The sequence below is a fragment of the Vipera berus genome (genome assembly GCF_964194415.1).
Source record: "Vipera berus genome assembly, chromosome: 7".
Classification (NCBI taxonomy): Eukaryota; Metazoa; Chordata; class Lepidosauria; order Squamata; family Viperidae; genus Vipera; species Vipera berus.
This window is the reverse complement of record NC_138209.1, coordinates 38,690,110-38,762,198: the sequence shown is the minus strand read 5'-3', so window position 1 is coordinate 38,762,198 and position 72,089 is coordinate 38,690,110. Positions and strand designations below refer to the sequence as shown.

The window sequence follows — 72,089 nt, the reverse complement described above, 5'->3', positions numbered from 1 at the left end:
CAACACTGGAAGTTTTTAAGAAGAGACTGGATAGCCATTTGTCTGAAATGGTATAGGGTTTCCTGCCTTAGCAGGGGGTTGGACTAGATGACCTCCAAGGTCCCTTCCAACTTCTTCTTCTTCTTCTTCTTCTTCTTCTTCTTCTTCTTCTTCTTCTTCTTCTTCTTCTTCTTCTTCTTCTTCTTCTTCTTCTTCTTCTTCTTCTTCTTCTTCTTCTTCTTCTTCTTATTATTATTATTATTATTATTATTATTATTATTATTATTATTATTATTAAACTGTAGCACTGACTGGATTGCCTCTCAAGCACTGATTTCTGATTCTGATTCTTCTTTAGTCATCACTTGTTCCAAAATAGTTTTCCATGTAGCTCCAGTAGAACTAGAACTGGAACTATTTTGATAACATTCATAAATATACCTAGTGTTTGAGGCACCAGGCTAGAAACTAGTAGACTGGAAGTTCAAATTCCGTCTTAGTCAAGAAAATCAGCTGGGTGACTTTGGGTCAATCACTCTCTCTCAACCTAACTCACCTCACAGGAGTTTTAATGTGGAGATAATAGGATGACGAATGAGTATTAGGTATGTTTGCCACCTTCAGTTACTTACAGAAATAAATGCATGCTAGTTTTGACTGCTATATATTTGTAATCCATGAAAGAGACCTAAAACAAGATGGATTGATAACATCAACAAATATTGCAGGCCCAATTGGCAAAAGAAAACTCAAGACCTTATAGGTTGAAAACATGTGGAAGAGGTCTTCATCCTGCAATGGATAGACAATGGCTAAAATGGACGATCACTTGACTATGAGCCAGCAGTGTGCAGCAACAGCCAAAAAAACCTAACACAATCCTGGATTGTATAAACAGAGGCATAGAATCAAGATCACATGAAGTATTAGCAGCACTTTATATAACCCTAGTGAGACCACACCTGGAATACTGCAACCAATTTTGGTCACCATACTACAAAAAAGATTTTGAGACTTTGTAAAAACTACAGAGAAGAGCAACTAAGATGATCAAAGGTCTGGAGACCAAAACACATGAAGAACAGCTGCAGTCTTGGGTTTAGCTAGCCTAAAAAAGAAGAAGAAATAGGGGTGACATGATAGCAGTATTCCAGTATTTGAGGTGCTACCACAAAGAAGAGGGGGTCAAATTATTCTCCAAAGCACCAGAGGGCAGGACAAGAAACAATGGTTGGAAATTGATCAAAGAGAGAAGCAATCTGGAATTGAGAAACTTCCTAAGAGTGAGGACAATTAACCAGTGGAACAACTTGCCTTCAGAAATCATGGGCGCTCCATCACTGGAGGTTTTTAAGAAGAGACTGAACAGTCACTTGTCTGAGATGATATAGGCTCTCCTGCTAGAGCAGGGGGCTGGAGTAGAAGATCTCCAAGGTCCCTTCCAGCTCTATTCTATTCTATTTTATTTGTACTACAACGATCTTTAATAATACATTTGAATTTCAGTTGTATTGGACTGTATTGGCATAATTCTATGTCCACATTGTTTTAGACCATATCTGGCTGAGAATTATGAGAATTTCCTTCCAATGTACAAGAGTTGAACACATTTATGATACTCCAGGCTGTTGGTACATTTTTAATCATAAATATAAATCATAAAATTGATTGATTCATATAATGGTCATGTGAATTGTTTCTTCTTTTTTATGTGTTTTTTCTTGGCAGTTCAGTTTCATTTAGAAGAATTTTTCTTCCAAGGAAGAAATTATTTTCATTTTATCACTTGGATTATGACAGTGAACTAATACTGTAAAATATCTCTATTATTAATGCAGTGATGTGCCTCCAGGAAAAACAATCATAGGGGGAGGAATCTTTTGGTTCCATTTCCAATAAGGTCAGGCATGGGTTTATGGCTAGAATCCAGTCACAATGCAAATATAAATGCTGTTGTGAATTAATCTGAATCTTAACTATGAATCTTCACTAATTCTATAAGATTCATGATATATTAATGATTAATATTGACCTTATCTAAAACAGGAATACGTAATGTTATCTACTTTTTTTGGCATTTATATTTGCATTTTTTCCATCTCACATAGTTTAACTTAATGAAATCAGTATATAGTCCTCTCAAATCTATTAATAAATACCAGGTTGAGGTGTGTTTTTTTATTACACCTAACAAAATCTTTTCTTTTACTAGATTTATCTTCATTTATCCTTGGGCAGATTAATAGTTTTATTGCACTCAGTGAAAAATGAGTTTTGGCCCTGTATAGGGTACCATTCTGTAGCAGGACTGATGAACCCATTGGTAGCTCCTTTCCCATTGCTGACCCTTGTTTATATCAATGTTTATACCCTTTAGAAGCTGGAGTTTCACCGGAGGCTTGTATACTTAAATATTCTGACCATTTGTTCAGGCTATCAGTGTAAACTCTTCTCCTTGGTCTCTTGACTCAATTTCAGATGCCACCAACTACCACAACCAACAACAATGACCAACCACTTTACTGCTGCCAGTTGAATTCTTCCCTTCATCTCATTGTTTCCACGGCTTATTTTGATTCCACAAGTCATAAATCAGAAGAGTAATATATATTTCACTATAACATAAGTGGAAAGATTTCATTTTGTTTCGAGTTTTTCTAAGAATCATGAGAGACTTTGGTGAATTATTAAAAAGGTGAAATATGTATCAGATTAGCTTTATTAGCTGCACACAAACATATAGACAAGCAGGATCTAGACTTTAGTCTAAATTATAGCATGATTAGTTTACTGTGTTGTATATTCTAACTTTAAGGTCTAAAATATTAATTGTCACTGCAACCAATATGCTTCTATAGTATTATCATTTTGCAAATAGGCAGTGAAAGAAGTGGTGAAAATGAAATTTAACATTCTCTTGATTAGACCTGATTTTTTCCAGTTATATAAGCAGATCGCTTGGGAGAGTTATAAAGGCACTCATATAGCTGTCCTCTGCATTAATGGCTGTTAGCTACCTCTGTAATCCCAGCAGGGATGCTAAATGGACAGCTACTAAATGGTGCCAATAAACTATGAAATACCTGCAGCATAGTCACTTCTAGAAATAGAAATAGTTTATGGATAGAAGAAAGTTCGCTTAATGTGCTTTTTCATCCTCATCTACTTTTAAAGTGTTGAAGATCAGACAATACCCAATTTTATGGATTTTAAGCATACGAATAATATCTGAAGAATATTTCTGAGCTTTTGTGGGATATGAAAATGGGAGAGGACTGTTGATCTTAATTTTAGACTCTAGGTTGTTATATAACATTAATACTGTAATGGATTCAATCTAAACTGTGGCACGTATGCATGCACAAGTCCATATTGAACAATCACTCATTTAGCAACTGTTCAAAGTTACAATAGTGCTGAATAAAGAGAACTTATAGTGGGTCCTTGTAGTTGCCACTTTCACAACATTCCCACAATCATATGATCATGATCTGGGGATCTGGCAAATAGCTCATAATTTACCACATTGTAGTATCCTCTGGTCATGCAATCACCACCAACAGCCATCACTGCTTCTAACAAGCAAAGTCAATAGGGAAGCTGCCAGGAAGTCACAAATGGCAATCATCTGACCACGGGCTTTCCTAACGCAACTGCTGTCATAAGTCAGCACAGTCAGGTGACATAGATATAACCGCAACATCCCAACTACCACCTCATTAAATGAGAACTAACAGATGATGTTTACCTTGTGCCTACTTATTTCTAGTCAGAGTTACTGAGATGAAGACTATTAGTCTTTGCACAATAAATCAAGAGAAATGTATAGGATCAAAATATAACTCAGTGTTCCTAGCATGAAGTTTATCTTACTTTATCATGGTTTACTGTAGCAGTCATTCTGTAGGCAAGTGATATATTGAACACGAGCCACTCAAATTGTATGTAGAGAGGTCACTCATATAGTATCCCAATACATATTTTGAGATAGGGATTGCAAACTGGTTTTCCCAAATTAAAATCATTGTGGTGAATATACCCTCAAATCAGGCTACACACACACACACACACACACACACTTCAAATTTTAATTTTGGTGAAATAAACGCAGGAAAGCTATTGCCGATATTTTAAATTTCCTAAGGGAATAATTTATTAATTATGGAAAATAAACCGTCACAGTGCTAACATACTCTTGTGAATGGATTTTAATTTGCTGATTATTCATTTTGAATAGGTAGAAAAATATCGCCCTTTTTATGTAATCCAGTATTTTGACAGCAATTTTGTGGGCAAGAATAATGAAACAAATTGCTGTAATTATTCAGCTATAAAAATAGGACAACAGTTTCCTTATCATCAAAGGTGTGCAACAATGCAATATAATTAATAAAGAACAAACTGTATTTTAATGGGGAATAGCATATAAAGAAGTACAGCATAACTACGAAAAAATATGTAGAGCTAAAGCTTACAGTGTTTCCTTTCTACTATGATACTGAACAGCAATTATGTCACTTTTAGTAAATACTTTTAAATATTTTCTATTGTGATTCATCTTCAAATACATTAAAATATGGATAGCATAACAGTTGACTAATTGGGCGTCATGTCTATCCTCTTTATTTATTTAAAAGATTTATATAGCCACCCATCATAAGTAGCTCTCAGTACTCACAAGAATAAAATAATCATAAAACAAAAATACAAATAAAATAAATAAAATAAAACAATCATAAAACAGTAAAAACAGTGTAACAGTAAAAAAAAATCTTGCTCATTAATCATCCTCTTGGGATGCTCCACAGCAGGCTTAGTTGCCATCCTTCCATACTATCTACCTATAGAATGCTATCCCAGACTCTCAATAAAAAAGCAGTTTTTAACAGTTCTCTGAAAGGTTAGAAAGGTGTCTGCTAAATTGCCAGAGGGACGAAGTTCCACAAGACAGGGGCAGCCACAGAGAAAGCACACTTCTGAAGTCCCACCAAATGGCAAGATTTCAGGAAGATAAGCCTCTCTGTCCAGGACCCTCTGAAGATATAGGCTGACTGCCCTCTCAACAATCTTCTTCTGGATGTTATATTTTTTGGACAAAAGTTATGTAACACTACCAGGTCCAAAGATGACCTCTTGAAAGAAAACACACAATTGCCTTCTTCAAGACAAATGGTGTCATCTCTTCCTGCAAAGAGGTATTAACTATCACTTGAACTCAGCCAGATGCCACATCCTGGGAGCCCTTAATCAAACTAAAGGGGCAGGGGTCCAAAATACAAGTGGCCAGTCCACTTCAAGATAAACTGGCTTTAACTCCTGTCAGATAACCAGATTCAGACAAATTTCAGTCACCTGCCCAGCCAGAAACTAACTCCAAGTGAAGCCACTTTATCGGCCAGATGCTGAGTATATTCCTCCGAGTGGTCCTTTATTTTATGAAGGCATTGCTCTTTTAAATATCTAGATATGAATTTGGTTTCAGATAACATATTTTAACATTATTTGATTAAATCACTATATAGTGCAGCTGGTTAGTAAGGTTTACATGAATTGCAAAACAAAGATTTTACATTGTAGAACAATCACCAAGGAATGTTAGCTATTCACTTTAATTTTGTCTCTACTAAGTAATGACTAGTCGTTGAATGGTTTAAAGCAGTATTCTGCAAACTGGCCAAATTCTTGATGCATGAACCATCTCCCAGAACAAATGAATGAACAAGTAAATTCCTTCTTGAGTGGGACCCCTGCTGAGTTTTCTGGGAGTTTCCACACATCTGGAAGGCATCGTTTGGAAAACATAGGTTTAAAGGAACCCAATACACTATGTACTTAATTGGGTGGTGCCAGTAGAACTGCAGAAATTGTTGGAGGAATAGATTTTACCTCTTTTCAGTCTGGATTCTAGTCTTTAGGACAGAATCAAACTTAACTTCACTGATAGATTACTTTCATTTAAGTATAAATGAAATTCTATTGATCTTGCTTAATCATTTTTCAGCTTTCTGTCTTTTTAACCAGTTTATCCCCCTGGATTATGTTTGTTGTACAATGGATTAAATGTTCTGTTCCTAGACACAGGAAGAGTTTCAGAGATTAGTACCAGGTGATTTTGCTTCAGAAATTTGGCAGGTCAGTTGTGTTATGTCATAGACTACTGTTTTATTCCCCATACTGCTTAATACGAAGGCAATTCAGAAATAAACCTCTGTTTGGTTATCAATAACAGACACCTGCAGATACAGAACTTGTATTATACACATGATTAGAAAACTACGATGTTACATTACTTTTTGACATAATCGCCAAATTGAGGCACTTGTCATAACGTCTTACAAGGTTTGAAATTCCTTCTGCAAAAAAATCTCCTGCCCGGTAATGAAGCCACCTGTAACAGCATCATGAAGCACATTGTCATTATTGAAGCAGTGTGATGCAAGCCATTGTCTCATTTAAAAAACTGGTTCATTTTCAATTGATCTAGCAGACAAGTCAACTGAAACACAACCTTCTGCCTCTACTCCTTACTCCCTACTGAACTACTGCTTACAGCGCCATAGGATGGGTGTCACTATCCCTGCCTATTTCTCACACACGCTCAAACGGAGGTTTATTTCTGAATTGCACTGGTGTACGTGTATGTGTATGTGTATGTGTATATATATATATATATATATATATATATATATATATATATATATATATATATATATACACATACATATACAGAGAGAGAGAGAGAGAGAGAGAGAGAATGAATTCTGTATTTGGATTAAGTGATGGGATGGATGAATGGTACTCAACTAAACAGGCATCTTACAAGATAGATTCCACAGTGGGTGTGGGGATGGGATTCCTTGGTATATTACTTGGTATAGAAATTAGAAATACTGCCTATACTGTTAATGACAGAAACAAAGCAAGGAAGGAAGGAAGGAAGGAAGGAAGGAAGGAAGGAAGGAAGGAAGGAAGGAAGGAAGGAAGGAAGGAAGGAAGGAAGGAAGGAAGGAAGGAAGGAAGGAAGGCATATTACTTAAGGACATTGGTGCAGTCATCACTATCTTTGGAGGATCTTGTGGCTAAGAATATCTATTATCAGCATTAGTCAATATATCATCTATATGCTTTCCTGTTAATTTATAGTGTGTATGTATGTATGTATGTATGTTTGTGAGTTAAAAGTTTGATATAATATGACCAGCTATATAAATGTTTTAAATAAAATAAATATATTACATTTTGTCCACGTATTGCTAACATCCAGTAAATTTGGCTCTATCCTTGTATTTGGTCCAGCAGCTCCAGCTGGTGCAGTCTGTAACACTTAGGTTGCTTAGCGGAATGTTGTTGCTCTATAGAAGCAGCTGTATAGGCTTTCAGTTAGCTAGAGACCTACATTAAAGGTTTTGCCTATGAAGTATAAAGCACTAAAGAATTTAAGATCAGGATGCCTGATGGACCACCTGTGCCATTAACATACCAGATGGAAGTCTTAAATTGCTGCAGTAGTCCATTTCGAAGGTTACTAAGACATGAGTCACTGTGAGCAGAGCCTCTCAATCCTGGAACAGAACATCAGCTCTTTTAAGGATTTGTTTATAGATCAGAAATGGGAAATGGAAAGAAGAGATCATTTGTTGTAATTTAAGAAGAAATAAATTTCTAAAATTATTTATACTTGTGATGAAGCGCAAATCATTTCTCTGTGTATTGTATTCCCTTTTCTTTATCATATTTTTTTTTCTTTCTGCACTTTTTGATTTTCATTCTTTTAGTTTGCATTTTATTGTTGTAATTACTATGTTTAATAAAATTACTATAAAAAGTAGCTGTTTTAGCTTTGTTCTAACAAAGAGCATTTGACCTGGTACTGGGCAAACTTGTTCCAGTGTGATGATTGTTTGCTTTGTTAACTTTTGTTCTTTGCCTATAAAAGATACATACCACAAGAGGCAATTATTCTAATCTGCCAATAATGTGAGATGCAAGCATACATCAACAAAGTAAAGTTCAATCAGCATGTGAACTTTCCCAATGTTATTAAAACATGTTACAAACTTGAATTCTTTATAGGTAAGAGAAAAAATTCAAAATGATTTTATAGATGATTTTGAAGTTACTAGTAAATAATTTTATGTAACTCCAATAATAAAGTATTACTATAGTTGAAAGTTAAAATTTGAATTATTTCAGAAATTCCAGGTAGTAATGACTTATGAGTTATAACACTAGGAAGTAGAGGTGCTAAGCCCTCCCCCCTTATTACTAATGTTTGTTTTTACAGTGAAGGACATTGACATTATTCTGCTACAGATAATCATTTTCACTTCCTAAATCTAAGATCTTTCCCCAGGAGCATTTACTGATAACTTTTCCTAAGTCTGATGAAACATGCACATATATATTTAGAACAAACTTCAGCAGAACCAAAAAAACACTATTTTTCTATTCTTTCGTGGTTGTTTATTGGCTTTCTTATAATGGGACTGTAGGGACGCGGTGGCTCAGTGGGTTAGGACGCTGAGCTTGTCGATCAGAAGGTTGGGAGTTTGGCGGGTCGAATCCCGAGTGCCGCGTAACAGAGTGAGCGCCTGTTACTCGTCCCAGCTTCTGCCAACCTAGCAGTTCTAAAGCACGTAAAAATGCAAGTAGAAAAATAGGGACCACTCCGGTGGGAAGGTAACAGCATTCCGTGCACCTTTGGCATCTAGTCATGCCGGCCACGTGACCACGGAGATGTCCTCAGACAAACGCTGGCTCTTTGGCTTTGAAACGGAGATGAGCACCGGCCCCTAGAGTCAGAAACGACTAGCATGCATGTGCAGGGGAACCTTTACCTTTTATAATGGGACTGTAGTATAAAATTTTATATCTATGTGATTACATATGAGATATTTGTTCATAAAGTCAGAGTTGATGTCTGAAATATATGATCACATCTGTGTTGCCTTAAGACCTGAAAATAAGCTATGACTAGAGCAATGAAGAATCCTGACCTTTTATTAGTGAACAGGAGGTATTTTTTTCTCGAGTGATGTGTAACCATCCTTTTCCTTATTTCTGTGCTAACAAAGGCACAGAAAGGCTTCCTGAATACTTTGAAGTCTCTACATTGCAGTTTAATCTTTCTTCAACCTTTTATTAGTTTTGACCCTTACTTAACCCTCCCACCAATATATGAAGATATAAATTAGGACCAGCATTCTTCAGAAATAAGTTGAAATACGTACTGTATTTCAGAACTTTTGCAGTACCTCTGTTATTCATTAAAGCAGTTTTTCAAGTTTCCCAGTGACCATGAAATAAACAATATGGTTATGTTAAAAGTTGAATTATTAAATCCTTATATTGGATTGCAGTTGTTTATGGTTTGTTTCACAATCTGCACCAGGAAATTTCTGGACCTCGTTACTTCATATTTTTTCCTATTATGTAGCCAATTTGACTGCAAGATTGTTCATCCAGTGTAGTCCAAGTATAAAACATATATTTTGATGTTGTTTGATGTGATAAAGTTTTCTTTGCAAAATTATATTAACACAAATATTATTGTACTTACCTAATCCAATTCTTAGAGTGATCTCAGATTTCACCAACTTTTTGCCTTCCAAACAATCATTTAATAATCATGTTTTTTCTGCTATTGAATTAGTGGGACATATACTTGTAATAACAGAGTTTACTGAATAGTCAATAATTCTAATATGTAAAGCTCTGATTTGATATGCAATATATATTCTATATTTTAGGTTGCATATAAGTACAGTATATGTGAAACTCTTTTTGAGGGACACTGACCCTCCATTTCTTTCTACAAGGTTTTGTGAAGCATAAATCATTTATCCAAGATAAAAGTCAAAGGGCTGATAAATTCAGGATACAATAAATGGTATAAATACAATAAATAAATATTGATAAAAGAGAATGCAGTGTAAAACTTAGGATACAACTCCAAGTCCCAAGGTAGAAATCATGAAGCTAATAACTTGAATTTCATTTCATTTCTGAAGCAGTAGCATCACATTGGGTCTAGACCAGAGGTTCCCAACCTTTGGAGCACCAGGTACCGGTTCTGTGGAGAGGTTTTTCTGCAGACTGAAGGGGGTGTGGTTTCTTGTACTGCCTGCATCCCACGGATGGGGCTTTGCTTGTTTGCGCAGACCAGTTTCTGGCATGCCACGGCCTGATGCCGGTTCACAGACGGGGGTTTGGGGACCCCTGGTCTAGACTCTTTAGCAAAACTTGATCTGCCCAAATTTTACAACAGAAGTAATGAAAGATTTAGTAATACCAAAGGTAGCAATGTAACTGCTAGGACTTGAATCACCAACTGCCAATATTTTTAAATAGCCCAAAGCTAAAAAAAGACACCAATCTTGAAATTCAACATGTAACTTGGGGATGTAATTGTTTGATGCATGTAGTTCATGTACACAATTTGCATTGTTTTTTATGATTAAAATTAGTAGATAATGCAACATAACCAGGCTGCCATCAGTGGAGAAACTTGATTGATTTAACTTTATCTTCTGGGACATCTAAGTGATTATCATTCTATATTTCACTTGGCATTTCTTCCATTTGTGTAATAGAAAATACATGTTCTCATGAAATCAGACTTTCATATTTTCTTTTCCACTGAGTCCCATGCATTTCACTAGAGTCATAGTATAAGAAATTTGGGATAATTGCTTTATAGAAAAAAGAAAGGGATAATAACTTATCAGTAATGATTGATAACATTTTAGTTCTGTGACAAGTATCAGGATTCATTTATTCATTAATATATTTAGGATACTTATTGACTGCTATACAGCAACAAGTGTTTTGAAAGCTGTTCAGAATTTTAACACCCAAATTATTAGAATGACCAAAGCCAAGATTAAGGCCAAAATCCTAATCTTGTATTTGTAAACAGCTTTTTTGTAATAATAGTTACAAATTCCACTCCCCAAAAATCCAACAGGATAGCACTGGGCAGCTGCTTATCCTGTGGATAAATTATGGATGGAAAGAAGAAAATGGTTATCATATATTATCTCTCCATGTAAGTATATTTTGTCTGTCTAGGTATGCACTCCCTCTTTCACACTTTAAATACCAATGAATAAACTATAACACAGTTATATAGAAAATGTTTAATCACCTCTAGTCAAATTGTTTGTTTCAGTGAATTCCTAACTGAAGCTGGCATGACCTTGATATGGTCCAAAAATAAATGACATTTTCCTGCAAATTTGAATGCTAACTCATTAATGTTGTTCAAAAGTTTAGAAAATAATAAAAAACAGTGAACATTAAAAATGTTGAAGTTTGAATACTTCCAGTAAAATGGAACACACCCACTTTTGGGACATACACCCTTTGGCAGAAATAAAGAGTTTTCAAAATTTTCTGTAGAATTTTTATATTGAAAATTCTTCCCAAGAGTCTTTCTGTTTCTACTTATCCCTCCCCCTCTTGTGAAATTCTTCTAGCTCAGAACTATTCTTGGGTCCTTTGTATATATTGCACATTTTAGATTTCTTCCAGGTTTTCAATATAATTCAAGTTTGAGGAATATTTTTTTCTATTAAGTATTTTAGTTAATTTGGATGTACGTTTCAGACCATTATCTTGGTGAAATCCCAATTTTTTGTCAGCTTCAGTTTCTTAACTGGAGTAAGACATTAACTTTTAAGGTACGTTAATATTTGAATCTATTATTCCTTAGACTCACACAACATTTTCTCTGCCGCTGGCTGTCTCAGTCCAAGCCTGACAACACCACTCTTGTATTTAATGGTTAGCCTTTTCTTCAATACTTTTATCCTTTTTTTCTTTAATTGAAACATGTGGTTGTTGCTAAATAGTTGCATTTTGTTTCATTAGTCTAAAGTACTTTGTTTTGTTCCCAAATGTTTCAGACTTATCAAGATTCTTTGATGGAGGGCGGGGGATGAGACCAGGAAAGGGTTTTTTTTCTGACATCTTTTCTGTGCAGATCACTGGGCAGAAGCAGCATTGTACATACTGTGGTCTGCATAAAACTTCAGTATCAGCTAAACTTTTCAGCAGGTCATTTGCAGTAATCAATGAGTTCAGTTTTAAAGATCTAAATAGATTTAAGGCATTCTAAGGTGTTTCTTTAGTTTTCAAGTGAATGAATGAAGTTGGCTATTTAGTTGGCCATAGGAAATTTTAAGCTGTTATTTTTGCTAGTGGTGTTACAAAGTACTGACTGGATTTTAGCTTCTACATCTGCCATATATACTATTTTATTATTTTGGATCTGTACATCATTGTACCTACATATTGCAAAATGGATTCCCATTTGTAAAAAGATATGTTTAACTTTGTACAATGTAGAATTTCTTTGAACTGTTCCTTAAGGATTGATTGAAATATACAACTAGACTAAAGATGTCTAAAATGTTTCATATAACTGCATAGAAATATACAAATAATGGACAACAGATTTGACAAAACTAGCCCAAATTATATCATTGTAATACAGTATATCAAGATACACTTGCATTCTACAAATCCCATCAGAAAAGGATAAAAAATATGAGTACAGGAACAAACTTTTCTACAATGTATCTTATTTCTGCATATGCTTTCCAGAACTGAAGGGTTACAATGCACACAAACATACACACACTCCAAGTATTTACTGACATTTCTATAGGAGTTATAAATTTTCCTATCATTTACTGTGCCAACTAGTTGTAGTGCAATCCAGACTAAACTATCAGAAAGGAAAAGAATTCTAGTTCAATTGCCTATCCACTTCCAACATCATTTCATTTCCTGGTTTCCAATCAATAATGACAGATCATTTAAAGCAGGGATGTCAAACTGCCAGCCCGTGGGCCGGAAGTGTCATCCCAAAACCGCACCCACCCCATTGCCGGCAACGGAGAAAAAACTCCAATATGTTGCGCAACATCACGTGATGTCACGAGTTTGACATGTCTGATTTAAAGTATTAGATATAATATTGCACACTTATTTGCATCATGATTTGTGTGCATCTTTGGTCATGCATGAAATGAAATGCAATTCAAAACTTTTTCTGATTTTGTTGGGTCCATTCAAACGATGAGCTGGTTTGAGTCAAACCAAATGGATTTAATTAAGTCTAACTTAAAGCTGGAAGGTGGCCACTGTTTGGACAAAAAATTAAAATTCCTCTAGTAAGGATCACTGTTTCAAATTAGTTCCAATTACTAGTATTTGTCTCTTTTTATGTAATGTTACATATATTCTCACCATAGTAGCATAATTATTTTTGATGTTAATTTTCCTATATAGTTACTAGTGGTCAAGCATGCATAGTTTTAGCTACTTTACAACACTCAGAAACCTCCCAACCTAATGCTTTTATCACATATTATATTCCAAGCCATCATGCATATTAAAGTGAATCAGGCTTAGTACTGTATTACAAAATTGGGATAAAATAGAACAAGAAAAAAATGAAACATTTCATACAATCACATCCAACATTCCATTAATATAGTTAGGCCTTGATTGTTTAGAGAAGGGACAATAGCAAACAAATGTAAAACAAATATCTGCTGAAAAGCAAATATATTTATTATGCACTTTCATATACATAAGGACTTTTGCTTAATATAATACAAGAAATAAAATAAAAATTTTACAATGTGAAATTCAATGTACATTTTAGACTATTTACAAACAGTCCAGGAAAGAAAGTTTCAAGTGTGCACTATGTTATTTGAATAGTTCCAATGGAGGATATCAAGCATTAACAGACATTGGCATAGCAGCACAGGTGACAAGAGGAAAGGATGCTTTAAGTAAAAGCAAAGCCATTTCCCATACTGATCATAATAAGATCTATATGGCACTGCTATACCTCAACATGTCAACATTTTGAAAGATAAATTAACTAGCTGCTTCCCCTTAAGAATACCTGCTGGGGTCACTTGTGCTACAGATATTAAAATTCACTTTCTCAAACTGCAAAGGGTGATAATTTAGTTCATCTGGGAATGACTTTAGTCTGTGAATTGTAGGGAAAATAACAAAAAACTGTAAAATGAGATGGGAAACAGAACCTAGGAGTCCTGAATTATACTAAATTATAGCTGATCAGCCCTATCAAATCATGGCTTAACAGAACTGGACACACTCAAGAACTTAACAATGGTAAAAAAGCATAGAATTGTCAATCTTTCAGATAATCAATGTTTACCTTTCTTGGATAGAGGCCACAAAAGTCAATATATTAAAATCATATATTAAAGCAATGTGAAAGAGTGTCACACTCTTGTCAAGTGGATAGATTTAAAATAATCAAGGCAGGCATGCTGTATTCCAAAAAGGTTCTGAAAATATGCAGGAACTTTTATGTCAATGTATTATCACAAAGCACTTTCCTTCTAATCTTTTTTAGTTGGATTATTATGCTTAGGGGATATTCTTACCCCAGCTCCTTCAAATGATAAAATTATTCTGCTGAAAATCTAAAGGCTTCGGCAACATGTAGCCTTGTTGTGAATATGGCCATAAATGTAATTATAAAGTCACAAATACATACTAGGATAAAACAAGTCCAATAAATACAAACTCAGCAATAGCTGAGATGGGAAAGACAACAATCTTTAGGAATATTTTTTTAGAGTAAAACTTTAATAAGAAATAAGGGCTGCAGTTTTGAAGTTGTTTTGCAAATACCCAGTACTAGAAGTTCAGAACAAATGTAAGCCAATGTTTTATATCCTAGATCACTTAGCAATATTACTACTCCTGTATTATTTTACAAGAACCCTAATGGCTTCAGAACTATAAGCAGTTAGCAAAATATTAGGTCTATGGAAAAAGAGATTTTCAGAGTATGAATTCCTGTTTGCATTGCATGTATCTTTTATGCTTTCAACGCGCACAACCATGCATCTTTCTCATTGCCACATTCTCATCAGCCAGGGGAGACTTCCTACTGACAAGCCTTTGCCACAAATTTTGACGTTATTGCAGAAATCCCCATAGCTGAGCTATAATTTGTTCCATAAACAGCCATTTCTTCTTCTTAGGAAAAGTAAAGTAGTGACACTTGGTAACATCCCAGCAATGGGAAAAACACAAATGCCTGCCATTAGATACTCCTGTTCCAAGTTGTTTTTCATGACAAAAGAGATGCACAGAATATCAGGGACAGGATTTTATATCAATAAAGACTGCTACAAGGCAATTTCAAATATTTTTCTTTGATATTTAGAGCTATAGAACTCTAATATGGTTTTAAAAATATATTTGAAAGAATGACTCAAGTGGTACAATCCAGCTGTTTATTATTATTTTCAGCTAGAAAGATATTATTACAGTTTACCATTTGAATCTAATCCATTAATAATATCAATAGGTGCCAAAATTAAAAACCTGAAAAGAGAACTTTATATTGGACCTACACAGAGAACAAAAAAAGCAAAATAAGCCATTTTTCCTGCTTTAATATATGCAGGCAGGTATCTGGGGTTAGGCTTGTCCCTTCTAATCATTTCATTTTTCAGTAAATTGCTTTATGTGGGCTAACATTTCATGTCTACTTAACACCACAATAGGCACCAGAGATCTTCTACCCATTAGCTTCAAACAGGGGGACAACTGGAGATCACTAAACTGTCAGTACAATATAGTTCAGTGCAATAGAGATATCTTGTTTATCTCAAATAATTTAACTGGTGTTTGAAGGATTGAACAACAGCCTTCATATAACACTAGATGTACTTCATGTACCACTAGACTTGTGTCTCTTCCACAGAAAAATCTGAAACGAGTCAGGGTTATGCACCTCTGTTAGCCTTTCAGAGGAAAGAGGAAACACAGATATATCTTGACTTAAGTCAACTAAAGGAGACATGGTTTCAAATACATTCCTACACCAATGCTCTTCAAAATGAGTAACAAGAACAAGCTTAATGACTTGTAGCTGGAATGACAATTTAGCTACCATTGTCAAAAGACTGACATTCCTGGTGAGAATCATCTGATATATAGGGCAATAACCAAATGGAAATACAATTTAAGATGAACAGAAGAGTACCTCATATTGGTTTGGTATCATGTTTGAGATGACCTTTACTACGTATGTACTCATGATTTTTTTGAGAACATAAAATGACTGGACATTGACATTTGGAATTGCAGTGTTTTTTTGCTGGGCAAATCATAAATATTACCAATTATTATTATGGCTGTGATATTGTGAAGAAGCGAAGCTGGGATTGTCGTCTGTGTTTGGGAAAAGCAGCTGCAACCAGGCAGAAATTCTTCTCACCCCATTTCTCTGTATTCTCTCAGAAGGTTGTAAAAGTTTACAGACCCCAGAAACCTGGGAGCATGTATTCATTCACTCACAAATTTGTTCACAAGCATCCACACCAGTGTTTCATCTTCCTGGCTAATAGAACTGCACCCAGGCATTTTCAAGGACATGCCAAAGTCCAGAGACAGCCTTACACCATCCAGAATCTTAGCTTACAAAAGCAAATGCTAAGACAGAATGGAGAGGTATACTTGGGAGAAAAGGTAATATAAAGATAGAAAAATGGAGGTGATATTTGGAGATTGGTAGCTCTTACAGGCAGGCAAGAGGACTATCACTCAACTGCCAGGACCACAAGCTATAGTGAGCAGCATTGTGCTAGTATAAGTCCAGCTTGGAGCTTTGCTGGAAGCATGGTAGCAACCAGAAAAAGAACTGTATTGAGGCAGCACTTCATCCCAACGAATATAAAAAATGTTTGGAAGAAAGCTAAGATTGTGTGCCACTTTAAAGACTTGGGCTGTTAGGCTTTTGAACGGGAAATAATTTTTATAAACTTTATGCAGAATTGACTTGTGAGGCCGGTGTGTGGTGCAATTAGTTCACAAAGATGGAGGGTTTGTTGTCACTGTGAGCTGGGGGGTAGGAGCACGAAGGGAGGCTCAGCTAATCTCAATGTATACATGGTTGTACTTTGACAATAAAGGTTCATTCATTCATTCCTGGAGACTTTGCCTGAACTGAATATTAAAACACTGGGGGGGGGGGGGAAGGATTGAATATTAAACATGGCAACAACAATTTCCAAATCAGAGAGGGATGGAGCTGACCCAGAGCAATAGACTGTTGTTGGGGAAGGTGTGTGCTGCAATAAAGCATTGTGCACAGATTTACTATGCTGTGGTGTGTCCAGTCCTTGGAAAGCAAAGAACCCTCAAAGGCAATTAGCACTATGGCTGTGGCAGTTCATATAATTCTCTTCCACATGCAAATTGCACCCTTTGAAATAGCTACAACCTTTTGTATGAGTATATGTGAACCTGCAGTAAAAAAAATATATAAGAAGTCTTATGACATCTTAAAGTCTAACTAGGAATCACATGCTACAAAGTTGCTGGTGCAAGCATAAACTAGAAAAATGATATCCAACTGGTGTTTAAAAGGCTTATTAAAAGAAATAACCAGATGTATGTATATTTGTGAAGTGAGGCTGTTCCATTCTTTTATGTAGTCAAAGATACTGCTTATCTTTTTGGCTGAAAGATTTTTTTGCCGTATTAAAATAAAATAAATACATAAGGCAATGCCTTTCAGCACAAGCCACCATGGCCCCTTTACCCTGATGATGCTTTTTGAAAAGAAGCTTACATTTCTAATTCTTAAAACTTTTCAGTTGCATGAGGAATATATGGTATTATCTTGTTCTGTTATTAAGGAAGAAAGTGCTTATTCTATGTATTAAGTATAAAGTACACAAAATACAATTTCTGAAGCACAGAAGGTTACATTAAGAAGGCAGCCTTAACTTTTAGGCACATTGCAGTAAATCAAGGTAACTGTGCTGCAGTGTTAACATTCAGAATTTTCAATGTAGTTTAATGAGTAAGAAATGCTTTTATCCCAGTCTAGCTGACAAACCATTTTTGGCAACCTCTTCTTTTTGTTCATGGTGTTTTGAAAACTGCCTAAAACAAAAACAAAAACAAAATGAAATGAAAATTTACATTCTACCTCAAAAATCTCAATTCTATCAATAACTGATTTATAACGTCTTCAATGATATATAAATAGCAATGCTAAAAATCTTACAGTTTATCATAGATTTCTGAGGATCTTTAAAATGGATTGTCTGCAATCAAACCCATAGTTTGATCAACAATCTACCATGAAGTCTACTGTATCCAAGTAACATTGTTTTGTCAAACTTGCTCTTAGCACTTTACCATATCTCAGTGACATGGGGTTTTGAATTTCCCCTGCCCCCCTTCTTGCAAACTGAGTGCTACTCGTAGGAATTAAGGAACAGAATATGGTGATACTGCAACATGTTACAGATATTATGGGACTGGTGATAATATAACAATATGGCAATTATATTTTGACAAGATCATATTAATATTTAACATATAATTTGTAACTTTGTGAGTCTATTAATATCCACATGGATGTGGTTTAAGGCATAAAATGCCTCTGACCATTTAACAGTTATATGGTTTATAATCTATTGTTCAATAGAAAATCACCAATTCTCATTCTTGATTGCCAATCAGCAACAATGCCTAACTAAGAACTCTTTGAATAGGACAACTCTAAAAGTTGCTCACCTTTTACAATGGTGTTTCTTTCTTGTAACTGAAGCTTGGGTCATTTCCCTCAATTTGAAGCTTTAAGGCTTGTTTAAGGTTAAATTCTGTTTCTGAAGATGGATAGCCTTCCAAAACCTCCTGATGTCCTCGATCCTGGACTGTTCGTGGTACAGACACTCTACCAAGAAAAACCTGATTGCTCTGAAGATGGTACTTTGGATTTGTCATTATTCCATTTCTCTTTTTCTGCTCTCCACTTTGTTGATGGATCAGGAATTGCTGTTGGGACCGACAAACGTCTTGCTGGGCTGAAGGGACTAAAATTTTGCACTGTGTATCAGCAGGCATATTTTTAAGAGGCACGGTAGTGCCACATTTGGCAACAGATATCTGTTTATCAAACTGAGTCATTTCATATTCTAAAACTTTTGGTTGTGAGGGAGTGCTTTGTTTTACTTTTTTCCCAGCAGACCCAGATTTGTTGGGGTTCTCAGTTTTCCCTGTTTTGTTTGGTTTTATTGATTTTAGGCTGGGTTTCACTTGGCTCCATTCAAATTCACTATTTGGTGAACTATGATTCTGGCTTAAAGAATGAGTAGTGGAAGAAGGTGAAACAATGGACTGTCTACTTCTACTGCGAGGCAGTGAATGCTGCTGAATTTGTTCTGTAAAGGACATATTATGGAAACTATCAATAGGTACTGTTTGGGCAGTTGCTGTAGATGACGTTGTACGAAGTGAAGAGTTTTTTGAACTTTTCAGTGAATTATTAGATAAAGAGGACTTCTGTCGGTCAACTGTTGAATCTGGGGATTCAGAGGGAGAACTAAAAGCATGAGATGGCCCATTTGACAAACCACGCAAAGCAGCTTGTACATCACCCCCACCAGTGCTCCCCGAACTGTTTGATTTTATGGTTAAGGATTGCATTTTTGAAGGTGCTGATTGCAAAGGTTTTTGCTCCATTGTATGGATTGGGGAAGGAGTGCATCCATTTAAACTAGAAGCACCATATTTTTCCAGTAGTTTAATTATTGGCGTGTGCCCGTTCTTTGCAGCAACACGCATCGCTGTGCGCCCAAACTGATCTGCATGATTTGGATCAGCACTATTTTCCAGTAATATCCGCACAACATCAATATGTCCTTCTTGGGCTGCAATGCAGAGTGCAGTAGCACCTTGATTGCATGTATGATCAACTAAGGAGCCTTGCTCAATCAAAAGCTGAACTACTTTGACGTGACCCTGCCATGCTGCTGACTGTAAAGCTGACCGTTTCTCATTGTCTGATGCATTTACATCAGCGTGGTACGTTATCAGCATCTGTACCATCTCCACATGGCCCTGCCAGCAGGAAACATGGAGTGCTGTCCTTCCTTCAGCATCACTTGCTTCTACATTGGCACCATTTTCTAGGAAATACTCAGCCATTGATAGTTGGTTCTCTAAGGCCAGGATGTAAAGTGTTGGCCGGCCATCAGCATCTTTATAGTTCACATCAGCTCCATGGCTGAAAAGTAGTTCAACTATATCTCTGTGTCCTTCTAAAGCAGCAACACGGAGTGCATTTCTCCCATCATAGCCTCTATGATCAATATTAGATTTATTTTCCAGTAAAGTCTGCACACAGTCATAGTGGCCCTCCTGGGCTGCCAATATGAATGGTATACGTCCATCATTATCAATTTCACTAGTCCGAGCACCTTGTTCTATAAGTGCTTCACATATTAATCTGTGACCTTCAAAAGCAGCCATATGCAAAGGCGTCCATCCTGCATCATCCCTATGGTTTTCATCTAATCCTCTATCTAGCAGAGTCCGTACTACTTCAACATTACCTTGAGCAGATGCTATGCTAAGAACTGTCCGTCCTTCACTATCAATGCTATCCACAGCTGCTCCCCAAAATAATAAAGTATTTACAACTGAAGCATGGCCCATTGATGCTGCGGCAAGAAGAGGAGTGCGGCCATTGTTGTCAGTATGATCTACATCTGCTCCACCTTCTAGAAGCAAATCAACAACATCTACATGCCCTTCATAAGCTGCTACTAGCAGTGGAGTCATTCCATCTTTGTCACAATGATCCACCTCAGCTCCCCTGTCTATTAAAAGGCTCACAACTGAAGCATGTCCCTTGCTAGCAGGAACACAAAGAGCAGCAACAGAGAGAGCAGTCCTTCCATCCACATCCTCATGATTTACTTCTGCACCATGGTCTAGAAGATGCTCTACAATTTCTTTATGCCCCATGTATGCCGCAGCAATTAAAGCAGTTCTCCCTTCATTATCTGCTTTGTTCACCTCAGCCCCATGTTGCAACAAATTCAGTACAATATCTTCATGTCCTCCCCAGGCTGCTGCTCTCAAAGCTGTTCGACTGTCAGCATCTGCACAGTCCACTTTTACGCCAGCATACAGAAGTGCAGAAACAACCTCAGTATGTCCACCCCAAGCTGCAGATCGCAATGCTGTCCATCCATCATGGTCAGTATGATTTATGTTAGCGCCACATCCAATCAAACAATTTACAACTTTGGTGTGCCCTTGCCGTGCAGATAAGGTAAGTGCTGTCTGCCCAAGGGTATCTTCAATTTCAAAATTTGCTCCTCTAGAAACTAACAAATTCACTACATCAAGATTGCCACTGTAGGCAGCATTGGCCAGCAATGTTCTTCCATTTGAATCACATTGATTTATTGAAGCACCATTATCCAACAAAGTTCGAATAGAATCTTCTCTTTCTAATGCTTGTCGCACAATGCAAGATGTCCGATCGTCTTCACTATTAACATGAGCACCAGCTTTTACTAGCAATTGTAAAACCTCCTGCTCTTTGGGGATCAACGTCAACAAAGAATCTTTAACAGGAGTACCATTCCAGATCATCCATAAAGCTAACTCAGATGTTTCCAATTGTAAATTTGAATCTATTAAATGCAAAGCAAATTCTTGTGCTTCCAATGGTGCTAAATCCTTGGCTCGACATGTATAACTCATTGCTAGCATTCGGTGTCCCTCTGCTGCATTGCATAAATATTTTTGTGTACAATGTTTTACATCCAACAACCATTCTGCAAAACTGTAATGAAAAAGGATCTTTGTGTTTCCTAGACCATCAACAAGAACTTTTGATAGAACATCTAATTTGCGCTGGAAATCCTCCAAAGACAATGCCATATTTTTGGTCCACACTGCATGGAACAATTCAGTTGTTGTGACTGGTCTGCAAGCAGCAAGGATTACATTCAGAATAGGTTGGACTTTTGCAAACTGTTTTCTCACAAAAAGTCTCTGACAAAGCCAAAGATAGAGTCCATTTAACGTTCCAGGGATATCACGAATTTCTCTTAGCATAATGAAATTTTCTACTACTCCATCTAGGACACGCTCAAGGTACAAAAAGCAACCACTGCTTTTAATGTGAAGCTGATTCAACATTTCTGCAGTTTCTTTTGTTAGATGTTGTCTCAGGGCTTCTTCTTGATCCAGGCGATGAAGAATATACTGTTGAACATCTTTCACAATATAGGCCTTTCTGAGGTCATCAAGACTTATTTTTCGAAAGCCTAGACAAGAATAAGGGAAACAAAAAGGTAAGCACTTCATAAGTTTCATTTCAAACAATTTGCTTAATCTGATAGAAATGTTGGATTTAGTTATATAGACATTAATTTAGATGTAGTATGTAATTGTTGATAATATTTCATGAATTACTTAAACAATGAAGGGTCTCATTTAACACAGGATGTTTCCCGCTTAAGCCTCCAATTTTTAATATTTTATATAGCAATACTGCATGCTCACAATCTCTAAACTTGGAATATGATAATTAATTCAAAAACTGAGTTTTGAGATTTGCTGTATCACAAAGAGATGATTCCATTTGCAAGATTATTAACCATGATTTGCCACTTGTACGTCTCTATATTATGGATTTTTCAAGTCAGAGGTTTACAAAACTGATTTTGTAATAATCAACAAACAAATGTAATTTAAATTCTCTTTTCTTAAGAGAATGGACAATTCCATTTCATTAGGAATATGAAAAGAAGGGGGGAAATTCAGATGAAAATGTCATTAGCTCTACCTAGTCACAAGTATGCAACAGAAATAGAAGAAATGGTAATAAGGATTTTGAGAATGCAAACTGAGCATTCTGTTTCCCCTTGGAAATATTTATTAATACATGAATTTATTAATTGGAAAATATCAAACATAGGAATAAGACTAATACAAAGTAAAATAGAGCAAAAAAGAGAAGAGAAAAAAGATAAAATGGAAAATAACTAAAGATGTATAAAAAATAGTAAAAAATGGAAAAGAAAGAAAATTATATAAAGCAGGGGTGTCAAAATCGCCACATCATGTGACATGTCGCAATTTATTGTGACTTTTCCCCCATTGCTGGACCTGGTGTGGGCACGGTTTCGGCATGACGCATCCAGTCCATGGACCGGCAGTTTGATATAAAGAAATGGTTTTCAATCTTGCTTCTAGTACAATTCTAAGTACAATTGTAACTTGACCCCTCTATCTAAAGTTATGTCATAACTCTTTTCTTTCTATAATCTATGCTAGCTAATAATCAAAATCATACATTCATTTTTTACATATTGAATCTATAAGGATTTCCAGTCACAAATAAACATAGATATTGTAATCCAACAAAGCAGTTTGGCCATTTTATCAAGTTGGATCATCTACACTGGGGGTAGGGAACCTTGGCACTTTTATGATTTGTGGACTTCAACTCTCAGAATTCCTGAGTCAGCATGGCTGGTTCAGGAATTCTGGGTATTGAAGTCCACAAATCATAAAAGAGCCAAGGTTCCCTACCCCTAATCTACACCAATCATTCCTCTATACTGTAAGTATTGCCAAATCTTTCCATCTTTGTGCATAAAAACAATCTCACTGCAATTATCATATATAAACACAATTTATATTGTGTATACATTTTAACAATTACATGTTCATCATTTGTACACGCTTGTTTTTCAAATAAGTCTAATAATGTTCAATACCACATATTGGATCATCTACACTGGGGGTAGGGAACCTTGGCACTTTTATGATTTGTGGACTTCAACTCTCAGAATTCCTGAGTCAGCATGGCTGGTTCAGGAATTCTGGGTATTGAAGTCCACAAATCATAAAAGAGCCAAGGTTCCCTACCCCTAATCTACACCAATCATTCCTCTATAAGTATTGCCAAATCTTTCCATCTTTGTGCATAAAAACAATCTCACTGCAATTATCATATATAAACACAATTTATATTGTGTATACATTTTAACAATTACATGTTCATCATTTGTACACACTTGTTTTTCAAATAAGTCTAATAATGTTCAATACCACATATTTCGTTACCTGTCTTTTACATTTTTCAGATAACTGTAAATAATAAAACCATTCATAATTATGTCCTCTGTCACTTGTTCTCTTGATTTTATATTTATTTGTTCATTTATTAAACCAATTTATATAGCCACCCATTTCACAAATGAGTGAGTCTGGGTTTGTTCCCTTTGACAAAATTCTAGTATCTAACAATTATGCTAATTGTTTGTGTTTGCCTATTATTTATCAACTATACTATATAGAATGCTTTTTTTGCTGATGGCCACAAAGGTCTTTTCAGGCAAAGCCTGACTTTATGTCTATTCCATATTCTCAGAATGGTACTTCTAACAATGATTTCTGGAATCTACTGTCATGTGAAAAAGGAAGTACACCCTCTTTGTGTTCTGTGGTTTTATGTTTCAGGACATTATAAAAATCATCCAGTCTTTAGCAGTTCTTAAAAATAGGTATGTGTTGTTGTGTTGTTGCTCATGTGTTGTTGTTCATCTCAACCTGAGATGAACAACAATACATGATATATTACATGTATATTACATGTCATCATTTATTTTACAAAAAGAAAGCCAAAATGGAGAAGCCATGTGTGAAAAACTAGGTACACCCTTACTGCTTCCACAGGGATGAAGAAGCTAAGTAGCAGCCAGGTGCTACTAATCAAGTGCCCTTGCTCAACTGATCATTAGCAAGTGTGACAACCTCTATAGAAACCAAAGTTTTAGAAGTCTGCTGATCTCTAGCACTGAGATGTGTGTTAACACAATGCTAAAGAGGAAAGACATCAGCAATGTTCATAGAGAAGCAATTGTTGCTACACATCAGTCTGGGAGGGTTATAACAATTTAAAGTCCATCATTCAAGAGTGAGGAAGATAATTCATAACTGGAAAACATTCAGGACAGCTACCAATCTTCCCAGGAGCAGATGGCCCAGCAAATTCACCCCAAAGTCAGATGAAGAGTTACATCTCAGAGTTTACAGGCCTCAGTTAGCATGTTAAATATTGAGATTCATGACAGTGTAATTGGAAAAAGACTGAACAATTATGGTTACTTTGGAAAGATTGCCAGGAGAAATCCTCTTCTCTCTAAAAAGAACATGGCAGCACAGCTTTGGTTTGCAAAGTTACATCTGAAGAAATTACAAGACTTCTGGAACACTGCCCTTGGGATTGACGTGTCCAAAGCAGAAATGTTTGGCCATAATGCATAGTGCCATGTTTGGCAAAAAACAAATACAGCATATCATCACAAACATTTCATATAAACCATCAAGCATGGTGGTGAAGTGATGATAGTTTGGGCTTATTTTGCAGCCACAGGATCTGGGCACTTTGCAGTCATTGAGCCAACCATGAACTCATCTGTATACCAGAACTCCTCTGTATTCTTGAGTCACGCTGTGAAGCCATCTGTCTGATAGCTAAAGCTTGGTTGACATTGGGTCATACAACAAGACAATGTTCCCAAGACACAAGCAAATCTACAACAGAATGGCTGAAAAAGGAAATCAATGTGTTGCAATGGCCCACGTCCAGACTTCAGTCCAATTGAAATGTTGTGGTGGGACCTCAAGAGAGCTGTGCATAAACAAATGCCCATAAACCTCAGGGAACTGAAGAACCATCATAAAGAAAAGTAGGCCCAAATTCCTCCACAACAATGTTAGAGACTGATAAAATCATATAGAAAACTCTTACTTCAAGCTTTTGCTGCTAAAGGTGGTTGTACAAGCTATTAAATAATAAGGCATACTTAGTTTTTCACACATGGCTTCTCCATTTTGGCTTTCTTTGTAAAACAAATAAGGACACGGTGTAATGTTGCTGTTCATCTGAGGTTGTATTTACCTACTTTTAAGAACTACTAAGGACCAGAAGAATTTTTTTATGTCCTGATATGTATTATCAGAGAACTCAATCTCCTCTATTCATTGAATTTAAAAAATATATACATTTCAATTAATCAACTCAAAGGAAGCTGCTGAGACAGAACTACTAATATATTTATATTAACTGCCAAATAACCACCTAATTGCCATCCAACTAAAAAACTATATATTTTTTTAGAAATGAACAACTTATGAATACTAAAAATAAAGCCTGTAAATCTGGAAATGAAAGTTTGATTTAAATTATTCCCAACTTTAATGATGAATTGTTCAACCTTTGCCATCTGTATATTTTTATCTTAATCAGGCTAAAATCTGTTTTATTTTCCATTATTTTGCATTATAAAATTCATTTGAACAGACTAGTTAAAATTCTGTTGAATAACCCCCCAAAAATTGCTTGTGGCATTCTTAATCCTGATCATTCAGAAGTTATAGATGTGGGAAGTAATTAAAATCGTAATTACAGATATATATGCAAAAACAATAGCCCTTTAGTATAACATAATGATGCTAAAATAATTAAGACCAGGTGCTGATAAAGCAGCTGTTTGGTGATTTATTATTTTACAAAAAGCTTCAAAATTTATTTGGAATATAATGTTGAAGAAGAAAAGAGTAAGTGGAATAATAATCCATGGATCATCTATCTACATGCTAATTTGTTAAACTGCTTTGGTTTGTGCTCACTGATAAATCCTTAAGAATGTATGAACAAAATCTAAATTAGATTTAGATCAGATCATAAGAGTGTGACTACCACATAAAACTCACATTGAAAGAGAATGGGTATGCATTCTTTTCAGTTCATAAAATGTCCCTCAATTCCGTCTTCCAAATAGACATTGTAGTTGTGAAACAGTAAGAATTGTTCAACACAGCACTCTTGTTTTAACTTTAGCTAAGCCTGACCAGCCTGTATTCAGAAAATGGTTTGCAAAGCCACAATATAATCATATGCTTAATTTAAATTTGCCAATAGGTAGTTGGATGTAACTAAAAGGAGAACAGAAAAATAATAGAAGTTAGTGAACAACAGGGAACTGCTTTTGAATCTAAATTCACAAGCTTTATCAATGCAGATGGCTCCTAGTTGGTTAGTAGTCAGCATGCAAGATATTCCAGGCTACCTCTGCTTGCCTGCTTGTTCACTTTGGTTGCAAGTCAGTTCTAGCATACAAGTTAAGATTCAGAATATGAAGACTAAAATTTACCTTCATAGGAAAGTTTACTGTAGGACTTTGGATCAGTAACTGTCTTTCCATTCAACTTCCTTTATGGACAATTATTGTGCGGAAAATTAAATAATATTACCGTAAATAATATCACCCTGAATACCTAGATAAAATCTAACACATAAACAAATGGCTTACTGCTATTAGAACTCGACTAGACTCCAGTACTTTTTTTGCTGTGTAAAATGCAGCCTTTGTAATCTCTAATATAGGCTTGATTATGATGCCATTATGGTATTAGGCCCCCGACCTCCGATCATTCCGCCGGGGCCTGAAGACCTGGCTCTTTGAGCTCTCGGGCCCAGGCTGAGGAGAAAATTATTTTAATTGGGGTTTTTAATAGCACAGGGTTGATTTAATATTTTTTAACTTGGCTTTTAACTTTTGTACGTTTGATTTTTAACTCCCTGTAAACCGCCCTGAGTCCTCAGGGAAAGGGCGGTATATAAATGCAATAAAATAAATAAATAAATAAATTATTTGTATAAGAACCTTCTCAATTTTAACATTCTCAGTATTGTGCATATTTCCAAATGTGCACAATTATAGTGCAGATAGTCCTCATTTAATGACCACTCATTCAGTTACTGTAAAAACTAGTAATGGTGCTGAATGAGTAGAACAAGTGTTCTTCACAATTACAACATTGCAGCATCTTGCAGTCATATGACTTCCATTTGTGATCTTCATTGCTGGCTTCCTACTAGCGAATTCAATGGTGTAGGTGGCAAAAGATTGCAAATGTGACCATATGATGTCACACTTAATGACGTTGTGGAATTTAGTTAAGAATAGTAACTGAAAACCACGAAGTGGCATGGCCACATTACATTGTGCTTTATGACCACATTGTTTAGTGATGGACATTTCAGTACCAAGTAGCACTATTAACTGAGAACTATCTACAGTGTTTTAAAAATTTTTGCTGATATGTAGTTCTATATTTTTATTTTATTTTTGTAAATTTTTCTGTACATTTACTATAATTATTACTGCCATTCAAATAATACTTTTGATTTTGGATTTGACACTATGCTTAATAAGTCTCATCAACTGGTACAATATAGGGATTCTTATTCAGCACAGATGACCTTAAAACGATATCAGTCTGAAACCTCGTTAAAATAAAGTTTATTTATATTACTAGAAAATTGTTTTAGCAGCCCAGTCTCATAATTTTCTATTAATGATGGCTTTGAATTTGGTATTACTTTTAGAAGTGTTAAAATTTTCTGGTAATTTCTATTGAATATACCGGTATCTCCTTATTAACTACATTCACATACACGAGATAAATAACATTATTTTTTTAACAATAATAATCAAAATAACAGGAAAAAGACATTCTATTGCAAGACTTATCTCATTAATGCTTGACCAAAAAAAAAGTTTTACAATTTCACAATGCAAATTTTGCATTGTTTCAGATTTTTCTTATACCATAGTACATCATCATCTTCCAAATAGAAGTTCCAAAACTGATTTCTTTGATTTATTAAATATTCATCCCATTATAGCAATAGAAATAGTTATAGTAAATAGTTAAGTAACACCAGCTGCCTGCAATTAGTGCAGGTTCGCATCCCACCAGGCTCAAGGTTGACTCAGCCTTCCATCCTTCCGAGGTAGGTAAAATGAGGACCCAGATTGTTGGGGGCAATAAGCTGACTTTGTAATAATGCCGCTTGGGGGTGTGTGTGAAAGCCCTAATAAGCAGGCATATACATAGAATGAAGGCTACTGCTAAGCTTGTAAGCCGCCCTGAGTCTTCGGAGAAGGGCGGGATATAAATGGAATTAAAATAAATAAATAAATAAATATACTGTCCCCATAGCACTTTACAGGCCTGTCTGGGCAGTTTACAATGTAGAAGCATTATTTGCATATTGCCACCCAAAATTTGGCTCATTTTATAGATCTTGAAAGGATAGAAGGCTGAATTAACCTTGAGCCCCATCAGGATCGAACTTCAGGCTGTGGGCAGAATTTGCCTGCAATACCGCATTTGAACCATTGCAACACCAGGGCTCATTATTTATTTGTTGATTATATCAACAAATCTATGCCAAACGTAGATTTTGATATCTTATGGTACTTTGAATATTGAAAGTAACATTTGTTCTTTGGTATTTTGGTCTTTAATGTGACAGAAATGTTAGTATCAAACATTGGTACCTTGGACAATTCACTGTGTCATAAAGCTTTTAGAAGTATAACAGAACTGCTCTTTTAATTATGCCAAACACACGCACACATACACACCCCCACACAAAGACACAGCTGTTCCTATTAAATTAGCAAGACTATGCTATAACAGTGCATTTTATTATCTTCAATATGTTTGCCTTTTTCATCATTAACATACTTCATATTTGTCCTTCACTCAGTGCATCTTTTACATTTGTAATCTAAATGATGAACAATGTTCATCACCAATGAACTTGCATCACCAATCTAAGTTGATTTTAATAGTAGCATTTTGTGCATATCTTTTCAAAAGGAATTAATAATCACTAACTAAACATTAACTGGAGAATCAAATCCTTTAACAATATCATTTTAACAAAAGTCAAACTACAGACTACCTCCAGTTGTACAGCTTACCTGTAAATAACAAATCTGTTATTTGTTAAAGCTGGTTTAATTGTCCATTTCAAGTCTGTGTATATATTTAACTCCCTTTCTCATATATACATGCACAAACTTGCATGTAAGTATATGGAAGAGACTTAAATAAAAATGCAATACAATCCCAATCTAATCAGAGCCCAAACTGAAGAGTATCTGTATACACTGTAATTGAGGAATTTATTATTTTTGTATTTAGTCTCTTTTAACATACATGTAATTGTCAGCACTTAAACAACAACAGAACAAAAGCCCATTCTAAAATTTCCTTGAGATCTGGAAACTGAATTTATATAGATTGATATTCAATTTAGTTAAAAATTTTAAATGAATTTGTGTGAAGTGCTTCACAAAATATATTGGCATTAATGAATCACCTGTCCTTGAAGTGCTAAAGAAGGGATCCCCAACCCCCGGGCCACAGCTGGCTGGCACATGCATGCACACCTCGACTTGCACACTTGCATGCCCCTCCATTTCTGTGGGCCAGTTCCCTCTCCCCCCGCCCCCACTGGATCACCAAGTTGTAAAGCATCATCCAGAAGGCTTAATAAGACTGCTTCAAAGTCTTTTCCTGTCAGTGTGTGTAGCATAGCCCTAGGTCACATATAAACATGTTATGGCACATTATGTATTATTGCACAATTATACTGTATGTATGGTATTTTTTTCTTCTACATATATATTCAGTGTAACTTAAGGGTGGACAGATTTTGCTAACAGCGTATGCTCTAAGAAAAGTTAAGACAAATAAGCAAATATAGGGGAACATACAAGATGCAGATTTCTTTTGGAATGTATATTTATTTATTTATTTATTTATTTATTTGTTTTTATAAACCGCCCTTCTCCCGAGGGACTCGGGGCGGTGTACAGAGTAAGGTAGGTATACAGATTGAACAATAGTGAAAAACAATAGTAAAAACAAACTGGGACCCCAATTAGAGCTATCAGGCCAGGCCGGACTGCTGGAACAGGTAAGTTTTTAAGTTGCGCCGGAAGGTGCGGAGGTCGGGGGCCATCCGGATTTCGGTTGGCAAGCAGTTCCAGAGGGCTGGCGCACCCACTGAGAATGCCCTCCCCCTGGGGGCCACCAGCCGACATTCCTTGAGCGGTGGCACCCTGAGGAGGCCCTCTCTGTGGGAGCGCACAGGACGGTGGGGTGCTGACATTGGCAGAAGGTGCTCCCGTAGGTAGTCCGGACCCATGCCATGTAGGGCTTTGTATGTCATTGTTAGCACCTTGAACTTCACACGGAAGGCAGCCGGAAGCCAGTGCAGCGCATATCACATTTGTTTGTGAAAGGAGTTGTAATTCAATCAAGTACATTGCATTTGCCTTACTTGCACAAAGCCCTAAGAATCAGTCTCTCAGCTCATCTAGGATATCTGAAAAAAAAAGGCCTGTTAACTTATGGCTGGCCAGAGGAGTTCTAGGCATAGATAATAAGAGTTAGGATAAACTACTATATTGTTTGTGCATTCTTGTTTTCCAAAAAATAAATAATTCATGTTAAAAATAAGATACTCTACTTGATACTAATAATAGAACTCTTGGGTCAGATATTGTTAAGTAATATTTCCAGTGGAAGCAGAAAGGGAAGGTAACATTCAGTTTTTAAAAACCTGCAATTGCCCATCAGACTTTGGATAGGAGCAAATATCTGATACAGCCTCTCTGCAGACTTGATAATCCTGAATGCTGAAGTCTATAACAACATCAGATAAATTATGAAAAGTTCTCGGGAGATTTGCTTCCTTTTTGTATATATTAACTCTGCACCACAGCTTTGCTATAATCTGGTAATAAAGCACAACTTTCCCCAAATAGTAATTATGTGAAGCAAGATGCGATGGAACCCATTAGTTTCTTCTGTATAACTTGAATGCATGTATTTAAGCAACATTCCTTACTCTTCTGGCAAACATATCTGCTGATAACATATTCTAGTCTAATTCAGTCTAATTTAAACCTGGGATGCAGTCACTGATCTGAAATAATAAAAGTTCAAAGGCGAGATCAAGAAGAAAAAAAATCAAAGGATCTCAATTGACTTTGGTCCTTACTCCAAGATAAGAGAGTATGCAGAAACCAGACAGATTTTTGGTAGATAGAATTTGCATTTCCACAGGAATGTTTGAGGATCTGTAAGTAATTTCAATAACTATCTTTTCTGCAGAATAAGTCTGTACTCTATGCCACACTTGCTCTTGAGACTTCTGGGTTCACAATTTTATATAACTAAAGACTGTAGCTTCAGACCCTTTTCCCTCAAGCAGTTTAGAATGAAATACATATTGGTTTTCCTCAAAACATTCTGACAAGGACATCACAAGACACATCCATCATCCTTTTTACTTAATAATATAAAGTAAAACAGGGTCTTCCAGTTTTCTGCTCTCTAGTTTTAAAAATACATTTATGTCTTATTTTTCCCCAAGGCACACAATATTTCTGAGATTCTACTGCTTCTGGTTGTGGGCTTTTGTGAGCCCTGTGTAAATTTCAATACTATCCTTTTGAATAATTCTTTCATTTCCCTGCCACTTCATCTGATTTCAAGTTAAGATCGATGCCCTCTCAATAAAACTAAATACAATGCTACTCAGGTATTTCAGTAATAGACATGTAGATTTGAGGCACAGGTGGCATTTTAATGGTACTTGAAATATAGCAATTGTTATAAAATCAAACACTTTAATAATTAAACATGCACGTCTGTAAATAAATGTCTTAGGTGTAACTTTTATTTATATATACTATGTACATACACATACATATACAAATTGCATACAAATTCAGTTTGAACTTAAATGAAACTATTTTAAAATATTACAAGTGATATATATCACAAAGCCCAAAATTCTGTGTAGATCTACTTTGACAACAATGTAGGCCAAATCTTCCCAAACCTCAGCCTCTTCTTTTGACGTTAATATAATGTATTGCTTCTTTTTCAACCTTAAAAGAATTTATACGTTTCTTTTTATTCAATCCCATTACTTTACAATAAAAATAACAAAATCTATCAATAATGGGTTAAAGCAATACAATGTAAGTATCTTAATTTATAAGGTAGCTGGCAAATTTGACAGATAACAATTGAGGCAAATATTTTACCCTTGTTTTATCTCTATCAGGAAATCAATCCACAATGTGGACATAAAGAAGAATGTAGATCCTTGATGGTCTCTGAGTTTGGGTAATGAAACATCTGCAAGCAGTCAACCAAGTAGGCAATATCATGATAATGAAAAATGCTTTCTCATTCCTAAGGCAAGTTAGACTGAGAAGCCATGGACTGATTTTGCCACCTACAACTTTGCTTCCATAACTTTACCATAATTGCAAAATTATTTTTGATAATAGATTTTCCTTCTATAATCGTAAAAACACTAATATAATTAACAATTCTACCAATCAAAATTATGCAATTATTACTAAGTTAGCTATATTCTCTTTATGTGTGTTTGGAAAGTTTTAATTTCCCTTTTTCTTTTCAAGGTCTGCCTACCTTTTGCTGCTTAGGAATAGTGAAACATTCCTCAGAGATGAATCTCTTTATATATTGGCAAAACAATTCTAATAAATAAACTTGCTGTGAAGATGCCTGGATAAGTATTGTAAATGTTGGTGCTGGTCAAATATTGTATAAAAAAGGCTTTTTAAGGCTGGATAGAGGCCCTACTCCTATTTTTTTGTAAAGACATGCCTGATTTTTCCAGAATGACAATCTACAATTTAGATTTGGGAAAACAAGAATCTATGGTCAGTTTTGTCTAATTTTGTATTATCTTTAGGGTAGAATACTTAAACATTGGAAATATTTTATATAATGATCACAAAAACCAAACTTCTTTTTTAAAAAAAAAACCAAAATGTTGACATTTCTAGGGCCTGTGTAGTGAACTGAAGATGGCTCTGATTGTGACAAAGACCAAGGAACTGGTGAGTAGATCATTTCCTTGGAACTATTATGGATAAGGAGAGGGTGGAAAGATAAGAAGACAGGAGATTGCCTAAATGTGCTGTGGACAACAGGTTTCCATGGGTTTGAGCGATGGGAAACAATGGAATTAACTATAGAAACATAGAAAACTGATGGCAGACAAAGACCTGGTGATCCAGACTGCTCTTTGATTTTTTTTTATTTTTTAAAAAATTTTTGTCAGATAATGGACATGCATTTATCCCAAGCATGTTTATCCCACTACCTCTGTTGGAAATTGGGTCCAGGTTTCCGCTATTCTTTCTGTGAACTAATACTGTCTAACATTAGTTTTGAATTTTCCTCCTGACAGCTTGCGGCTAAGCCCCCATGTTCTTGATTTTTGTTTAGTATTGAAAATACTGCCTTCTAGAAAATTATTTATACTCTTAATATATTGAAAGGTTTCAATCATGTTCCCCTCTTTCCCTTCTAACCTTCAGGCTGTACATATTCAGTTCCTCCAATCTCTGATATGTTTTGTCCCTGAGATTTTCACCATTCTTGTTGCCCATGTCTGGGCTCACTCAACCTAATCACTATTTTTTTTAAGTGAGGTCTCCATTCCAAATGGGTCTAACTAAAGCTCTATATGACAGGACTAGGACCTCTGTTTTTCCTGCTAGTGATCCCTCTGGTGATGCATCCCAGAATTTTGTTTGCAACCATAATGGAGACTTTTAAAGGATACAACTCTCACTTTCTATTCACTTTCATAAATAACTCATTAACTATTAGAGACCTTGTGCATGACAACACCTGGTGAGTCTGTCTTCATTCCTGAATGAAAAAAAGACTAATTATGAGCTTAATAACTTAAAGTCTGATATAAACAGAAAAAAAAACTAAATAAAATTTTGATCTTAAAAAGTTATAAATTGACTAAGGGCTCAGATAAGATTGAAATATTGAAATTTATAGTAAGATTTTGGAATTAATTATAAAGTACAAACAACTTCTCATGGGAAATAAATTCTGTTTTAGTTTTTATAAGACACAACATAAATAATTTTATGATTTCAAGAATTGTACACTAGGCAGGATTAAAGGTTTTTGGTAGAGAATTGTCACAAGATCCTTATGACAATAAAAATAGTGAAGGAGACTTTTAAAAAATGGAATCAGAAAATGGTAGCCACAATATCAACCATTTTGATAATAATGTCTATTTCTATGAACAGACTATGTCCAAAAATGTTATTAAAGAAATGTCAGTTGTAAAACAAATTTAAGCTGACAAGATACAGATGGTTTTGAACTTAGAATTTAGAATACAAGACTAAGTTAAGGAAAGTTACTTGGAATTTTCTAATGCAAAGTTGGACCATATGGTTGTCTACAAATATTTATTACCACAAAATTGTGGTTTTCATTTAATAAAGTTTAAATATGGGATGCTACTTGATATCCAAGCTACAGTAAATGGATGCTGTTCCACAAGACTGAATGTTCCATAGCATAGTTTTTTTTAAGGTGAATGTGAATGTAAGGATTTCAAAAGTGAAAATCTGTTTCTAAAGATTGGTTCTTTAATAAAGTCTATTATCACTTATCTTCCAGGGAAAGCAAGTCACATCTTTTTCACAGCTTGTTCTATTTTTTTCCTCAAAATCAGCTATTTTTTTTGTCTTTTAATTTCAATTTGGTGATCTTTGTTGTTTCAGTACTTTAGACTGTTTATTAGCCTCATCTCATTCTGAGATTTGAATTTTCTGGCTCCTTTACTATAACAATAAGCTGCCAATTTTTATTCTTCCTTTTGTATCAAATATTGAGTCAATTTATTTATTTTATTTTATTTTTTGTTTATCAACTTATCTATGATCTATCTCACACATACCTGAACTACTGCCTGTAGTTTTCTTCACAGGATTTCAGAAATGCTTTACTGTTGCCTCCTTCCTAGGGCTGAATATATGGGTTTGGCCCAAGATCACCGCTGGCTGGACAGGATCAGGACTTAAGTTTTATGTCACTTCATCACTGCACTAAACTGGATCTAATTATAACATGTACTCTACGATTCATCTATTGAAGCCCTTAAAAGCTTTCTTTCATGTTTTCTTCTAATAAGGAATATGTTTGTACATATGTTCTTAGTTTTAGAAGTTCATTTACCAACTTATTTCTTCTTCCAGATTTCAAACCATTCTATGCTGCATTGATATTGTTGTGCTCTCACAAGGTGCTAAATACCTTCCATCTATTCAGTGACTATCTTCTGCTCATTAGCATTAAATCTAAGATAACTGGCACCATAATTTCTTCTTCCATCTTTTGAAAAAAAAAGAAATTGGCAGCAAGAGGAAAAAGAATTAAAGCTGGACTTTCTTAAGGCTTGTTAAGATATCAGAATCATTTGAGTTTATCATTTACTACTGTTGCCTAAATCAACTTGTTGAATGAATGTCCTCTTCCTATGCTTTGGTAATTGGCCAACAGCAAATGTCTACAACAGTGTCAGATTTATTTATTTTTCTTTTTAATTTGATGCAGATGCTTTCAACAAGATTTCCAGTTTTGGAGCATACATTTGTTCACAAGCCTATCACTATTATACATACAAAGCTGTTTTGCCTCCTGCTTTATAAAGTATATATCTTTTGAACCTCCTTCATGGATTACTGCCTTGTCGTGGCGAAGGGGCTTGCGTAATTCAATGAAGCTATGAGCTATGCTGTGCAGGGCCACCCAAGACGGACAGGTCATAGCAGAGAGTTCTGACAAAACGTGATCCACTGGAGAAGGAAATGGCAACCCACTCCAGTATCTTTGCCATGAAAACCCCATGGATAGTACCAAAAGGCAAAAAGATATGATGCTGGAAGATGAGCCCCTCAGGTCGGAAGGTGTCCAATATGCTACTGGGGAAGAGCAGAGGGCTAGTACTAGTAGCACCAGAAAGAATGAAGCGACTGGGCCAAAGCCGAAAGGACGCTCAGCTCTGGATGTGTCTGGTGGTGAAAGGAAAGTCTAATGCTGTAAAGCATTTTTCTCCATAGGCACCTGGAATGTAAGATCCATGAATCAAGGCAAGCTGGATGTGGTCAAACAAGAGATGACAAGACTGAACATCAACATCTTAGGAATCAGTGAACTAAAATGAACAGGAATGGGTGAATTTAATTCAGATGACCATCAGGTATACTATTGCGGGCAAGAATCCCTCAGAAGAAATGGAGTAGCCTTCATACTCAATAAAAGAGTAGGAAAAGCAATACTGGGATACAATCCCCAAAATGACAGAATGATCTCAGTTCCAATCCAAGGCAAACCATTCAATATCACAGTAGTCCAGGTCTATGCCCCAACCACCAGTGCTGAAGCGGATGAAATTGACCAGTTCTATGAAGCCCTACAGCACCTTATAGAACACCAAAAAATGATGTCCTTATTATCACGGGGGATTGGAATGCTAAAGTAGGAAGCCAAAAGATAACCGGAATAACAGGCATTTTGCCTTGGAGTACAAAATGAAGCAGGGCACAGGCTGATAGAATTTTGTCGAGAAAATATGATGGTCATAGCAAACACTCTTTTCCAACAAACCAAGAGACGGCTCTACACATGGACATCACCAGACGGTCAACACAGAAATCAGATTGACTATATGCTCTGCAGCCAAAGATGGAGATGCTCTATACAAGACCAGGAGCTGACTGTGGCTCAGACCATGAGCTTCTCATTGCAAAGTTTAGGCATAAACTGAAGAAAGTAGGGAAAAGCACTAGGCCAGTCAGGTATGAACTAAATCATATCCCTGATGAATATAACAGTAGAGGTGACAAATAGATTTAAGGAATTAGATCTGATTGACAGAGTGCCTGAAGAATTATGGACGGAGGTTTGCAATATTGTGCAAGAGGTAGCAACTAAAACCATCCCAAAGAAAAAGAAATGCAAGAAAGCAAAATGGCTGTCTGAGGAAGCTTTGCAAATAGCTGAGGAAAGAAAGGAAGTGAAAGGCAGGGGAGAAAGAGAAAGATACACCCAATTGAATGCAGAATTCCAGAGAATAGCTAGAAGAGATAATAATACCTTCTTAAATGAACAGTGCAAAGAAATTGAAGAAAACAATAGAATAGGGAGGACCAGAGATCTCTTCAAGAAAATTGGAGAGATGAAGGGAACGTTTAATGCAAAAATGGGCATGATAAAGGTCCAAAATGGCAGGGACCTAACAGAGGCAGAAGAGATTCAGAAGAGGTGGCAAAACTACACAGAAGAACTATACAAGAACCAGCTTAACGTCCCAGATAACCACAATGGGGTGGTCACCGACCCTGAGCCAGACTTCCTAGAATGTGAAGTGAAGTGGGCCTTAGGAAATCTGAGTAACAACAAAGCTAGTGGAGGTGACAGTATTCCAAATGAGCTATTCAAAATCTTAAAAGATGATGCAGTAAAAGTGCTACACTCAATTTGCCAGCAAATTTGGAAAACTCAACAGTGGCCACAGGATTGGAAAAGGTCAGTTTACATTCCAATTCCAAAGAAAGGCAATGCCAAAGATTGTTCAAACTATCGTACCATTGCACTCCTTTCACATGCTAGTAAAGTTATGCTTAAAATCCTACAAGCTAGACTCCAGAAGTATGTGGATCGAGAACTACCAGAAGTACAGGCAGGATTTCGAAGAGGCAGAGGAACTAGAGATCAAATTGCCAACATAGGCTGTTGGCTCATGGAGAAAGCTAGGGAGCTCCAGAAAAACATCTACTTCTCCTTCATTGACTATGCTAAAGCCTTTGATTGTGTGGATGACAACAAAGTGTGGCAAGTTCTTAAAGAGATGGGAGTACCAGACCATCTTATTTGTCTCTTGAGAAACCTATATTCGGGTCAAGAAGCAACAGTGAGAACTGGACACGGATCCACCGATTGTTTCAAAATTGGGAAAGGAGTCCAGCAAGGCTGTATACTGTCGTCCTGCCTGTTTAACTTATATGCAGAGCACATCATGAGAAAGGCAGGGCTATATGAATCAAAAGTTGGAATTAAGACTAACCAGTCCATTCCATCTTTAATGATGGGGGGGTGTTACCCCCCGTCGATAGGGCTCGCAACTTGGGCGTCCTCCTGGATTCGTGGCTCAGTTTTGAAGATCATATAGGAGCCATGACCAGGGGGGCCTTTGCCCAGGTTTGCCTGGTACGCCAGTTGTGGCCCTACCTGGACTGAGATGCCCTCCGCACAGTCACTCATGCGCTCGTGACCTCCCGATTGGACTACTGCAACACTCTCTACTGCCCTTGAGGACCACTTGGAGGCTTCAGCTGGTGCAGAATGCAGCCGCGCGGGTTGTGATGGGGGTTTCCCGATACTCCCATGTAACACCTCTACTCCGTGAGCTGCATTGGCTTCCGGTTGCCCTCCGGGTGAGATTCAAGGTGCTGGTGATGACCTATAAAGCCCTAAATGGCTTGGGTCCGGGATATCTGAGGAAACACCTGCTGCCGGCATCAAGCTCCCTTCGTCCTGTGCACTCCCACAGGGTGGGTCTTCTCAGGGTACCGCCGGTAAAAGATTGCCGGTGGACAATACCCAGGGGGAGGGCCTTCTCTGTGGGTGCACCTGCCCTTTGAAACCAGCTGCCTGTAGAACTTAGGACTGCCCCTGACGTTCGCTCATTCCGCCGGGACCTGAAGACCTGGCTCTTCAAGCTTTCTGGCCTAGACTGAGAGTATTAACTGGGGTTTTAATTGTATTCTTAATTGTAATTGGGTTTTTATTTCAAGGTTAGTGTAATCATTTTAATTGTTTTTAATTTTTGTAATTTGTTGCATTGTTTTTAAAAAAACCTTGTGAACCGCCCTGAGTCCTACGGGAGAAGGGCGGTATATAAGTTTAATAAAATAAATAAATAAATAAATAAAGATTGCTGGGAGAAATATCAACAACCTAAGATATGCAGATGATACCACTCTAATGGCAGAAAGTGAAGAGGAACTAAAGAGCCTCTTGTTGCGTGTGAAGACATTAAGACTGAACATTAAGAAAACCAAGATCATGGCATCTGGCCCTCTCAATTCCTGGCAAATAGATGGGGAAGAAATGGAGGTAGCGACAGATTTTATTTTCCTGGGCTCCAAGATCACCACAGACATGGACTACAGCCAAGAATTTAAAAGACGCTTGCTCCTGGGGAGGAAAGCCATGGCAAATCTAGACAGCACACTAAAAAGCAGAGACATCACTCTGAGAACAAAAGTGCGTATAGTCAAGGCTATGCTTTTCCCAGTAGCAATGTATGGCTGTGAAAGTTGGACCATAACAAAGGTTGAGCACCAAAGAATTGAGGCCTTTGAACTATGGTGCTGGAGAAGACTCCTGCAAGTCCCTTGGACTGCAAGGCGATCAAACCAGTCAGTCCTAGAGGAGATCAACCCTGACTGCTCTTTAGAAGACCAGATCCTGAAGTTGAAACTCAAATACTCTGGCCACCTAATGAGAAGGAAGGACTCACTGGAGAAGAGCCTAATGCTGGGAAAGATTGAGGGCAATAGAAGTAGGGGACGACAGAGAATGAGGTGTCTGGATGGAGTCACTGAAGCAGTAGGCGTGAGCTTAAATGGACTCCAGAAGATGGTAGAGGACAGGAAGGCCTGGAGGAACGTTGTCCATGGGGTCGTGAGGGGTCAGACACGACTTCGCAACTAACAACAACAACATCTTTTGAACAAGCCGTATCTTTTCACTAATGTTATCTAATCTTGATTTTCATCCCACAAGATTTCTTTTAACCAAGCAATATTTGATTTCTCAGGTTAGTATTTACTTCTGTCTTCTTGTTATGTATTCTCTGGGCAATAGTGTACGCTGAAGACTAGAAAGATTGTTGTTTACAAATCTATCTAGTTAGCACTGATGTGTTGGATTTTAAGTACTGCTTTCTGACTAGTGGCTCCACCATTATGGTATACAGCCATTTTCTCAATGCCCAGCACTCTCCAATGAGTCGTTGCATATCTCTCCCCACTTTAATTTAAATCTTCCATTAATGTTTGCATGACTATTGACAAGTACAGTTTTTCTTATCCTTCTGAAGGGCAGCCCACCCCATCTCCTCTTGGACAGCTTTCAGTGTCCTTTTCTCATTGGTGCTCTTACATTGCTGGCCTTCAGAGAGACAGACCTCTCTCTGTGCTTAGCATACACGTATTATTTGGTCAGAAAACACATGACCAGAAAGCCTTTCCCAAACTCAGTGAATCTGTTCCACAATTCATCAGGTTATTTGCAAAACTCATTAATTCTTAATTCTGTCCAACAATTAACACTATTTCCCCACTGTCCTAGTTCTTCCCCAACATAATCGCCCAGCCGCCCTGTTTAGGGTGACTCGCTCCCTCCTGAATCAGGAGGTGAGGGAGGAACCCTTGCAGGGTCGTGCCGAGGAGTTTAACCAGCATCTGTCGGACAAAATCGCTCGGATTCGGACCGGTCTGGACTCTGACTGGGCAGAGTCTGTCGAGCAGGACACGGGCGGTCTTGTCGATATCACCTGGGAGGAGTTTGATTCTGTGACTCCGGAGGAAGTGGACAGGATCATGGGGAGGCTGAGCACCACCACATGTTTATTGGACCCGTGCCCTTCCTGGCTGGTCTATGCAGCCCGGGAGAGGACACGCAGCTGGTTCCAGACAGTTATATCGGCTTCTTTGAGTGAGGGCAGCTTCCCCGCCGTCTTGAAAGAGGCGGTGGTGAGGCCTCTCCTCAAGAAGCCTGCCTTGGACCCAGCTGTATTGAACAACTTTCGTCCTGTCTCCAACCTTCGCTTTCTTGCGAAGGTTGTTGAGAGTGTGGTGGCACATCAGCTCCCTCTGGTCCTGGATGAAGCGGATTATCTAGACCCGTACCAATCGGGTTTCAGGCCCGGGTACAGCACGGAGACGGCATTGGTCGCGCTGGTGAATGATCTCTGGAGGGCTCGGGACAGGGGGCATTCCCCTGTTCTGGTCCTATTAGACCTCTCAGCGGCTTTCGATACCATCGACTATGGTATCTTGCTGCAGCGTCTCAGGGGATTGGGAGTGGGAGGCACGGTTTTACAGTGGTTCTCCTCCTATCTCCAGGGACGCTCGCAGTCAGTGTTGGCAGGAGGGCAGAGGTCGACCGCGAGGTCTCTCATTTGTGGAGTTCCTCAGGGGTCGGTCCTCTCGCCTCTCCTGTTCAACATCTATATGAAACCGCTGGGTGAGATCATTCGTGGTTTTGGAGTTGGGTATCATCAGTATGCTGATGATACCCAGCTTTTCTTTTCGACCCCAAACCACCCCAGTGATGCCCTCACCGTGATGTCCCGTTGCCTGGAGGCGGTTCGGGTCTGGATGGGGAGGAACAGACTTCAACTCAACCCCGACAAGACCGAGTGGCTTTGCATACCTTCATCCCAGGTTTACTCGGACATTCCACCTCTCGCTATAGGGGGCGAATTATTACCCCCCGTAGATAGGGCTCGCAACTTGGGAGTCCTCCTAGATTCACGGCTCACCCTGGAAGACCACATAGGAGCTGTGACTAGGGGGGCTTTCGCCCAGGTTCGCCTGGTGCACCAGTTGCGGCCCTATCTAAGCCGGGATGATCTATGCACGGTCACTCACGCACTCGTGACCTCTCGACTAGACTACTGCAACGCTCTCTACATGGGGCTGCCCTTGAGGACCACCCGGAAGCTCCAACTGGCACAGAATGCAGCCGTGAGAGTTGTGTTGGGAGTTTCCCGATACTCCCATGTCACACCTCTGCTCTGTGAGCTGCATTGGTTGCCAGTTGTCTTCCGGGTGAGATTCAAGGTACTAGTAATGGTGTTTAAAGCCCTACATGGCAGGGGTCCGGAGTACCTTAGGGAACACCTGTTGCCGGCGTCAACTTCCCTCCGCCCTGTGCGTTCCCACAGAGAGGGACTCCTCAGGGTGCCACCGGTCAGAGAATGTAGATTGGTGGCCCCCAGGGGGAGATCTTTCTCTGTGGGCGCCCCGGAGCTATGGAATCAGTTACCGGTTGAGCTCCGGACAGCGCCCGATCTTCGCTCCTTTCGCCGCGATCTGAAAACATACCTGTTCGAACAAGCCGGCCTGGCCTGAGGGGGGATTGTTGGGGTTTTTATCATTTTATTGGGGTTTTTATTAATGTATTAACTGTTTTTATGGGCATGTATTTAATTACCTTTTAATTTTTGTAACTCTGTGTTTTATTCTTGCCCTGTACACCGCCCTGAGTACTTCGGGAGAAGGGCGGTATAGAAATATTAATAAATTAAAAATTAAATTAAAATAAGATTGTTCTATTAAACATACAAATGATATTCAGCAACCTCCTACAGCCTCCAGTATTTCGATAGATAATCATGGATCTCCTGATATTTCATGGCTTATCCCAAAACCTTGGTTGACATAGTTCACTTATATTAAGATTTGCATACAGACATAATTTTGGAAGACACTCTTGAAAGCTTTGATTGTACATCTCTACAACAGAAAAGATTCAGGCAGAGTCATTAAGCCACTGGACTTTCTTATCTTATCTTCTGCAAATAAATTGGCTTATTCTAGATTGCTAGAAAATTAAGGATCTTGTATCTTGTATATATGTGTGTGTGTGTGTGTGTGTAAGTATTTTTCTCTGTAATAGTGAAGTAGAATAAGGTAAGAAAGTTATGCAATAGAGACAAATAGCAAAGGTAAAACAAAAAGCATCAGGAAGCATGAATGAGCATGTTGCATAGCTTTGTATGTTCACTCTTACACTTCATCATTGAGGCAAAGCTAAAATAGCTGCGGGTAATTTTAAGGAAAATCTTGTTTAACCATATGTATATATATATATATATACACACCCCAAGACATGATTATGCAAAATGTTTGTTTAGATTCCATGAGTTCCACTACATAATTGTAAAACAATTCAAGTAAAGTTAGAGGAGCAGATACTGTCTTTCTTCTTTTATTAGCTAAATCAACCTATCTGATATTTGGACCCATACATTTTATTGTTTTAGAAATTGAATTATGATTCATTCATTTCAACTTGTGAACTTTTGCTCTGAGGATAGAAAAATAATTCCTTAAAAATGCAAGAAAGAAAGAAATGCAACACAACAAAATGAATTCCTGTGTGCTTTCTTCAAATGTTAATTATTATCTCTGTCTTAGGGAGTTATTTCAATCTTTTCTTTCCCTGTACCCCCAACCCACACCTTTTTTTTCTTTACCAGAACATTTTTTTTACCAGAACATTTTTTTACCAGAGCATTGGTGCCAATTAGATATTAGATGTGTCATTAACTTAGAAAAATAAACATATTGCTTGTCTTACTAATTTGCCTCTTTTTTTAAAAAAAAGAGGTTTTTCTGAAGTCCTTTTTCTTAAAACAAGGAACTTGGTAGGCAAGCTAGAAATCCACTGCTTACACATCTTTGCATTTAAGAAAAGTCTCAGGAACAATAGCAGCAGAGTGACAAAATAAGCTTACAAGTCAGTCAAGACTGGAACAACAAGTTGTAGAAGACTCCCAACAGCTTTTGCCAACAGCACTCCCATAATGAAATGCAGCTACACCCATTCAATACACTTGCAAAATGCAGTTTCCATTCCTAGAATGTAAAGTAATAAATCTAGAATTTTTACAGGGGTGGGGGAACAGAAAGACAAACAAATGTATGCACCACCATTTTTAAACCCGGTACCTTTCAAATGTAGGTTGTCCTTGATTCATGACTTGTAAATTATGGTTAGTTAGGCCCATAATTTTGGTTCCTAAGGATTGCAGTTGTTAAGAAAGTAATCATGTGACTAGACCTAAATTTATGACCATTTTTACTGTGGGCATTAAATGAATCACTGAGATCATTAAGCAAGTAACATTGATTTTGCTTGTCAGAAGCTGCCTGGGAAGGTTGCAAATCACGATCAAGTAACAAGATGTTGCAACCATGGTAAATTTGAGCTGGTTGCGAAGTGCCCCAATAGCAATCACATGACTGGCTGGGGAGGTATGATAGTTGTAACCTTGAGGACAGGTTTTTATTTTTTTCCAACCTTGAAACATTGTTAAACATATGGTCATAAGTTGTGGAATGCCTGCATTTATATTTAGACTAAACAGAACATTGGCTTAGTTCATGTTTGACTCTGGTGTCTAAATGGGAGAATCTTGGTATGAAAGTCAGTTGCCATTGCCTTTTTCCAGGGTGCTCTTTGGTTAGAACAAGACTATAACCCTAAGATTTCCTGGTGATTTCACATTTAATTACAAACCAACTCTGATCCCATTTAAGTTCTTTTTGTCAAATAACAATAAGGTCAGTCAGGTGTGCTACCTGTTGTAAAATCTGGAGTACGGTATATAAATCCTAAACAAAATGTACATATCCCAAGAATATAGATTGTTCATATAAGCTAATAGTTAGGTATGTTTTAATATACAGCATTCTTCATACTACTTTCTGTATATTGCTTCTTATATAATCCTCTTAAAACACTGCACAAATGAGAAATAACTGTTATATCACTAAAATATGTACTTACCTGTAAACAACTTTGTGACAGCTTTATTCTGTTTTCGAGCAGAACAGAGGAGCAGCAACCATGGGGGGAAAAATTCATGGTGAGTAGCTAGAAGTTCAGCTATAGTTCCAGATAAGCTTGTAGATGTCTGGTCACCTTCAGCAATATTGCACCCCTCATCTACTGAATCCACCAAGAGAAAGTAACTTTGTTGGGGGCTCTTGGTTCCCAGAAGTGGGAGCAAAATACACCTGAAACAAAAGAAGAAATATAAAAATCATGTGTGCACACATAATACCAGGGCTAAGCAATGGCTTAAAAAAACATGCACAAATATGTGAGAAGCATCTATTTTCAAATAATTAAAGTATCTGCAAATTTTCCAGGCTTTTATAGCTGCTTCAGAAGCTCTTCTTTCTCAGCTAACTCTGCATTTTTACACCAATTCTGCTCCAATATATGATATTCAGACACTTCAAAAGAGTTTCTAAAGTAGTAAAAAAAGAAGCTATTTTAAACTTTGAAAAGAAGTTCAACATGTAAACATAGCACACAATAGCCTCTTTGGAATTTGTCCAATAAATACATTCTGTCACATTATTAGAAATTATGTGAGTGGAACTTGCATCTATGTGGACAAGTATTATCCTTCCTATACGTACAGGTGAAACTCGAAAAATTAGAATAGTTCATTTATTTCAGTAATGTAACTTAAAAGGGGAAGCTAATATATGAGATAGACTCATTACATGCAAAGCAAGATAGTTCAAGCCGTGATTTGTCATAATTGTGATGATTATGGAGTGCAGCTCATGAAAACCCCAAATCCACAATCTCAGAAAATTATAATATTGTGAAAAGGTGCAATATTCTAGGCTCAAAATGTCCCACTCTAATCAGCTAATTAAGCCATAACACCTGCAAAGGGTTCCTGAGCCTTTAAATGGTCTCTCAGTCTGGTTCAGTAGGAATCACAATCATGGGGAAGACTGCTGACCTGACAGTTGTGCAGAAAACCATCATTGACATCCTCCATAAGGAGAGAAAGCCTCAAAAGGTAATTGCAAAAGAAGTTGGATGTTCCCAAAGTGCTGTATCAAAGCACATTAATAGAAAGTTATGTGGAAGGGGAAAGTGTGGAAGAAAAAGGTGCACAAGCAGCAGGGATGACCGCAGCCTGGAGAGGATTGTCAGGAAAAGGCCATTCAAAAGTGTTGGGAACTTTCACAAGGAGTGGACTGAGGCTGGAGTCAGTGCATCAAGAGCCACCACACACAGGCAGATCCTGGACATGGGCTTCAAATGTCGTATTCCTCTTGTCAAGCCGCTCCTGAACAACAAACAAGCGTCTTACCTGGGCTAAAGGAAAACAGACCTGGTCTGTTGCTCAGTGGTCCAAAGTCCTCTTTTCTGATGAGAGCAACTTTTGCATCTCATTTGGAAACCAAGGACCCAGAGTCTGGAGAAAGAATGGAGAGGCACACACTGTAAGATGCTTGAAGTCCAGTGTGAAGTTTCCACAGTCTGTGTTGATTTGGGGAGCCATGTCATCTGCTGGTGTTGGTCCGCTGTGCTTCATTAAGTCCAGGGTCAACGCAGCTGTCTACTAGGAGATTTTAGAGCACTTCTTGCTTCCTTCCACAGACGAGCTTCATGGGGATGCTGACTTCATTTTCCAGCAGGACTTGGCACCTGCCCACACTGCCAAAAGCACCAAAACCTGATTCAATGACCGTGGGATTACTGTGCTTGATTGGCCAGCAAACTCGCCTGATCTGAACCCCATAGAGAATCTATGGGGCATTGCCAAGAGAAAGATGAGAGACATGAGACCGAACAATGCAGAAGAGCTGAAGGCCGCTATTGAAGCATGCTGGTCTTCCATAATACCTCAGCAGTGCCACAGACTGATAGCTTCTATGCCACGCTGCACTGAGGCAGTAATTGCTGCAAAAGGGGCCCAAACCAAGTACTGAGTACATATGCATGCTTATACTTTTCAGAGGTCCGATATTGTTCTATGTACACTCCTTGTTTTATTGATTGCATGTAATACTCTAATTTTCTGAGATTGTGGATTTGGGGTTTTCATGAGCTGTACGCCATAATCATCACAATTATGACAAATCACGGCTTGAACTATCTTGCTTTGCATGTAATGAGTCTATCTTATATATTAGTTTCCCCTTTTAAGTTGCATTACTGAAATAAATGAACTTTTGCACGATATTCTAATTTTTCGAGTTTCACCTGTATTAAAATATTTTCTTGATATTGCTAAGGACTCCTAATCTTTTACAATTTGTTTATTATGCAAGTGTTATAGATTGGCAGTAGCATTCTTCATAACTTGAAGCAGGTATTAGTCATACTAATTTAGACTTCTGGAAATTGTATTCCTTATATAGCCAGAGACCAGCTGATTGAAAAAACTAATCAAACACTGAACTCTTCAAGACAATCAAGTGTACAGTTTGTGTGTAATAAATTCCAGTTATGAGAACTGAATTACAGTCTTTCAGAAAATAAAAGTTCCAGCTTCCTTTCTAACAAGATATAATAATAACAGCAACAGTGACCTAAATTGATTTTGGCCAGCTTCAACTGCCCTGCCACATAACTATGACCATTCTTAGGCAGAAATAATTGGCTGCTAGTAATGATCTACATTAGGTTGTCCTCAGTGTTTTTTTTTTTTAAAGGTGCTGGAACTCAGAGGTGCTGTCACTGGGAGCGATGCCGGTGTCTTGCTACGGTGTCACCGCCCGTCCTTTGCACCCCTGCCCCTGCGGCTTGGAGCCACATGCCACGGGGATTCCCCTCCCCACAGCCGCCATGGGGATTCCCCTCCCCGCAGTTGCCACACTGTGGCCTGTGCTGAGCCCCCACCCAGAGCTGCTCCGAACCCCGACCCAGAGCTGTGTTCCTCGTGGCAGTGGTCTCTGGTGCCAAACAGCCTCTTTCTAACCACATCCAGAAAAAAATGTAACAAACATTGGAATTCTCAAGGCCATGTTTGATATTTCCTAGCAATCTGTTACTGGAAGGAAAAAGAAATCCCTGCTGCGTTACTGATCCCAGAGAAGCATTTGCATGTATGCAGGTATCCTTAGAGTGCCATAGTTATGGATGAGAAATATTGGTTGCAAAGTTGGCATTTCTGGACTTATTTTTGTTTCTTTGCATGTTTGATATTTTTAAAAAGGCATATGCTACTGACTACACTTATGCACATATCTAACATCTTTTGAAAGATTGTGACTAAACAAAATTTTAATGTACAGATAATACCACCAGAAATTATTTTAGCCTTTTTAATAAATGTTGTTATTGATGTTAAGTTCACCATGGAAAACATCATATATTGTTATGTATATACTAGGTTAATTATTTAAAGACTGAAATGCAACATAACTAGATTCTAAATAATCTATTTTTCAAAACACACAACAGTCCAAACAGTAAAAGTAAAGTCCAAATTAAGAATATTTCATTCTTAAGAATTGTTTAATTTAAAGTGGTTTAGTTGTAATAGATGGTTATAGATTCAAAATAGTTTTCAAGAGTGTACAAAAGATACTATTTTTCTAGCATCAGCTAAATTAGACATATTACATTGAGAAAAATGTCTCATTTCTTTCTTGTTACCTTTATTGATTTCATTGCAGAGATGTTAACATAGGAAATAGATTATTTTGTTATCTAATTTTACCTTCCAAAAGACAGAAGCAGATGAAAAATGTGAGGTTCTTTCCTGTTGGCTTTTTTGAATTAGCTGTTTTAGATTCTAAAAGTTTAGTTCCTAAAGAGGTAACCTTGTAAATAATTTTAATGTCCTCCTCTAGTGCAGGGTAGGCAACCTTGGCTCTTTTATGACTCAAGGACTTCAACTCCCAGAATTCCTGAGCCACCATGGCTCAGCTTGGAAACCTCTCTTTCCCCTCAGTGTGGCTGGCTCAGGACTTCTGGGAGTTGAAGTCCATGAGTCATAAAAAAGAGCCATGATTGCCTACTCCTAAAGCCAATAGAGGAGCTTTTTTTGCAAAAAAAGAAGGTACCGGAACGCCGTTCTGAGAGTTCTATGAGAAAAAAAGCCCTGGTTGTCCTCAAATCAGTACAGAAAAGGCAGTCAGTGCACAATTTGGCAAATGCAGAGTTGTCAGTATGCAGAATTAATAATACCTGTTGTAAGATAACTGTGTGCTCTGACAATAAGTTTAAGTTTAAGTTTAAGTTTTATTTAATTTGTATACCGCCCTTCTCCTTGGTAGGGACTCAGGGCGGTTCACAGGGCATATATAAAAAAGACAATACAAAAATTAAAAAAAAAACCTTCAATCAATGGAAAATGAAATCATTAAAAGCAATAAGCAGTTTGGAAACATGATAAACTATCAAGTTTCAGTAGCAGGAATAGTAGTCTTTATTTAAAACATTTATACACCCACCCATCTTATATCAAAATCTCAGCAATATGAATAATATGAAGCCCAGTTAAAAACAGGATTAAAAACAAGGTTAAATGTACAGGTTAAAGGTGAAAAACCAAAGTTAAAAAATTCAGAACACTACAAAAGTTAACTAGGTGGAGGGAATGCTTTCAAAATAATATAATACCATGTTAGAACCCACTGAGAAGCTCTTTTCTGCTTCACATTATTGGAAACATGGGAAAAATCTTTGTGTTTGTGTTTGTGTTTGAATCAATTTTTAACTCCTGGCAACTGCCTGAGCTAGTTCCTACAGTTTTCTTGGCAAGTTTTTTCAGAAGTGGTTTGTCATTGCCTTCTTCCTAGGGCTGAGAGTCTGCAACTGGCCCAAGATAACATGGGTTGTGCCCAAGGTGTAACTAGAACTCACTGTCTTCTGTCTTCTAGTCTGATGCTTTAACCATTACACCAAACTGGCTCTGAATAAATTACTAGATCACCATCCATTATGGCAGATTACAGAAGAAAAACATACCATTCCAGACAATATTTAAGTGCTTCATTCTATGACTATATTTCAATATCTGATTATCATCAATGTTCACTGTATTCTGTATGTCCTGATTCCTGAACTGCTTTCTGACATTGGATTGTTATATTTGTGTAGAATTTCCTGCTGTTGTATTCTGAAAATTACTTAAAATGGCATTGTTGTATTATACTGTCTAATCCCACTTCTTGATCATAGAAGGAATCAGGAAATACTCTGTAGTCTACAGATTCTTTTTAAATGAAATTAAATTTGCCAGTCTTAGCAAAGAACCAAGGAAAATCGATTCAACATAATAAGCCAGAAGGCAAGATGTTTCAAGCCCCTCTAATGATAAATTGATTAGGAAATTACCACCTTTAGCAAGGAAACTATACTCAACTATAGTTGAATATAATTAACTGAACAAAGCAAAGAGGTTCCATGCTGGGGAGTAATTTTACTCAGATATCAACATTGGCATCATCATTTTGTTTCTGCAACTTATCAACAAAAAGATGACCAGACTATATAACTGATTCTTTTAATAGCACATTGTTACATACAATTAACTAATTTTGATGTTTGTTAAGCACTCATCAACATTAGATCTGAGTAGAAATACTTATGGTTGTGAAAGCTGGACCATAAGAAAGGCTGAGCGCCAAAAAATTGAGGCCTTTGAACTATGGTTCTGGAGAAGACTCCTGTGAGTCCCTTGGACTGCAAGGCGATCAAACCAGTCAGTCCTAGAGGAAGTCAACTCTGACTGCTCTTTAGAAGGCCAGATCCTGAAGTTGCAACTCAAATACTTTGGCCACCTAATGAGAAGGAAGGACTCACTGGAGAAGAGCCTAATGGGGGGAAAGATTGAGGGCAAGAGAAGAAGGGGACGACAGAGAATGAGGTGGCTGGATGGAGTCACTGAAGCAGTAGGTGTGAGCTTAAATGGACTCCAGAAGATGGTAGAGGACAGGAAGGCCTGGAGGAACATTGCCCATGGGGTCACGATGGGTCGGACACGACTTCGCAACTAACAACAACAACAGAAATACTGACAATTGTGACCTGTCTCCCCTCAGTTCCACACAGAAATAATTACTATTTTTGCTTAAGTGATTAAAAAAGCAACATATATATTATGCAGGATAAAAAAAGGTATTGATGCTTGTAAACTTTGATGGTGTAGAAAATTCTTGAGAATAATATAGTCAGATAAACAAATAAAATAATCATAGCACAAATTATCACATTTTGAACACATTATGTCAGTGCTCCCGTGAGAATAATGGAAAGAAAAAGAAAAGGAAAAACCAGCAACAAGGAGGATGAACTTGATTATAGAGGCAATGGGTACACCACTGGGTGACATGAAGCGCCAGATTGAAGACATTCTATTCTGCAGAAGATCAGTCTAAACGTTGACAACAACTTGGTGCTTCATAATCAAAAAATCAATTAAAGATTGTGGTTCCCAGCAGCTCCCCCAAACCAGAGATCCTACTACAAGAGTTATGTTTCAGCACATTTAGAAAGTTATTTTTGTAGTTTCTAACTGCAATGTGATTTGAATTCTATTTCACAAGTTATTCAAAAGGACAACTATTCCTGCTATAAATTCATAGGAAGTCAGTTTCAAATCAAAATGAATTACTTTTTACACCATTTTTCCAAGATAGTTGTTTATTACTCTTACCAACAACTGAACTTTTAGAACATTCTGAGATTGGAAAAAAATTATATGTAATAAATTTTAGTGTGTCTGTCAAAAATGCATAAAAATCTAAGCAATCCTTTCCAAGACACATCTTGTCAGGAGTTGCTATTTCTATAGATGAGTCCTTTACCCCCAAGCACGACTCACTGTATATCAGTAGATACTTATTTGGTTTAACAATTTGTTTGAATCATGATGTCCCTAAGACACAATGAAACATACACATAAAGCAGAATAAAAGTGTAAAGAAAAAGAAAAAAATCCCTTCTAATTGCTGTTACTGCAGCTTTTTAATCTTCAAAGAATTTTTTTTCAGGAATAAACCATGCAATGATGGCTTTACCTAGCGGAGAAGGTATAGTTTGTGTCCCAAAAAACAGCTTTCATCCAAACAAACAAACAAACAAATAGTTCTAATAATGTGATAGGCACAAACTGCCTTAGTTTACTATATTCCATCTGTGACTTAAAGTTCTCAGAGGCATTTTTTAAAAAAAGCTGAACATGATTAGAAAGTTTTGGTGTAGTTGTTGCAACTCTATATTCCCTGAACTGTTGGAAAACAATCTGAACATTAGGGAGGAAGATATTGCAAATGGTAAGAGGTGCATTAATCAACATCCGTTACACTATAAAGGTAAAGGTAAAGGTTCCCCCGCACATGCGTGCTAGTCGTTTCCAACTCGAGGGGCTGGTGCTCATCTCCGTTTCAAAGCCAAAGAGCCAGTGCTTGTCCAAGGACGTCTCCGTGGTCATGTAGCCAGCATGACTAGACGCCAAAGGGACATGGAAGGCTGTTACCTAGTAGGGGATAAATAAGCTCTGCCCACTTCCACTCCATTTTCTGTTTTCTATTAATTTAAAATTTTCCTTTCAACTGGCTAAAGTGAGACGAAAACCTATAGATATTATCTTCCAAACTGTATTATGGTTCCCCGCTATTCTGGGGGAAGGAGATATTGGCAGAACTGAACAGATCAATATCAACACAGGGTCTATTTCTGGGAAAGGCTAGAAATTTCTCCAGTAGGTCAAATTTTCTTTTTTATATCTTCCAAGTGGGAGATCTAAATTTTCTCTCCTTTGCTCCATGCCCGTTCTCCCAGGAACCCAAATCATCTTTAGTTTACTCTCTCCTTTCATATATATCACCCACTACTTTAACAATGCCAATTTTACAAAGGTAGAATTTTTAAAAGTCACATATTAACATGTCACAGATAAAAAGAAAACAGAATAGTTACATTCAAGCATACATGTAATAGATGAATAAATATGCTTTAAGCACCTTCCTCAACTATAAAAAGAAAGGAACATATCAGAAACTTTCTTCTCCACTCACAAAAGATTTCAATGTAGGAAAAAAGAAGCAGAATTTACTGTTGATTTTAGACACATCTAAAGGGGAACAGTAAAAGGTGACTTGATAACAACCAGAGAGTGGGGGATGGACTTTGTTCCGGTGATAGCTTGTGTGTAAGCTGTACACAGTTTATTCATCAAAGCCAGCAGCTTCACTTGGTTTGCAAAGGCAATGAGCAATCAGGATAGCTGTTTCACATGGAAATGGCATAACACTTCTGAAAGTAAAAACTCATGAAGCATGCCTCCACATTCTGAGTCCTCTTCATTAACAGGCCATCTTCCAAGAGCTACTTTGGATTTGCAATATTTCAACCTCAAATTATGGAAACCCCTTTTATATAATTTAACAGGCAAAAACTATTTATATCTATACTCCACAGAATTAGGCACAACTTTTTTGACAACAGCAAATGTCCTGCTAAGATATAAAAATAGTCTACTTTGTTGAATTGAAGATGCAGAGAATAGAAGGAGGAGGAGGTATTTCTTAGAATACCTCCCTATCCCTACTGAGTTTTGGTTTTTTTCTGAATACTCACAGCTAACATAGTCAAGATAATAAGATCATATGTAAAACTATACTTCTGAAAACTAATATAGCAACAATAGCTAATTCAGTGTTCCATAAGTCTACTAGCAATATAGCCTTATATACATTTGCTTTAGCTGTAGTCTATTTTAAATATACCTCTTTATCACATCACAAATCATTAAGATGTTAAACACAAGTCATCTAAAGTCCTGAAATTTATACTAAAACAGTCAGTAACAATAGAGAAATACAAGTTTATTATGACATGCTTTTAAAATGGAACATTATAGCAGATACAACATCTTTCCATTTATGGTAACATGCAATTCAAAATCTCTTATTTGACCTCTTCCAGTCACAAGTACTTCTCTAGATAATAATATATGCTAAAGCAAGCCAAATTCTTTGTCTATACCATTTTGATTTATATCAACAGCAGTATTTAGCACTACCATGTATGGTAATTAGACACTTCTCTCTTAATGGATATGTGAACCAGGAGATCTAGCAGAAAAATCCATTAAATCAAATTTCTCATGCACATCAGAGTCTGAAACAAAAACTTAATACAGCAACTATAGTTTACAGCAGAGTTACCCAACCTTTTGGGCACCAGGCACCGGTTCTGTGGAGAAAGGTTTTTCCACAGACCAGAGAGTGTGTGGTTTTGTGTACTGCCTACATTCCACGAATGGGGCTTTGCTTGTTTGTGCGGACCTGTTGCTGGCATGCCACGGCCTGGTACCAGTCCATGGATCAGGGGTTGCTGGTTTACAGCAATCATAAACTATAAAATGTTTTTCAATAGATGAAATATTTGTAATTACAAAATTTCTACATTCACACCCCTAACACCACCTTAGATAACATTATGATTGCATCATTTCTACTCTTTGAACTTGTCTTTAGATGGAAAGATTTTAATCAGCCTAAGTTTTCATTTAGTAAATTTGGGTAGAAACCATGTCATCATCATTAATCAGAAGGACTTGGCTCCATACTAAATCAAATTATTTCTGTGCAGAAGATGCTAGTTCAATTGATGATATCCCAGAGCTGAAGGCTACTGCTCTTTTCCAGAATATTAGATTAGAATATTATCAATTATTATTTCTACCTTAACTTATACCATCCTCTTTTTTACACCATTTTAATTAGACATTTTTTCATTCTGCTACTTTGTCCAGACTCTCTAATGTAATACTGTTTAATCATAAAATTAATACAAATAAACTATTTTGTCAATGTTGTAAAATAGTCCGTTTTACTATGGTTACAATTATGCCTATGGTTATGCATTAAATTAACACCTAAATAATTCTTTGTCTTGCCTTTTAATAACATTAAAGTGGTGAAGAGAATTGTTGTCATTCTGTGACACCTACCTCTGAATATTTAGGTTTCAAGGGCATTTGAATGTGCAGAAATAGAAAATGAAATTTTTTGTGTGATATACATCTATTTTTAATCTCCATAACTATATATGTTTTAATATTGTGCATTGTTTATGTTCACGTATATGGACATGGAAAAGGAAAAAAAGTGCTATAGCCAAATTTGTATATAATAAATCAGAATCCTTGATTTCCTAAATTGCACTGTGAATGAGTCATGTACTCCATTTATTTTCTGTCACTTCTCTATTTGCAAACAAGAGGAAACCCTAGCCTTATATTACACAAATCCAAACAAAATAAAATTTTATAAACCTCAGTTGTGACTTATTTAGATACAATAGGCTATTAACTCTAATGTGAACATAACAGGAGTTAACCTAGGTTTGTTTACACCATCATATGAAGAAATAAACCAACTCTAGGCATTAAACTGGTCCACTAAGACCAACTTCTGTTTTAATGTTGTATGTGAATATAATCTAAATTTTTACTGATAGTTTGCAGTGATTTTCTTCACTATTGTTTATAATAACTTCTAATTCTAAACTTTAAAATTTTAGGTTTTCTACAGATTATTCAAATTATACACAAGTATGAATTAGCTTTTCACTTTTGCTCCTAGTTATTCACTCTTCCTCTAATAATTTATTTATAAATAATTTAAGAAATTGCTGCAGATCAAGTGTAGCATAAATTGCAATAACGCTGATAATTAAATTCTACAACATATATGATTTCAGCTCTTGAATAAAACACGTTTATAAAAGGGAAAAATGATTTTAAAATAGCAAAATCATCATAATGTTAAAATCAAGGCCATCGCAATACTGGTGTGCATAAGGAGCCTGCCTACATAAAAGCAGTAGAATATACAAGGACCCATAGTGTAATAATATCTGAAATTCCACAATTACAACTGATCAGTGATATAGGGCTGCCATAAGCAATATGGTCATCTGGCTATAATTGTTCGATACTGATGGTCAGAGTCCATTCTGAATAGCCATCAATCGCAATTTTTGGGATAAATCACTAATGAGGTACAATGCTTAAGGTGTTAATTTAGCAAACAAGTAATATGTCCCTCAAATAGAAAACTGTAGATCAACCTTCAACACTGCAATTATACATGGATATATGGCTCAGTCTGGCTAATTCCTAAGTAATGGTGCAGTTAAAAGTTTTAAAGTTTAAAGTTAAATTTTAGATTTTTACATAATAAGTTATCTATTGCATGCTATTTCTTCACATGTGTTAATACAGGCCTCAAAATGTCTACTCAATGTAAACGGTAACAAAATTGCTTTGGTGTTAAAGGTATTACAATGTCTCTAATGTACCATTCCATACAATTTAGGGTGCAATTCTTATTCATTTTTGTCAAACTGTGGTTCACACTAGCATAAAATAAAAGCAGAGAACACAAAGTAAGATGGCTTATTCCTAATTGTCCAAGTTCTTCTTCATGCCAAATATTGTTGCAAGAATGACATTTTGAAAAATTGGTTAACTAAAAAGATGAAGGAAGAATGCTCTGGGATACCTTTCAAGATAATGATGAAGAAAAAAGAAAAGAGTGGGTTGCTTATACATTTTTTTCAAAAGCCAAAACGAATTGATGATCTGACGACTAAGATTAGAATAAACCTCTTTTCCTGCAAACTTGAAGCCAAGGAGTGGCTTTCGGGTTTTTGTTTTTGCAATTGCAGCTTGAAAGTGCAACATAACATTTCTTTAATGTATCTGCATTATATACTCTCACATCTAGAATCTTCCTGAAAATGAAATATAACACACAGGGAACATAAATTTAAATAGGATTCTCTATTCTCTTCATTCCTTCAACCAGCTCCAGGTAACAACCAGAAAGAAAAAAGATTTTCTACTTTGTTTTCTAGTGTACATCCCTAAATTAAAAACAAAAAGGAACTAAAAACAAAAATAAAACAAGCCAAGGATGTCAAAACATGAAATACTGTGGAACGCAAATAGCTGGTTTCTGCTTAGAGCACTTTGCTTACAATTACTCAAGAGACCTTTTAACCCAGAAATCCACATCTGCATGATTCAATGTTAATTCAAAAATGTCGTCCCACACTTTGGCAGTCCCAGAGCAACACACAGAATCCAGACGTTTACAGCTGTTCCTTTACTGGCCAATGATTATGTGAAGCTGTAACTTTCTGTTGATACAGTTTGACTTACAGTTATCCTGTGTTGCATGTGCAGACAAATGCAAGCAAAAAAACAAATAAAAAGACAACAGGGTAAAAGGTTTCTCGTATGAATTTCTGCTTGTTACAATTACTAAATTTATGTTTTATTGGGACTTTGGGAATTTTCAAAGGTGCAACTAAGAATCAAAGGATTCAAAATCTTTCCCCCTTAAAGCAGGGGTCACTGGACTGGCACCGGGGTCCTCAGCATGCCAGAAACTGAGCCACGGGATGCAGGCAGCCTACGAAACCATTCCCTCTCTGGTCTGCAGAAAAACCTCTCTCCAAGGAACTGGTCCCTGGTGCCCAAAGGTTTGGGGGCCAGTGCTTTAAGTCGTCACTGACATAGCTACACTGATTCAAAACTGCAATGGTACAATAACATTAGAATGACATTGCAACTGCAGACTATTAGAACTTAAATTATACTGCTGTAAGGTATTTTATTGCAATTCTCAACTTATCTAGTTGGTGTAAAATGTAGTTTTTCTGAACCAATTATTTAAATGTTACTAATGTAGACAAAACAGTGAGTGACTTCTGTGAAATCAAAGTAGAAGTTACTCACTAATCTTCAAAAAGCTATTATTTTCAAAAAGCACACTTTTGCAGCAAGATTTTATCCAAAACTTTGTCCCAAACCCTGCAGCCAGAAGGTAATACAGTCATTTTGAGGTTACAAGATTTAATAATATTGTGTGAATATATGTATGTATGACTGTGTGGTTTCTGCAAAGATATGTGAAACTGCAAAATCAGTACACAAAAAACACTTGCTTTAAAAAAAAAGATCTGAACCAAAATGTCTTATCAATCTGAGGCATATCACTGCTCCAAATATTTTATTTAAATGTCACTTTCCAATAGTTCTTACAGAGAGAACTAAATGAGAAGTGAAACATATTTTAATTGTTTCTCACTAACATGGCACTATTTCAAATCTGTCATTTATAGCAAGGTCTGACCCAACAGGTCCCTCCTGAAATAGTAGAAAGAACCAACCTAAAATACTATGAAATATATATATATATATTAGGAACGACTGCCAGCAATTCGATCCTGATCAGCTCAAGATTGACTCAGCCTTCCATCTTTCCGAGGTTGGTAAAATGAGGTCCCAGATTGTTGGGGGCAATATGCTGATATTTGTAAACTGCTCAGAGAGGGCTGTAAAACACTATTTATTAAATTTGTATACCGCCCTTCTCCCGAAGGACTCAGTGGTATATAAGTCTAAGTGTTATTGCTATTGCTAACACATAGGAAATACACACATGCACATTTGAAGGAATTCTATTCTACATAAAACAATGGTTTTCACACCTAATCAATGCAACATATTTTTTCTCTATCAAACCAAGCCTTATCACTGTACTTGCCTCCAGGTGCATACATCGGATTGCAACCAAAATATACTAGTTTCAGTGTATGCAGCCCACATAAAGACTGAGACTTGAGCCTTACCAGTTCAATATTTACAGACCTTAAGAAATCACCACTATAATACGGTATCAAACTCCTCTATAATATGATTTGTTTGATAGCAGCATATTGTGCACACCCAGCAAATTGTAGTTTAGTCAGGAAACTACCCTTCAGAAAACCACATAATATATGAACTGCTTTGGTACAGACATGTCTTTAAAATACATTACTTGCTATTTATAGATTTTCTTTTCAAGCTACAACCTAGATCATGCCAATGAATCTTATAATGCAACAACAACAACAACACATACACACATATATAGAATCATTTTAGGAAACTGGATCTTACATGTCCTGTAGTAATAATATATTTTATACAACCTCTTTCATCTGACGGCAATCAGAACTTGACAGAGCCATTCTGGTCTAGTGTTTAAGGGACCCGGCTAGAAATCAGGAGACTGTGAGTTCAGGTCTTGCCATAGACATGAAAGCTGTGTGGGTGATTTTGACCCAGTCACTCACTCTCAACCCAAGTCACTTCACAGGGTTGTTGTTGAAGGGAAAATAGGAAGAGGAAAGAGTATTAGATAGGTTCACCATCTTGAGTTAAAAATGAATAAAATGAATAAAAGTAAAATTTAATAATTATAGAAGTTATACATGGCACATTTATATATTTTCTTTCTAGGTAACTTTATTATTATGAATTCCACCATATTCAAGTAGCTGAACAGAAATATAATCCTGCCTTTTGAATGTACTTAGAAATGCTGCTCATGATTCCAGTATAGTTGTCCAGTTCGAAGAACATCCACTACTAGCAGCTCTAAAGAGACCTGTAGTTGGCTAACAATATTTTCTCAGCAAGTTGAAGGGATTTTCCTAAATGTCATCGGAGCACTTAAGGCATGTAAATGCATTTTATTATCTCTGTTGGAAAGTTATTAAGACTTGTTCTCAGAATATAAACACTATGTGAAGATTCCCATCATACAGGTACAAGTCTTACTATGTTTGGACTAGCCTAAACAAATTGAACATATCTGCACTAATACCACACATTTGGAAATTCCCACGTGAGCAAACTAAGACATAAAGAAATTTCTCCCAACATTATGCTCTCATATGACCTAGGACTTCAACTCCAGGATTTTTAGCCAATACTGAAGGTTGGGAATTATATAACAAATGTACATATAAAAGATAAATTGGAGAATGATAACTGCTCAAATTATTTTCTGGTTATATATAATGGTACTTTATAATGTGTGTTGGTATTATGTGTTTTAAAGCATTAAATGAAATCACTGGGATTTTCAGATTAACATGTTCCATATAAGACTATGAAAATTAGCGAGTATGAATATTACTTTCTCAGCCCCATTAATGGGCAAGCCTTTGTTATCTCCCCTTTTATAAAGTTAATCTTAAAATATATTTCTAGGAAACCTTATTTACATGTTAAAGCACACAAATTTCACATTTCTAACATGTCTGTGCAAAAAAAGAAACTACTCTCATTTTTGTTGTGCCACCATTGAAGATTCAAACTCCATTCCTAGCTTGTGATTTTATTAAAGAGAGGATTGACTGACTTTATAGGCATTTCAAAAGCAGAGCTTCAAGCTGCAGCTTTGTTTACGGGTTTTAAAGCTGCAATAACCTGAAACCAAGATTTTAGCATGGAGCAGAAATAATAAAACAATTCTTAGGTTTTGACGAAACAGTCAGTTTCTGAAATACAGTGTGAGATATTCTCCTGAGTTTGTCTATTATCAATGTTGCTAGCCATAGTATCTGTTGCTGCTTTTCAGGTTGTAAGTTGTATTTCTATCAAAGAGATAAAGAGAATCTCTTCTTGAGATTCTGACTGCAAAAGGCAGAAAAATGGCAATAACCTTGGGGTATCTAATTCACTTAGGGATGAAGAACCTACTGTATGGCTTGACTAGCAATTTTCAATATCTCCTCATCACTCACCACCATACTTCTACTGGAACTTCAGGTGAAAAACCATAGTTTCCTACATTTTTTTAATCCACAGTATTACCTAAACAGGATTATATCAGAGAAAAAAAACAAATAGCTATTATTCAGTCCTTCCTTAGCATTATTGTGCTAAGTATTGTAGAATCACAAAAGTAGTACAGCCTTTCCAAGAGGATTTTTATCAAGTTGATGTCGCAATGGTTCTGAAAAGAAGTAACAGATAACAACAGTAAATAATTTAGCCTATAAATAATAAGAGATTGCTTCTATGCACAGGAGGTGTTAGGAGTAATTGAGCAGATAGAAAAATACAACCATTAAGGCAATCTATTAAACAGAAATTTTATAGACAATTTTACAAATATCCCTATGATGTTCATCACCACTTGGGATAGTTCTTTACCTGGCATTTACCTAATTCCATATACAATTTTCTAGAAGACTGTTGTACAAGCATTCCATATAGACCAGTATTTCTCAATCTTGGCAGCTTGAAGATGCATGGAATTCTAGGAGTTGATGCCACCCATATATGAAAATTGTAGACATCCCAAAAGACTACATATGTGAAACTTATATAGGCTACAAGGAAAGACCTGTGTAACTCAACTGAAATCAACTGTAAAGGAACAAGTAAGTGAGGAGAGGAAAAGCTCTCATCAATTTCTACATGAATGGAATTAACTAAAAGTAGGGGGAAAACACTATTCCTCATCAACAATGAAAGTATTAGGGTTCTTCTATTTTTCTTTTCCATTCTGATTTGGAGGGGAAAATTCTCCTCATTGGGAACTGCACAATGATTTCTCATATACTGTGAAAGCACTATATAAGGATTTATTTTATTTATTTTAATCCCATTTATATCCCGCCCTTCTCCGAAGACTCAGGGCGGCTTTACAATCTAAGCACAAATCAATGTGCTTAGCAATAGCCTTCATTCTATGTATATGCCTGCTTATTAGGGCTTTCGGGGGGGGGGGGGGAAGTGGCATTTTTACAAAGTCAGCTTATTGCCCCCAACAATCTGGATCCTCATTTTACCTACCTCGGAAGGATGGAAGGCTGAGTCAACCTTGAGCCTGGTGGGATGCGAACCTGCACTAATTGCAGGCAGCTGGTGTTACTTAAGGAGGCATTAGCCCACTGCTCCACCAAGGCTCCACCAAGGATGCAGGTTTCTATCACTAATATTTGTATTACAGTAAGGTCTATGATACCTCCTAAGTGCTTTGGATTACAAATTCCCAATTCCTCACCAGTGAATATACAGGGGAGTGCTAATGGGATCTATAACATAAAACATCTGGGATGAGCTTTAATCTAGAACAGAGGTCCCTAACCTTTTGGGCACCAGGGAACGGTTACATGGAGGTTGTTTTTTTCCTGCGGACCAGAGTAGGCATGGTTTTGTGTGCTGCCTGCATCCCACAGAAGGGGCTTTGTTTGTGTGGCCCGGTTGCTGGCATGTCGTGGCCCGGTACCAGTTCACAGACCGGGGTTGGGGACCCTTGATCTAGAACATTAAAGAATTATAAATCATAGCTATCAATGAAAGTTTTCCTCCCCTGGTTACAACTTAAATTTCACAAAAGATAAAATGCCATCATGGCTTATATCCTTTATAGTCCTCCTTGGCAAATTATAGTAAGCTTTTAATATCCACTGTTGCTTCTTATAAAATCAGTAGTTACACTGCAAATATTGTGATGCTTTTAATTTTCATGAAATTTATATCTAGTGCATGATTTAACAATAAGACTTACACAGTCAGACTACCAAGTGTTTCAATATGCATCATTGTCAATAGTGATCCTGCATTCACTCACACTGTTGTCATAAAAAAGGTATTCCTGCAGGCCTTCAAATCAAGAATGCACTGAAAGTTACTTACATATTTATACAGCCTAATATATTAAAAATTGTTAATGATGCGCTTTGTTTAAATGCAAATTCTTTATAGATATACACATTGCCCAGGGTTCAGCAAATCCAACTCCAATGAAATAGCCTCAAAAATCTACTTCATAAATTGTTTATTTTACAGACAATAAAATAGACTAAGTCTTCAAATATTGTAAAGTTTCAGAGCAGCACCTATTGAACGGCATGTGCTCATGATACTACTTCATTTTTCCCCACAACCTTTGCTAGTTTTTCCATTTCCATAATCTGAAGGAAGAATTTCAGCTTTTTGGGTAGAAGCACCTTTACTCAGAAATAAAATGCTCCCATAAGCTTTTCATCCTTCAATACTATAGCTGAAAAAAGGTATTTCAGATTTTTTGGCAGCAACATCAAAATTCTTTAACACTTTCCCATCTTGAATAAACTTCAATTATATTTGATCATAAACCTTAATTGAAAATGAACTATCAACAAGATAGCACCAGAGCGCATGCTTTGATCAACATGACCTCGGCCAAATTTGTTTGGTTTTTCTCTACTGTTGTAGAGTTCCCAGAAAGCCACTGAGAAAACTTTGAACAGATATTTATCTTTAAAAGCAAGGGCTTCTATCAATATAACCATGGAGACATTCTAATCTTTAACTACCTTTCATGTTTCTTCTTCCCTCCCAACTCCCAGAGTTATCAGAAGATGCCAATCTAGAATGTGTTTCACACCAACTTCTCAGGATACCATACCCAATATTTATCTTTTCATGTGGACTTTTTTCCACAGGCTTATTTGAGCAATACCACCCACGTGAAAAGCAATTTCTGTTTTTATGAAAGCACCTTATTTGATCAAGCAGTATGAAAGAAACATACTCAAGTGTCATTTATTACCTTTTAAAAGCTTCAGCAGGGTTTCTCTCACATTCCCCAGGTTGCAGAAGACTTTGAACAGCAGGATCTCTCACTTTGTCCTCGTAACCCTGAATCAGTCCACTCTGACAGATCTGGGCAACTAAGCCTCTAATAAACCTCCCCACACAGAGAGTATCAGAGTCCTGTGCCCTACAAAAATGGAAGGCTAACGCTTGGTGATGTAAACCTCTTTGTAAGTTTGCAGGTGAGCTTGGCCATAATAATTCAGTGCAAACTGCTGTCTTGCCACTACCAGGACCTCCTACTAACAATACACCCCAGGATGCTCCTTTGCCAGGGACAACACAAGCATTAGAGCCAGAATTCAGCACAATGGATGGTTTGTTGGCAGAGCTATTGCTGAAGCTTGTCTTTTCCTGGAGGCAGTGCTGTAGTTTGTGAAAAACCCACTCTCTGCAATAAAACTGTTTCCCCTGCAGCAAGCTGGTCTGGGCCATTTTACAGACTACCTTCTGAGACAGGTCCAAATCAAGGGCACATCTTAGGTTTCACTGAAGACAACAGATTCTTAAATCCAAGCCAAAGTGCCCGTTGCATGGAATTATGCCACAGGACAGAGTGCAATCCATAAATCTGTTCATGCCTTCACATAATAGTCAGTGGCATCTTTGGGCAAGAAGCACCTTTCAATCCAAATATGTCTGATCTTGTTTTGCTGGAAATCCTCTTTAGAGATATAGCTATGTTTGTAGCAAAGCTCAATGATGCATCGTTTAAAAGGTTGCACAATGCCATGACTATAGTTGCTACTTATAACGCTGCATGCTATTATATGAGATTAATGCATCTAAAGTAGAGATAACGTGAAGAATTCCCAAGTTTCTTCTCTAAATTCCAGTAATTCCTAAATATATGCATGTGGCTGTTAGATTTCCCCAGAATAGCATCTTCTAAAAACAGATCCGTTTTTTCCATCAGCAAATGCAGCATATATTGCAAACATATGGCTATGTCTCATTTAATATGTAGACTTCCGAAGTTCAGACAAGCTCTGTAGTCCAAATCCGTCCTTCAAATCATGGGGCTTCATGAACCCAGTACAGTAGAAACAGAAGAACTTTTCTTTCCAGTGCTTTCTTTGTCATCCCGTGTTTCAGTAAACCTCTTTTCAATTGCAACCGTTAAACCACAGGATTTCTGTCCTGGCCTGAGAATAAAAGTACCAAACATTTGTTAGCTTATACATAACAGTGAACTTCATTTTGCATAACAGAGCCACTCGTCTGTATAATGTATAAACAGGATGAGCCCCCCCAAATCTATTTCCTGTATAAAGGCTAGCAACACAGAGACACTGGAATGATAGATAGTATATTATTCTGTGGTTAAGATAGCCAGCAAAAAAAAATTATAAAGAAACAAACATTCAGTCTCTCTCTCTCCCAAACAAGAAGCATTAAAGCTTTGCTGATACCTAGAATTACATTCCTGTCTTCTATCTGGAAAGCAAGTGACCTTGAAACCATGAAAAGCCCCCACTCATTCTGAAGAGAGATAGACTTCCAGCTTCGAATCGCCCATGAGACTGCCATCTGAACCCCCTCTGTACCTGCTTCTCTCCCTTTATACCTCAGGACTTCCCCTGCAGTTTTTTCTTAGCCTTCTTTGTTCAAAGGCTGGAAGCCTTAGGAAACACCGGAGCTTTCCAAAGCCACGTTTGAACTTACCGTCCGGCTCCCCCTCCCGCTCCCGCTCCCTTCGCATTGTCGCTCTGCAGCGTGCCGTTTCTGTCATCTGGTTCGGCTGCTCCCTACGGCAACGCTTTCTTTTCATTCGTCCCCAGGCTTTTGTCTCCCAGCCTCCACACGACCAGGCTTCGCGTTTCAGCTGATAAAATTGGCAGGACGCAACAAGCCCCTTTCATCCTGCTCTCGACGTTAAAACGCTTTTTGGCCACTGGATAACAACAAGGAGCAAGGGCGGGGGAGGAGGCCGAGAAAAAAAAGTGGACTCACTCGAGCGGTCAAAGCGCGGCCCGTCCGCTTCTCCGACCCACCACTCGACACAGACACACACCCTGTCCCCATCCCCCCCACCCACCGCCTCCTCCTCCTCCTCCTCCTCCTCCCCCAGCGCCAGCACAACGGAGACCATGCAGAGGGGACACGCATACAGAGGCTCGACGGCAGAAAGAGCCGGACGGGCGAAGAGAAGCCACCGCTCTGTTCCGCCTCGCCTCCGATCGATACACTTGGCTCTCGATCTTCGGGTGAGGAGGGGAAGGAAGGAGGTAGAAGAGGAGCCAAGAGCCCAGCTTCTTCCTCCTCCTCCTCCTCTACCCCCTCCCCAACTTCCATCACACGCTTTTTCTCTTCTTTCTAGTTCGCGAGATTCCCGATCGCAAACACGCCCCACAACTGACTCGATCTCCCTTCCGGGTCCCGATGCTCGTTTCTTCACCCTCCCTCTTTCTTCTCTTACCTCCCCCCCTCCCCAACGCCCTTTCCCTCCCTGTTTTAACACCGGGGCTTAAACCGAGACGAAGCGAGGGACCCTGGCCAACAAATAAGAGGAAGCGACGTCCAAGCTCCGATTTGCTCACGCCTGGCGCTGAAGGAGCTACGAAGCGAGCGAGCGAGCGAACGGGCAAAGGCTGCGGGGACAAGCAGGCAACCCTCGCGCTAGACAAAGCAGGGAAGAGCTCAGGCGCACGCAGGCTCCGCGCAGAAGCCAAAAAAAAATATGTGCCGGACGCAGAAGGGGCGAGCTGACGAGGACAAGGCAGAGTACACGGCGGTGCCTTCGGCGCTCTGCAAGGCTCTGGCATCCGGGCAGGAAAAATGACAGGAAGGGCCGGCCGGAGAGTTTTGGAAAATAGCAAGCAAGCAAAAGCCTTACTCTGGGCAAAGACAGCCCAAGGTAAATCTCCGGCGCCACTTCAGTCCTCTTCCTTCCTGACGCTGCCTTTGCACCGAGATAAAAGGAACGTATTTGTAGCTCAGGCTTGAAAAATGTCTTTTCGCAGAACCGAAGGCGCAGCGCTATCTTCAGCCCTGTCCCCGATCCCGACCGCAAGGGCGGAACAGCTGGTTGACTGGCTCGCCGGCTGTATGGGGTCCCTTCCCTGGCGCTCCCTCCACACCCAGCCTGACCAACTGAGGTTGGCAAAGGAGCTTTTTTTTTTTTTCTTGGCAGCGGCGGCCCGCCGTTCAATTACCTCCCCCGCTTCCTCTTCTTTGGACAAGGCGGCACTAGCGGCAGCAGCTGCTGGCTCTTCCCCTCCCTCGCTCAAGCCGCTCCTCCAAGGCGGGCGAAGGCTTAGACAGGCGTGGCCGCCGCTCTTCCCTTGCCGAAAGCCTAGCGATGCCCCGCAGCGCCGGCCCTCCCGAGCGCAACGGTTCCAACGCCAAACACCCTCCGCCCCCTTTTCTCTCCCGTCCCTCTTTTAACCTTGCCTCATTAGCCCGCCTCCTGCTCGGCTCCGAAGCCACGCCTTCCGCTGTTGGCCACACCTCTTTCGTTCCGGGTGGAAGCTGTTTTGTGTTTGTCCTGGGGCTGGGAAGGGGTGTGGTTAGGCCGCGAAGATGCTGCTTTACATCACCTGAAGGGAAAAAAAAAAAGCCCCGCGACCAGGTCCGAAAGCTACCGGCTGGCATATTGCCTTTGCTCGTTTGGGTTCGCTAGGCTTCAGCCACCCTTTTCATTCTCTTTGCTATTTTTTTTTACTTCTTTGTGCATTTGTAGCAGGACTTTTTTTTTTTAACTACCCGGCTCGCTCTGAAGCAAGAAGCAGCAGCAACACACTCTACATCATTGCACAGAGATGGGTTTTTATATTGGAACATTTTTTAAAAAATATATATCCCAGAAGAGAGGGAGAAAGAGGGAGGGAAAATGTGAAAAAAATAAGATTCAGGCTTACAATCCTAAATTAATTTTCCTAGAAGCTCTTTTTGACGTAGCAGTAATGTTGCACTCTTAATAGGAAAATGATGGAAAGGCATGGTCTAGTAGTGGTTAAGGGACCAGACTAAAAACCAAGAAACTGGGACTTTTAATTCTACTTTAGACATGAAAGCCAGCCGGGTCACTTTGGGACAGTCACTCTCACTCAGCCCAATTCACCACACGGGATTCTTGTGTGTAGAATTCCTATCCATATTCGAAAGAAAAAGGGAGGTGAGCATGCTTAGTTGTTCAGTCGTTTTGGTGACAACTAGGAGTGAATTTTTTTATTTTGGACTTTGTGGGAAGAATCCAGAGAAAGAAATATTTTGAGAAATATTAAAAAGACAGAATATATTTCTCCAAAGGAATTATGGAGAAGATCTTTAAAAAGGCAGAAACTTCTCCCTCCCCCCTCAGCCAGAAAACTCAGCAGAAACCAACTTTTAGAAATGCAGATGTGATAATCCTTTCAGAATGGTTTAGCCAAGAAGCTAGAAGCTGATGAGATTAGAAAGACAAAGACCCCTAAATCTATATTCCCCACCCAAACTCTTAAGGACAGGAAACATAATAGGATTAACCCACACCAAAAGGGCACATTCAGACTCAGGTCAAAGTACATGACACGAAATACAAAGCCTCAAACAGGAATAGGAAACAACCTCAAAAGCCCCAGAAGGTATAAAAACCCACCACTCCCAGCTACGTGCGGTCAGCTTTCCCAGAACCATGATTCTATCTGGTTTTGCTCTTCAATAAATCACAACCTTCTTACTAAAGCAGTCTCCGTTTTGTTTATTCCCTGCTCGGACTGGACCCTGATGAAGATTTTTCTTTCAACAACTTCTTGGGATGCAAGGAGAATTGAAAATATTTTACAAGTTCTTAGCATGTTTTACTATTTCACAAAAAAGGTGCAGAGAATGGGAATAGATCAAAGGTTCAAAATGCATTTTACTAAATAAAAAAAATCTGAACTACACAAAATCTTTTTGCTGAGGGAGAAAGGTACAAGTCTGTGTTGTTATTGTTAAACCAAATTCAAATTTGTCATTTGTCAAAGATTTAAGTTTTCTATGGATCTATACAGCATTCCCATAATAAATCTATAATTCCTAAATTTTATGTATTAGAAAGGAAGCAATTACCTGTGTATGTTTATAAGTTCCAGAGTTACTTGTGTTGCATCATTTGTGTCATATGTGTTAGTAATGAATATACACTATGTATGATTTGATTTGCTCTGTTATCCTCAGTGAAACTTTGTATAACAGAGTTAAAATAAAATGAAAGTTTGCCTTCTTTGATCATTATAACCAGTTTGCATTAAAAAGGCGCATTGGAAGTTATCTAGTTTCAGCCGTCATTCCTTCTGAAACAATCAAGACACATGGAGTAGGGATTTTCCCTGATTTTGTATATGGTAAGTGGATGAATCATTACATTTTTATAAAGTAATAAAAATACTGATTATATTTCAGGTGAAAAGTATTTGTGGTGAATGCCAAAGTCAATATGGTTGGCCTTAACAATGAAGTGGTGGCTTCAGGTTGCAAATTTTATAGCACTGTTTTCTATAGCATATGTTGTCAACAACATATGAAATTTAAACAATGAACTATTACAAGAGTCATTAGTTGCTTTGCATGTCCAAATGCCTTAGCTTATATTGACAAGTGAATATTACTCAGGAAATAGCAGCCCCCTTAGTGGATGCTATAATCAAGTTATACTTAAAAGAGAACAGTCAGGATTATTATGTATTCCTTGCACAGCAACTGCTTTGTCAGTAACTGTGCTATTTTCAAATTTGCCCTTCGGGAAGTGAGTAAACTCTTACTCAGCCATAGCAGGCATTCCTGGGAATCAAAGCGTGCCTTTCTAGAATTTATAATTCTAGAGATGTTAAGGTGTCCTGATAAAAAGAATCTCTAAAATTTGGTTTATGAAAAAATATACTTGATCTTATTGTTATCTTTTCCCTCCCAGCCTGGAAATTTATAAATTGCTACACTGATTGTAATCATGAATATACTAGTAGAAAGAAAAAGGTAAGTCCAGAACTAGCTTCAAATTTGGTATGTTAAAAATTTGGAATAACATCCAAGATATTTTTTTCAAGATGATGAAGCAATGTAAAATAGTTTTTATAGAGATTATTTTTAGAAATTACCTCCGTTATCATAAGGCTTACAATAAAAGAAATCACATAAGGGTGGGGTTCCACGTCAGTGATAAAACTTGAAATGCAAGAAAGACACTTCACTGAACAAATATTTTGAAAACAATTTTAATTATACTATGATACCTTCTGATATTACATCACACAAGAATCCTATCTCTTTTAACTACTAAGCTCTTGTGCCTGTTTGATACTTTGTAACTTTCAGTTGGGTAAAATGCTGCATCACTTTGTCAACAAGCATACCTCCAGCAAGGCTTAATGTGTGGTATCATTCTAAGTAATTATAATGCTAATAAATACTATTACAATTCCCAAAATTGTTATTGTTTAGTAGGCTGAATTAATGATTGTAGGACATTTCAGGAAAACATGCATACAGTTTTCCAGTAAAATAGACATTGTACTCCTAAACCCATTTATTAAGCAGTAAGTTCCATTTTGAAAGTTGGACCATAAGAAAGGCTGAGCGCCAAAGAATTGAGGCTTTTGACTTATGGTGCTGGAGAAGACTCCTGCAAGTCTCTTGGACTGCAAGGCGTTGAAACTGGTCAGTCCTAGAGGAGATCAACCCTGACTGTTCTTTAGAAGGCCAGATCCTGAAGTTGAAACTCAAATACTTTGGCTACCTAATGAGAAGGAAGAACTCACTGGAGAAGAGCCTAATGGTGGGAAAGATTGAGGGCAATAGAAGAAGGGGACAACAGAGAATGATGTGGCTGGATGGAGTCACTGAAGCAGTAGGCATGAGCTTAAATGGACTCCAGAAGATGGTAGAGGACAGGAAGGCCTGGAGGAACATTGTCCATAGGGTCACGATGGGTCGGACATGACTTTGCAACTAACAATAACAACAAAGTTCCATTTAGATGTATCAGGACATATTTCCAAGTGAATTTGCTTATGAAATATGTATTTGATTCCTTAAGTGCTTTAGTCCTTACTTATAACAGCACTAATGTATTTCAAATAATTATTGTTTGTTATTAGTAATAATTGATTATTATTATTATCAATAATCATTATTCAATAAGCAATATTGTCAGAATGCCTTGTTTGCAAAGAAGGATTTCATGGCTGATCCTTCCGGTTTGAAGAAGACCATAAAAAAAGCAAAAGGTCCATGTGTGTCCTTTTTTGTTTCCTTTTTCAGCTTCCAATCTGTAAATTTGGCCAAATTGTTAATTATATTTTAACTTCTCTCAGCTGATCATGGGAGCCTGTCTCACTTGTCCTCTTCTTTGCATCAACAAATTTTAACTCTTGTTGTAATGTTGATGTCTTAATATATTTTTTTCTTCTATTTGTGTCATTCAAAACCAGTGCATGTTGAATGAGAAACATAAGATGTGTGTAAAAAATCCTCAAAAAATGAATGCATCTCTTGATACATTCCTTGTATCCTTGCTGTGTTTGTGGACATATCTATGCAGTGTCCTTTGAAAACAATATGAAAATCCCTTTTTTTATTCCCACGTCTAGCCTATAACCTTAGAAGTCTTCCATCTAAATGCATTGCTTAATATTAGCTACTAAGCCCAATTCTAAGCTCTCAAGTCCAGGCAAGATCAGACAAGCACTGTTATCTGCTGAGACAAGGAGACATGTAAAAGGCAGTGATGCTTTACCACCTACTGTATAGTACAGCAATTGCAAAGTCTTAATTGCTGGATTCAGTGCAGATTGTTGCTTTCTCCAGCTTTGTTAATTTGGTGTCTGCATAGGAATATTGTCCATAGATGAGTCTTGAAAGAATTGCTTTAAAAATATTGATATCCTGTTGCAAGTACCCTCTTTCCAAAATAGCTTACTGTACAGTTTAATACTTGGGTCTCTAGCAACTCTTCTTTCATAAATTAATCCTTTTCTGGCTCTGATCCAGTTAGGTGAAGACACTTTATGATCTTTCTCTTTTAGCAGCAGCACACTCTCTCATAATATTCAAAGAAAATCCAGCTGTTTGAGATGCATTTTCAAGCAGGTGGGTCTGTCCCTCTGTCCCCCCACAACTTACAGTGACAACAAACCCACCATCTTGTTACACCATGTGAGCTAATTGCACAACACACCGGCCTCACAAGTCAATCATACTTAGAGTTATTTCCCATTCAGGAGCCTGACAGCCCATGGATAGAAGCTGTTCTTCAGCCTGTTGGTACGGCTGGCTATAGTCCTGTATCTCCTGCCTGATGGTAGGAGAGTAAAGAGGTACCGACTAGAGTGTGAGTTGTCCCTGAGAATTTTCCTCACTCTTCCAAGGCAGTGAGCCCTGGCAATGTCATCCAGTGGTGTCAGGGGACAGTCCATGATGATTTGTGCTGTGGTCACCACCCTCTGTAATATCTTCCTATCTGTGGCTGTCAGGCCAGCATACCAAACCACAATACAGTGCGAGAGGGCAC

General features: G+C 37.5%; 1 protein-coding gene across 3 annotated transcripts; it reads right to left on the bottom strand.

Annotated features, from left to right (window-relative positions):
- Positions 1–13,548: 13,548 nt before the first annotated feature.
- ANKRD50 (ankyrin repeat domain containing 50) lies at positions 13,549–67,453 on the bottom strand. 3 transcript variants are annotated; one of them, XM_081332956.1, is made up of 6 exons: positions 66,456–67,453; positions 65,285–65,513; positions 63,576–64,764; positions 45,199–45,428; positions 18,580–22,130; positions 13,549–17,940 (listed from the first exon to the last, which is right to left on the bottom strand). In XM_081332956.1, the coding sequence occupies exons 3-5, from the start codon at positions 64,052–64,054 to the stop codon at positions 18,583–18,585; spliced, it is 4,257 nt and encodes a 1,418-aa protein (XP_081189082.1). In that variant the 5' UTR covers positions 64,055–64,764; positions 65,285–65,513; positions 66,456–67,453; the 3' UTR covers positions 13,549–17,940; positions 18,580–18,582. The 3 variants fall into 3 exon arrangements, with proteins under 3 accessions (XP_081189082.1, XP_081189083.1, XP_081189084.1); XM_081332957.1 differs by lacking the exon at positions 65,285–65,513 and having other exon boundaries at positions 66,775–67,453; XM_081332958.1 differs by lacking the exons at positions 63,576–64,764; positions 65,285–65,513; positions 66,456–67,453 and adding an exon at positions 59,173–60,961.
- Between the last annotated feature and the right edge of the window lie 4,636 nt (positions 67,454–72,089).

Coding starts and splice junctions, on each gene's coding strand:
- ANKRD50 (XM_081332956.1), bottom strand. CDS start 64,054: ATGGCCCAGACCAGCTTGCTGCAGGGGAAACAGTTTTATTGCAGAGAG. Junction 45,429..63,575: donor CCTGCTGAAGCTTTTAAAAG/GTAATAAATGAC, acceptor CTTTTGTTTCAG/GTGTATTTTGCTCCCACTTC. Junction 22,131..45,198: donor TGTCACAAAGTTGTTTACAG/GTAAGTACATAT, acceptor ATTCTTGTCTAG/GCTTTCGAAAAATAAGTCTT.